This window comes from Salvelinus namaycush, unplaced genomic scaffold (genome assembly GCF_016432855.1).
Source record: "Salvelinus namaycush isolate Seneca unplaced genomic scaffold, SaNama_1.0 Scaffold117, whole genome shotgun sequence".
In the NCBI taxonomy this organism is placed as follows: Eukaryota; Metazoa; Chordata; class Actinopteri; order Salmoniformes; family Salmonidae; genus Salvelinus; species Salvelinus namaycush.
The window spans coordinates 130,560-202,648 of record NW_024057864.1 but is presented as its reverse complement, the minus strand read 5'-3'; the positions used below and the strand labels follow the sequence as shown (position 1 = coordinate 202,648).

General features: G+C 42.5%; 2 protein-coding genes across 2 annotated transcripts; both read right to left on the bottom strand.

The window, feature by feature from the left end:
• Positions 1–25,902: 25,902 nt before the first annotated feature.
• Positions 25,903–33,903, bottom strand: LOC120035963 (zinc finger protein 501-like). The gene is made up of 2 exons (XM_038982450.1): positions 33,419–33,903; positions 25,903–26,980 (listed from the first exon to the last, which is right to left on the bottom strand). Exons 1-2 carry the CDS (start codon positions 33,645–33,647, stop codon positions 26,106–26,108), a joined length of 1,104 nt encoding a protein of 367 aa, XP_038838378.1. The 5' UTR covers positions 33,648–33,903; the 3' UTR covers positions 25,903–26,105.
• Positions 33,904–44,844: 10,941 nt separating this feature from the next.
• LOC120035970 (oocyte zinc finger protein XlCOF6-like) lies at positions 44,845–58,243 on the bottom strand. Its single transcript, XM_038982458.1, has 2 exons — positions 58,204–58,243; positions 44,845–47,512 (listed from the first exon to the last, which is right to left on the bottom strand). The coding sequence occupies exons 1-2, from the start codon at positions 58,241–58,243 to the stop codon at positions 45,336–45,338; spliced, it is 2,217 nt and encodes a 738-aa protein (XP_038838386.1). The 3' UTR covers positions 44,845–45,335.
• Between the last annotated feature and the right edge of the window lie 13,846 nt (positions 58,244–72,089).

Genomic DNA, 72,089 nt, shown 5'->3' with positions numbered 1-72,089 from the left:
AAGGACCTAATAAAGGACTACGTGTCTCCCTATACCTTATAGCTGAAATATTAAGGACCTAATAAAGGGCTACGTGTCTCCCTTATAGCTGCAATATTAAGGACCTAATAAAGGACCACTTGTCTCCCTATACCTTATAGCTGAAATATTAAGGACCTAATAAAGGACCACGTGTCTCCCTATACCTTATAGCTGAAATATTAAGGACCTAATAAAGGACTACGTGTCTCCCTTATAGCTGAAATATTAAGGACCTAATAAAGGACTACGTGTCTCCCTATACCTTATAGCTGAAATATTAAGGACCTAATAAAGGACTACGTGTCTCCCTTATAGCTGAAATATTAAGGACCTAATAAAGGACTACGTGTCTCCCTATACCTTATAGCTGAAATATTAAGGACCTAATAAAGGACTACATGTCTCCCTTATAGCTGAAATATTAAGGACCTAATAAAGGACTACGTGTCTCCCTTATAGCTGAAATATTAAGGACCTAATAAAGGACTATGTGTCTCCCTTATAGCTGAAATATTAAGGACCTAATAAAGGACTACGTCTCCCTTATAGCTGAAATATTAAGGACCTAATAAAGGACTACATGTCTCCCTTATAGCTGAAATATTAAGGACCTAATAAAGGACTACGTGTCTCCCTTATAGCTGAAATATTAAGGACCTAATAAAGGACTACGTGTCTCCCTATACCTTATAGCTGAAATATTAAGGACCTAATAAAGGACTACGTGTCTCCCTATACCTTATAGCTGAAATATTAAGGACCTAATAAAGGACCACATGTCTCCCTTATAGCTGAAATATTAAGGACCTAATAAAGGACTACGTGTCTCCCTATACCTTATAGCTGAAATATTAAGGACCTAATAAAGGACTACGTGTCTCCCTTATAGCTGAAATATTAAGGACCTAATAAAGGACCACGTGTCTCCCTTATAGCTGAAATATTAAGGACCTAATAAAGGACCACGTGTCTCCCTATACCTTATAGCTGAAATATTAAGAACCTAATAAAGGACTATGTGTCTCCCTTATAGCTGAAATATTAAGGACCTAATAAAGGACTACGTGTCTCCCTATACCTTATAGCTGAAATATTAAGGACCTAATAAAGGACTACGTGTCTCCCTTATAGCTGAAATATTAAGGACCTAATAAAGGACTACGTGTCTCCCTTACAGCTGAAATATTAAGGACCTAATAAAGGACTACATGTCTCCCTATACCTTATAGCTGAAATATTAAGGACCTAATAAAGGACTACGTGTCTCCCTATACCTTATAGCTGAAATATTAAGGACCTAATAAAGGGCTACGTGTCTCCCTTATAGCTGAAATATTAAGGACCTAATAAAGGACTACGTGTCTCCCTATACCTTATAGCTGAAATATTAAGGACCTAATAAAGGGCTACGTGTCTCCCTTATAGCTGAAATATTAAGGACCTAATAAAGGACTACGTGTCTCCCTTATAGCTGAAATATTAAGGACCTAATAAAGGACTACGTGTCTCCCTTATAGCTGAAATATTAAGGACCTAATAAAGGACCACGTGTCTCCCTTATAGCTGAAATATTAAGGACCTAATAAAGGACTACGTGTCTCCCTATACCTTATAGCAGAAATATTAAGGACCTAATAAAGGACCACGTGTCTCCCTTATAGCTGAAATATTAAGGACCTAATAAAGGACTACGTGTCTCCCTTATAGCTGAAATATTAAGGACCTAATAAAGGACTACGTGTCTCCCTTATAGCTGAAATATTAAGGACCTAATAAAGGACTACGTGTCTCCCTATACCTTATAGCTGAAATATTAAGGACCTAATAAAGGACTACGTGTCTCCCTATACCTTATAGCTGAAATATTAAGGACCTAATAAAGGACTATGTGTCTCCCTTATAGCTGAAATATTAAGGACCTAATAAAGGACCACGTGTCTCCCTTATAGCTGAAATATTAAGGACCTAATAAAGGACTATGTGTCTCCCTTATAGCTGAAATATTAATGACCTAATAAAGGACTACGTGTCTCCCTTATAGCTGAAATATTAAGGACCTAATAAAGGACTACGTGTCTCCCTATACCTTATAGCTGAAATATTAATGACCTAATAAAGGGCTACGTGTCTCCCTATACCTTATAGCTGAAATATTAAGGACCTAATAAAGGACCACGTGTCTCCCTTATAGCTGAAATATTAAGGACCTAATAAAGGGCTACGTGTCTCCCTTATAGCTGAAATATTAAGGACCTAATAAAGGACTACATGTCTCCCTCATAGCTGAAATATTAAGGACCTAATAAAGGACTACGTGTCTCCCTATACCTTATAGCTGAAATATTAAGGACCTAATAAAGGACTACATGTCTCCCTTATAGCTGAAATATTAAGGACCTAATAAAGGACTACGTGTCTCCCTTATAGCTGAAATATTAAGGACCTAATAAAGGACTATGTGTCTCCCTTATAGCTGAAATATTAAGGACCTAATAAAGGACTACGTGTCTCCCTATACCTTATAGCTGAAATATTAAGGACCTAATAAAGGACTATGTGTCTCCCTTATAGCTGAAATATTAAGGACCTAATAAAGGACCACGTGTCTCCCTTATAGCTGAAATATTAAGGACCTAATAAAGGACTATGTGTCTCCCTTATAGCTGAAATATTAAGGACCTAATAAAGGACTATGTGTCTCCCTTATAGCTGAAATATTAAGGACCTAATAAAGGACCACGTGTCTCCCTTATAACTGAAATATTAAGGACCTAATAAAGGACTACGTGTCTCCCTTATAGCTGAAATATTAAGGACCTAATAAAGGACTATGTGTCTCCCTTATAGCTGAAATATTAAGGACCTAATAAAGGACTACGTGTCTCCCTTATAGCTGAAATATTAAGGACCTAATAAAGGACTACGTGTCTCCCTTATAGCTGAAATATTAAGGACCTAATAAAGGACTACGTGTCTCCCTTATAGCTGAAATATTAAGGACCTAATAAAGGACTACGTGTCTCCCTATACCTTATAGCAGAAATATTAAGGACCTAATAAAGGACTACGTGTCTCCCTATACCTTATAGCTGAAATATTAAGGACCTAATAAAGGACTACGTGTCTCCCTATACCTTATAGCTGAAATATTAAGGACCTAATAAAGGGCTACGTGTCTCCCTTATAGCTGAAATATTAAGGACCTAATAAAGGACTACGTGTCTCCCTATACCTTATAGCTGAAATATTAAGGACCTAATAAAGGGCTACGTGTCTCCCTTATAGCTGAAATATTAAGGACCTAATAAAGGACTACGTGTCTCCCTATACCTTATAGCAGAAATATTAAGGACCTAATAAAGGACCACGTGTCTCCCTTATAGCTGAAATATTAAGGACCTAATAAAGGAACACGTGTCTCCCTATACCTTATTGCTGAAATATTAAGGACCTAATAAAGGACTACGTGTCTCCCTTATAGCTGAAATATTAAGGACCTAATAAAGGGCTACGTGTCTCCCTTATAGCTGAAATATTAAGGACCTAATAAAGGGCTACATGTCTCCCTTATAGCTGAAATATTAAGGACCTAATAAAGGACTACGTGTCTCCCTATACCTTATAGCTGAAATATTAAGGACCTAATAAAGGACTACGTGTCTCCCTTATAGCTGAAATATTAAGGACCTAATAAAGGACTACGTGTCTCCCTATACCTTATAGTATAACTAATGGGGATCCATAATAAACCCCAGGAAGAGTAGCCGCTGCCTTGGCAAGAACTAATGGGGATCCCTAATAAACCCCAGGAAGAGTAGCCGCTGCCTTGGCAGGAACTAATGGGGATCCATAATAAACCCCAGGAAGAGTAGCCGCTGTCTTGGCAGGAACTAATGGGGATCCCTAATAAACCCCAGGAAGAGTAGCTGCTGCCTTGGCAGGAACTAATGGGGATCCATAATAAACCCCAGGAAGAGTAGCCGCTGCCTTGGCAGGAACTAATGGGGATCCCTAATAAACCCCAGGAAGAGTAGCCGCTGCCTTGGCAGGAACTAATGGGTATCCATAATAAACCCCAGGAAGAGTAGCTTCTGCCTGGGCAGTAGCTAATGGGGATCCCCAATTAAATACAAATACATAACAGCCCTTACAGTAGACCGGGGCAGCTCTAGCAGGGCAGAAATTTGACGAACTGACTTGTTGTAAAGGTGCCATCCTATGACGGTGCCATGTTGAAAGTCACTGAGCTCTTCAATAAGGCCATTCTACTCCCAATGTTTGTCAAAGGAGATTGCATGGCTGTGTGCTCGATTTTATACACCTGTCAGCAACAGGTGTGGCTGAAATAGCCGAATCCACTAATTTGAAGGGGTGTCCACATACTTTTGTATACATAGTATATTATTAAACATACTTTACAAACATGGGTATTTTGTAGACACACTTCCTCTCTGCTTACCTCATGTCAAAATACAAGTCCCCCACCAGTTATTCCTTTTTTGTGCACACCTGCAGGACAAAAGAAGCTATACTTACTGGTGTTAATCAGATCTTTTTCAGTCTCCTCCTCCTCTCCTTCCTCCTCCTCTTTCACTCCCAAAACGTCTTCCGCCTCCTCTTTTATTGAGATAGCCTCCTCTTCCTCTTTCACGCTAGAAGGTTCTTCCTCTTCTTTCACTATAACATCCTCCTCCTCTTCCTTTTTTATTCTGAAATCTTCTACCCACTCCTCTTCCACTGTGACAGCCTCTATCCCATCTTCCACTCCAAATGTAACATGATCTTCCTCCTTTATCGTTCTGGAAACTTCTTCCTCTCCTTTTACTGTAATATCCTCCTCTTCCTCTTTCACGACAATGTTCAGCCCCAGAGTTTCTTTCTCCGTCCAGCAGACATTCTCTTCTTTAGCAGGGGAGGAGTAGTTTAGTGAGCTCATGGTTGGGGTTGTTAACTAGTTAGCTAGTTTGCATTAGCGACTAGCTTAGTGCTAGGCTGAGTAACAATTTCAACAAATTGAACAAGCAAATTACTTTTAAAGTTAACTGGTATATACGTTAACAGGATTGTGTTTAAAAAGAACTTCAATATTTCGGTTTTATGTTGGCTAGCAAGCTGCCGAAGGGGTTGAATCGGTAGCTTTGTTGTTGTTGTTGTTGAAGACGTGTCCCGTCCACTAGATTATACGTCACCCAAGAAGCGCCACCTGAAAGACTCACATCGCCTGCTGCTGACTTGTGGGTAACGGAGTTTAGAAACAAACGCAAACAATATTTTCCTATACACAGACTTAGACCTGAATATGAATATGTACATTATGAACTAGAATAGTAATTGTTTAAAAAAAAGCTAGCTAAGCCAAATATTGACAATATAATGTAAATTGGCTTCCATGAGTGTGCAGCACTAATTACATAGGTCCATTATCTTCAACACTTACTGTTGACATGACTCTAATTGCCTCCAATTACCAAAGGCCCCACCCCTTCCCTCCACACCTGTTCCCACTCCCTTAATCACCTCTCATCTACCCTTTTCAATCCTGTTCCCCATATAAGCATTATGATTCTTCCTGAGCACTAGTAATCTGTCATGCTTGGTGTTGCCATAGTAATCTGTCACGCTTGGTGTTGCCATAGTAATCCGTCATGCTTGGTGATGCCATAGTAATGGTTAATGCTTGGTGTTGCCATAGTATTGGGTCATGCTTCATTATGCCATAGTAATGTGTCATACCCCATAATGATGACTCAAAAACAGGTTTTTAGACATACACTGCTCAAAAAAATAAAGGGAACACTTAAACAACACAATGTAACTCCAAGTCAATCACACTTCTGTGAAATCAAACTGTCCACTTAGGAAGCAACACTGATTGACAATAAATTTCACATGCTGTTGTGCAAATGGAATAGACAACAGGTGGAAATTATAGGCAATTAGCAAGACACCCCCAATAAAGGAGTGGTTCTGCAGGTGGTAACCACAGACCACTTCTCAGTTCCTATGCTTCCTGGCTGATGTTTTGGTCACTTTTGAATGCTGGCGGTGCTTTCACTCTAGTGGTAGCATGAGACGGAGTCTACAACCCACACAAGTGGCTCAGGTAGTGCAGCTCATTCAGGATGGCACATCAATGCGAGCTGTGGCAAGAAGGTTTGCTGTGTCTGTCAGCGTAGTGTCCAGAGCATGGAGGCGCTACCAGGAGACAGGCCAGTACATCAGGAGACGTGGAGGAGGCCGTAGGAGGGCAACAACCCAGCAGCAGGACCGCTACCTCCGCCTTTGTGCAAGGAGGAGCACTGCCAGAGCCCTGCAAAATGACCTCCAGCAGGCCACAAATGTGCATGTGTCTGCTCAAATGGTCAGAAACAGACTCCATGAGGGTGGTATGAGGGCCCGACGTCCACAGGTGGGGGTTGTGCTTACAGCCCAACACCGTGCAGGACGTTTGGCATTTGCCAGAGAACACCAAGAGTGGCAAATTCGCCATTGGCGCCCTGTGCTCTTCACAGATGAAAGCAGGTTCACACTGAGCACATGAGCACATGTGACAGACGTGACAGAGTCTGGAGACGCCGTGGAGAACGTTCTGCTGCCTGCAACATCCTCCAGCATGACCGGTTTGGCGGTGGGTCAGTCATGGTGTGGGGTGGCATTTCTTTGTGGGGCCACACAGCCCTCCATGTGCTCGCCAGAGGTAGCCTGACTGCCATTAGGTACCGAGATGAGCTCCTCAGACCCCTTGTGAGACCATATGCTGACACATGCACATTTGTGGCCTGCTGGAGGTCATTTTGCAGGGCTCTGGCAGTGCTCCTCCTTGCACAAAGGCGGAGGTAGCGGTCCTGCTGCTGGGTTGTTTCCCTCCTACGGCCTCCTCCACGTCTCCTGATGTACTGGCCTGTCTCCTGGTAGCGCCTCCATGCTCTGGACACTACGCTGACAGACACAGCAAACCTTCTTGCCACAGCTCGCATTGATGTGCCATCCTGGATGAGCTGCACTACCTGAGCCACTTGTGTGGGTTGTAGACTCCGTCTCATGCTACTAGAGTGAAAGCACCGCCAGCATTCAAAAGTGACCAAAACATCAGCCAGGAAGCATAGGAACTGAGAAGTGGTCTGTGGTCACCACCTGCAGAACCACTCCTTTATTGGGGGTGTCTTGCTAATTGCCTATAATTTCCACCTTTTGTCTATTCCATTTGCACAACAGCATGTGAAATTTATTGTCAATCAGTGTTGCTTCCTAGGTGGACAGTTTGATTTCACAGAAGTGTGATTGACTTGGAGTTACATTGTGTTGTTTAAGTGTTCCCTTTATTTTTTTGAGCAGTGTATTTTAAAACAACATAAATACCTTATTAACATAAGTATTCAGACCCTTTGCTATGAGACTCACAATTGAGCTCATGTGCATCCTGTTTCCATTGATCATCCTTGAGATGTTTCTACAACTTGATTGGATTCCACCTGTGGTAAATTGAATTGATTGGACATGATTTGGAAAGACACACCCCTGTCTATATAAGGTCCCACAGTTGACAGTTCAGCAAAAACCAAGCCATGAGGTCGAGGGGATTGTGGCGTAGCACAGATGTGGGGAAGGGTAACAAAAAAAATTCTGCAGCATTGAAGGTCCTTAAGAACACAGTGGCCTACATCATTCTTAAATGAAAGAAGTTTGGAACCACCAAGACTCTGCCTAGAGCTGGCCGCTGGGAGGTGACCAAGAACCCCATGGTCACTCTGACAGAGCTCTATAGTTCCTCTGTGGAGATGGGAGAAACTTCCAGAAGGAAACCATCTCTGCAGCACTCCACCAATCAGGCCTTTATGGCAGAGTGGCCAGACGGAAGCCACTCCTCAGTAAAAGGCACATGGCAACCCGCTTGGAGTTTTCTAAAAGGCACCTAAAGGACTTTCAGACCATGAGAAACAAGATTCTCTGGTTTAATGAAACCAAGATTGAACTCTTTGGCATGAATACCAAGTGTCACGTCTGGAGGAAACCTGGCACCATCCCTACAGTGAAACATGGTGGTGGCAGCATCATGCTGTGGGGATGTTTTTCAACGGCAGGTACTGGGAGACTAGTCAGGATCGAGGGAAAGATGAACGGAGCAAAGTACAGAGAGATCCTTGATGAAAACCTGCTCCAGAGTGCTCAGGACCTCAGACTGGGGCGAAGGTTCACCTTCCAACAGGACAACAACCCTAAGCACACAGCCAAGACAACGCAGGAGTGGGTTCAGGACAAGTCAGAGCCCAGAATTCAACCCGATCTAACATCTCTGGAGAGACCTGAAAATAGCTGGAAAGCGACGCTCCCCATCCAACCTGACAGAGCTTGAGAGGATCTGCAAATAATAATGGGAGGAACTCCCTAAATACAGGTGTGCCAAGATTGTAGCGTCATACCCAAGAAGACTCAAGACTGTAATCGATGCCAAAGGTGCTTCAACCAAGTACTGAGTAAAGGGTCTGAATACTTATGTAAATGTAATATTTCAGTTTTTTTATTTAAAAAAACTGTTTTTGCTTTGTCGTTATGGGGTATTGTGTGTAGAAACAAGACGTTTGTCCTCTACAAATAGAAGACAAATTGTGCAAGCTACTTTTAAGTCTGTTATAGATTATGGGGATATTCTCCACATGCATGCTATTGCATCCACACGTAAACCGCTGGATGCTACTTATTATTGCGCACTTATGTTTATTACGGGAGCTAGCTACAGAACTCACCTCTGTGTTTTATATCATAATGTGGGTTGGACTTCGCTGTCCATGAGACGAGAACAACATGGATTCAGTCAAACAAAGCTGCTTACCTATTGCAGATTCAGTCTTCCCAGCCTGGTGCAGGTCTACAATTTTGTTTCTGGTGTCCTTTGACAGCTCTTTTGTCTTGGCCATAGTGGAGTTTGGAGTGTGACTGTTTGAGGTTGTGGACAGGTGTCTTTTATACTGATAACAAGTTCAAACAGGTGCCATTAATACAGCCTCTTAAAGAAGAAGTTACAGGTCTGTGAGAGCCAGAAATCTTGCTTGTTTGTAGGTGACCAAATACTTATTTTCCACCATAATTTGCAAATAAATTCATTAAAAATCCTACAATGTGATTTTCTGGATTTTTTTTCTTCTCATTTTGTCTTTCATAGTTGAGAGAATGCAAAGATTGTGCAAAGCTGTCAAGGCAAAGGGTGGCTACTTTGAAGAATCTCAAAAATAAAATATATTAGGATTTGTTTAAAACTTTTTTGGTTACTACATGATTCCATATGTGTTATTTCATAGTTTTGCCCTGAAGCAAGGATATGCATATTCTTGGTACCATTTGAAAGGAAAGACTTTGAAGTTTGGAAATCTGAATAGAATGTAGGAGAATATAACACAATAGATCTGGTAGAAGAAAATACAAAGAAAAAAAACCCAGTTTTTTTCTACCACCATCTTTGAAATGCAACAGAAAGGTCCCAGTTCTAGCCATCACTCTGGATGTAATTCCGATGGTGTCCACAAGATGGCATCAGTGTATGTGCAAAGTTTGAGACTCATAACTTAAAGTATGAGCGAACTACATGACATTTAGTGTGAAATAGCCCAGGTACATTTGGGCAAATCGTGACGGAGACATTTGCATTCATATTACATTTTTTCTGCAAGAACATCGTCAAATCTGTATACTTGGACTTTAATTTAGCTTTTCTAGTATTAGTAGCCATTTTATAAGTTCAACATTTGCAAAACAACCAGTTTTCATAACTTCATAACTTCATAATATTCTTATAATTTTTGTCCAAAAGGAAAAGACATGCTGTCGCACAAGGTTAATCATTGGCTATCTAGCTAGCTTTGTTTGACCCCGATTGGTGCTTATTTGACAAAGATACAGTCAATCAAAACAGAGATGCTTGTTCTAGGTCCCAAGAAACAAAGAGATCTTATGTTGAATCTGACAATTAATCTTGATGGTTGTAAAGTCGTCTCAAATACAACTGAAGGACCTCGGCGTTTATCTGGACCCTGATCTCTCTTTTGACGAACATATCAAGACTGTTTCAAGGACAGCTTTTTTCCATCTACGTAACATTGCAAAAATCTGAAACTTTCTGTCCAAAAATGATGCAGAAAAATGTATCCATGTTTTTGTTATATCTAGGTTAGACTACTGCAATGCTCTACTTTCCGGCTACCCGGATAAAGCACTAAATAAACTTCAGTTAGTGCTAAACACGGCTGCTAGAATCCTGACTAGAACCAAAATAATTGATCATATTACTCCAGTACTAGCCTCCCTACACTGGCTTCCTGTTAAGGCAAGGGCTAATTTCAAGGTTTTACTGCTTACCTACAAAGCATTACATGGGCTTGCTCCTACCTATCTTTCCGATTTGGTCCTGCCGTACATACCTACACGAACGCTACGGTCACAAGACGCAGGCCTCCTAATTGTCCCTAGAATTTCAAAACAAACAGCTGGAGGCAGGGCTTTCTCCTATAGAGCTCCATTTTTATGGAATGGTCTGCCTACCCAAGTGAGAGACGCAGACTCGGTCTCAACCTTTAAGTCTTTACTGAAGACTCATCTCTTCAGTAGCTCCTATGATTGAGTGTAGTCTGGCCCAGGAGGGTGAAGGTGAATGGTTCAAAAGGTCTGGGATTAGAAATAAATAAAAATATAGGACAAAACACATCACGACAAGAGAGACGCCACAAAACGACATAAAGAGAGACCTAAGAACAACATAGCAAGGCAGAAGCACATGACAACAGCATGGTAGCAACACCACATGGTACAAACATTATTGTGCACAGACAACAGCACATAGGCAAGAAGGTAGAGACAACAATACATCAAGCGAAGCAGCCACAACTGTCAGTAAGAGTGTCCATGATTGAGTCTTTGAATGAAGAGATGGAGATAAAACTGTCCAGTTTGAGTGTTTGTTGCAGCTCGTTCCCGTCGCTAGCTGCAGCGAACTGAAAAGACGAGCGACCCAGGGATGTGTGTGCTTTGGGAACCTTTAACAGAATGTGACTGGCAGAACGGGTGTTGTATGTGGAGGATGAGGGCTGCAGTAGGTATGTCAGATAGTGGGGAGTGAGACCTAATAGGATTTTTATAAATAAGCATCAACCAGTGGGTCTTGCGCCAGGTATACAGAGATGACCAGTTTACAGAGGAGTATAGAGTGGAGTGTGGCCTAAGAGGGTTTTTATAAATAAGCATCAACCAGTGGGTCTTGCGCCAGGTATACAGAGATGACCCGTTTACAGAGGAGTATAGAGTGCAGTGACGTGTCCTATAAGGAGCATTGGTGGAACATCTGATGGCCGAATGGTAAAAAACATCTAGCCGCTTGAGAGTGCCCTTACCTGTCTATCTATAAGTGATGTCTCTGTAATCTAGCAGGGTAGGATGGTCATCTGAATCAGGGCTAGTTTGGCAGCTGGGGTGAAAGAGGAGCGATTACAATAGAGGAAACCAAGTCTAGATTTCACCTTAGCCTGCAGCTTTGATATGCGCTGAGAGGAGGACAGTGTACCGTCTAGTCATACTCCCAAGTACTTGTATGAGGTGACTACCTCAAGCTCTAAACCCTCAGAGGTAGTAATCACACCGGTGGGGAGGGGCAGTATTCCTACCAAACCATATGACCTTTGTTTTGGAGGTGTTCAGAACAAGGTTAAGGGTAGAGAAAGCTTATTGGACACTAAGAAAGCTTTGTTGTAGAGTGTTTAACACTAAATCTGGGGAGGGGCCAGCTGAGTATAAGACTATCATCTGCATATAAATGGATGAGAGAGCTTCCTACTGCCTGAGCTATGTTGTTGATGTAAATTGAGAAGAGCTTGGGGCCTAGGATTGAGCATTGGGGTACTCCCTTGGTGACAGGCAGTGGCTGAGACAGCAGATGTTCTGACTTTATACACTGCACTCTTTGAGGTAGTTAGCAAACCAGGCCAAAGAGCCCTCAGAGACACCAATACTCCTTAGCCGGCCCACAAGAATGGAATGGTCTACCATATCAAAAGCTTTGGCCAAGTCAATAGAAATAGCAGCACAACATTGCTTAGAATCAAGGGCAATGGTGACATCATTTAGAACCTTTAAAGTTGCAGTAACACATCCATAACCTGAGCGGAAAACAGATTGCATGTAGATGTATATAATGAACAGACTAGGTCTATACTGCTCCTACATGGTATAACAATACATCATGTAGATCTATATAATGAACAGACTAGGTCTATACTGCTCCTACATGGTATAACAATACATCATGTAGATGTATATAATGAACAGACTAGGTCTATACTGCTCCTACATGGTGTAACAATACATCATGTAGATGTATATAATGAACAGACTAGGTCTATACTGCTCCTACATGGTGTAAAAACACATCATGTAGATGTAAAGAATGAACAGACTAGGTCTATACTGCTACTACATGGTGTAACAATACATCATGTAGATGTATATAATGAACAGCCTAGGTCTATACTGCTCCTACATGGTGTAACAATACATCATGTAGATGTATATAATGAACAGACTAGGTCTATACTGCTCCTACATGGTGTAACAATACATAATGTAGATGTATATAATGAACAGACTAGGTCTATAGTGCTCCTACATGGTATAACAATACAGCTGCATTGATCCTCTGGGAAGAATACACTTGGTTTCATAGTCTCCTTTGAGTTTTAACTCTGAAAATTAGAAACTAACAAAGGTATCTTTACTTTTACCCAAGTATGACAATTGGGTACTTTATCCACCACTGGCAATAGACTACATGACTGCTACACTATTTAATAAATCCATATGGCTCTTTGTTTTTTAACGATGATAAACTTTTTTGTAAGGACCTGATTTATATTTTTCCCATAAAAACACATGGCCAGGGTTGACCTATTTTAAGAAATACCATTGGTTGGTGTATAGAATATCTAAGATATTTGATAGGCTGAGGCAGAAGTTGTGCCAGGATGTATTCACTGCCAACTGGGGAGGTTAGCATAGGGTTAATGTTATCTGATGGGAGCAGCTACAAATTAGCGGTCAGTCACATGTAAGTAAATCAACACTTTTCATTGGCTGATATGCATTTTGTGTGTGAAAACTATTTAACTTTAAATGCTTGCTTATGTTCGCAAATATGGCCCCAGCCTCTATATTCGATCATGTGATTTCATGTCCTCTTTCCACAATGAGAGCAGTGGTATGGCTTTTATCATGTGTCCTCTGGTGTGACTTCAGGCTCCCTAACAAGGTAAAAGTAATTCCACATTGAGAGCAGTTGAAAGGTTTCTCTCCTGTGTGTATTCTTTCATGTGTTTTAAGGCTCACTAACCACCTAAAACTCTGTTCACAATGAGAACAGTGGTAAGGCTTTGCTCCCGTGTGTATTCCTTTATGCTTATTCAGGTACCTTAACCGGGTAAAACTCTTTCCACACTGGAAGCATTGGAAAGGCTTCTCCCCTGTGTGTATCCTCTCATGCTCTTTGAGATGCCATGACTGGATAAATCTCTTTTCACACTGCAAGCATTGGAAGGGCTTTTCTCCCGTGTGAATTCTCTTATGTTCTTTCAGCTTCTCTAACCGTGTAAAAGCATTCCCACACTGGGAGCATTGGAAAGGCTTCTCTCCTGTATGTGTCCTCTCATGTGTTTTCAGGGTCACTAACCACCTAAAGCTCTGTCCACAATGACAACAGTGGTAAGGCTTCTCTCCTGTGTGTATTCCTTTATGCCTATTCAGGTCCCTTAACCGGGTAAAACTATTGCCACACTGGGAGCATTGGAAAGGCTTCTCTCCTGTGTGTATTATCTTATGCTCTTTCAAATGTGATGACTGGATAAATCTCTTTCCACACTGAGAGCATTGGAAAGGCCTCTCTACAGAGTGTGTTCTCTTATGCTTTTTCAGGTCACCTGATGAGAAAAATCTATTTCCACATTGGGAGCAGTGGTGTGGTTTCACTGGTTTGGGCATCTCTGGGTCTGGTTCCCCTGAAGTACTCCCGCTGTCAGAGTAAGAGGCTGGTCTCTCTCCTGCCAAAGACAGAGCATTTGGTTAAACAGAGAGACCAAAATGAAACCTCCATATGATTCAACTATCTTCTTATGAGGTTTAATCCAGACTAGATACCTCATTATTTACATTTGACTAATTTAGCACAACGCTCTTATCCAGAGAGAATTACAGAAGCAATTAGGGTTAAGTGCCTTGCAAATGGACATATTTTTCCCCTAGTTGGCTCTGGGATTCGAACCAGGGACTTATCATAAGCTCCTAGTTCCGAGTGGGAAAATTTCACTTGATTGACCCTCTAAATCGGAATTACAAGTGGGAAAATGTTACTCGAGTTGTGACGTTTTACCACTGACCTTTGACCTTTTCAACCAAAATCCATTTTTGACAATGACAACCTTCTCAATATTTATAATGTGGCCAACGTCAATGCTAAGCAAGCTAGCTAACTTTATTATTAGCTAAATGTTAAATCTTATTGGGTTGAAGAATTGTTTTGACATTAAAAGCACTTGAAAACGTCGGACTTCCCACTTCCCAGTTTCCCAGGAGGACATGAATGCACAATAGTTCCACCATGTCAGAGAAAATTAAGGTGCTGATTGTAAAAAGGATTTAATAAATTTTGTACGAATATAAATCAAATGTGGAATGCCACGAGTGGACGTTCATTATATTTGGTATTTTATTAGGAAAAAAAGCCGATACCGATTAATTGGCCGATTTTTATATATGTATATTTGTAATATTGACAATTACAACAATACTGAATAAACACTTTTATTTTAACTTAATATAATGCATATAAAATCTATTTAGTCTAAAATAAATAATGAAACATGTTCAATTTGGTTTAAATAATGCAAAAACACAGTGTTGGAGAAGAAAGTAAAAGTGCGATATGTGCCATGTAAAAAAGCTAACGTTTAAGTTCCTTGTTCAGAACATGAGAACATATGAAAGCTGGTGGTTCCTTTTAACATGAGTCTTCAATATTCCCAGGTAAGAAGTTTTAGGTTGTAGTTATTATAGGAATTATAGGACTCCCTCTCTCATTTGTATTTGTATTCATTTGTATTTCATATAGCTTTGACTATTGGATGTTCTTATAGGCACTATAGTATTGCCAGCCTAATCTCGGGAGTTGATAGGCTTGAAGTCATAAACAGCACAATGCTTGAAGCACAGCGAAGAGCTGCTGGCAAAACGCAGGAAATTGCTGTTTGAATGAACGCTTACGAGCCTGCTGCTGCCTACCACCGCTCAGTCAGACTCCTCTATCAAATATCAAATCATAGACTTTACTATAATATAATAAACACACAGAAATAAAGCCTTAGGTCATTAATATGGTCAAATCCGGAAACTATCACCTCGAAAACAAAACTTTTATTCTGTCAGTGAAATACGGAACCGTTCCGTATTTTATCTAACGGGTGTTATCCCTAAGTCTAAATATTGCTGTTACATTGCACAACCTTCAATGTAATGTCATAATTATGTTAGGAAGAAATGGTCTTCACACAGTTCGCAACGAGCCAGGCGGCCCAAACTGCTACATATACCCTGACTCTGCTTGCACAGAACGCAAGAGAAGTGACAATTTCCCTAGTTAAAATAAATTCATGTAAGCAGGCAATATTAACTAAATATTAATATGAACTAAATATGCAGGTTTAAAAAAGATATACTTGTGTATTGCTTTTAAGAAAGGCATTGATGTTTATGGTTAGGTACACATTGGTGCAACGACAGTGCTTTTTTCGCGAATGTGCTTTTGTTAAATCATCACCCGTTTGGCGAAGTAGGCTGTGATTCGATGATAAATTAACAGGCACCACATTGATTATATGCAGCGCAGGACAAGCTAGTTAAACTAGTAATATCATCAACCATGTGTAGTTAACTAGTGATTATGTTAAGATTGATTGTTTTTTATAAGATAAGTTTATTGCTAGCTAGCAACTTGCCATGGCTCCTTGCTGCTCCTTGCTGCACAGGTGGTCAGCCTGCCACGCAGTCTCCTCATGGAGTGCAATGTAATCGGCATCCAAAAATTACGATTACCAATTATGAAAATTTGAAATCGGCCCTAATTAATCGGCCATTCCGATGAATCGGTCGACCTCTAGTTTGGTCACATAATTTCTCAATTTGCAGTAAGTAAACCAGTCAGATGTACAGCCAGACTTATTAGCCACTCCTTTTGCCCCATCTCTTTCAACCATACAGTTTTTCAATTCCTCATCAATCCATATACATCTACATGACGTATTGTTACACCATGTAGGAGCAGTATAGACCTAGTCTGTTCATTATATACATCGACATAATGTATTGTTGCACCATGTAGGAGCCGTATAAACCTAGTCTGTTCATTATGGCCAAAAGTTTGGAGAATGAAACAAATATTAATTTTCACAAAGTCTGCTGCCTCAGTTTGTATGATGGCAATTTGCATACACTCCAGAATGATATTAAGAGTGATCAGATGAATTGCAATGAATTGCAAAGTCCCTCTTTGCCATGTAAATGAACTGAATCCCCAAAAAACATTTCCACTGAATTTCAGCCCTGCCACAAAAGGACCAGCTGACATCATGTCAGTGATTCTCTCATTAACACAGGTGTGAGTGTTCAAAAGGAGGGTGGTGCTTGGAATCATTGTTCTTCCTCTGTCAATCATTGTTACCTGCAAGGAAACACGTGCCGTCATCATTGCTTTGCACAAAAAGGGCTTCACAGGCAAGGATATTGCTGCCAGTAAGATTGTACCTAAATCAACCATTTATCGGATCATCAAGAACTTCAAGGAGAGCGGTTCAATTGTTGTGAAGAAGGCTTCAGGGAGCCCAAGAAAATCCAGCAAGCGCCAGGACCGTCTCCTAAAGTTGATTCAGCTGCGGGATCGGGGCACCACCAGTACAGAGCTTGCTCAGGAATGGCAGCAGGCAGGTGTGAGTGCATCTGCACGCACAGTGAGGCAAAGACTTTTGGAGGATGGCCTGGTGTCAAGAAGGGCAGCAAAGAAGCCACTTCTCTCCATGAAAAACATCAAGGACAGACTGATATTCTGCAAAAGGTACAGGGATTGGACTGCTGAGGACTGGGGTAAAGTCATTTTCTCTGATGAATCCCCTTTCCGATTGTTTGGGGCATCCGGAAAAAAGCTTGTCTGTGCCACAGCCCAGGCAGGCAAATCATAAACTAATCTCCACTGGAAAAAAGTATCTAGACATTTTTACCCAATGCTTTTAGTCTAACATTTGGTTTGCAACATTTGTACAAACTATATGCCTCTCCAACAATGTTGCAATTCAGAAATGCGATCTACAGCCTGCCTTGGAGAATAAACATCACCGGATGAGAGCAACCTTTTCTGAGCCACTCGAAATCAAGCATCATCATCACTATTACGTATATATTTAAAGAAATTTCAATAGAAAAAAAGGAAATTGCATCTGGTTTGCTGTCATTCCAGCTTCAGAGTTTGATGTGATTGTGTTAACTAGCTAGCAAGGGAGAAGCACGTTAGCCAGCCTGCATAGCAACCATTTCTGTTTAGAACAAACAACCAGTGTGCTTGGCTAGAAACTATGCCAACAGAAGGGCCAACCAGTGTGCTTGGCTAGAAACTATGCCAACAGAAGGGCCAACCAGTGTGCTTGGCTAGAAACTATGCCAACAGAAGGGACAACCAGTGTGCCTGGCTAGAAACTATGCCAACAGAAGGGACAACCAGTGTGCTTGGCTAGAAACTATGCCAACAGAAGGGACAACCAGTGTGCTTGGCTAGAAACTATGCCAACAGAAGGGACAACCAGTGTGCTTGGCTAGAAACTATGCCAACAGAAGGGACAACCAGTGTGCTTGGCTAGAAACTATGCCAACAGAAGGGCCAACCAGTGTGCTTGGCTAGAAACTATGCCAACAGAAGGGCCAACCAGTGTGCTTGGCTAGAAACTATGCCAACAGAAGGGACAACCAGTGTGCTTGGCGAGAAACTATGCCAACAGAAGGGCCAACCAGTGTGCTTGGCTAGAAACTATGCCAACAGAAGGGCCAACCAGTGTGCTTGGCTAGAAACTATGCCAACAGAAGGACCAACCAGTGTGCCTGGCTAGAAACTATGCCAACAGAAGGGACAACCAGTGTGCTTGGCTAGAAACTATGCCAACAGAAGGGACAACCAGTGTGCTTGGCTAGAAACTATGCCAACAGAAGGGACAACCAGTGTGCTTGGCTAGAAACTATGCCAACAGAAGGGCCAACCAGTGTGCTTGGCTAGAAACTATGCCAACAGAAGGGCCAACCAGTGTGCTTGGCTAGAAACTATGCCAACAGAAGGGACAACCAGTGTGCTTGGCTAGAAACTATGCCAACAGAAGGGCCAACCAGTGTGCTTGGCTAGAAACTATGCCAACAGAAGGGCCAACCAGTGTGCTTGGCTAGAAACTATGCCAACAGAAGGGACAACCAGTGTGCTTGGCGAGAAACTATGCCAACAGAAGGGCCAACCAGTGTGCTTGGCTAGAAACTATGCCAACAGAAGGGCCAACCAGTGTGCTTGGCTAGAAACTATGCCAACAGAAGGACCAACCAGTGTGCCTGGCTAGAAACTATGCCAACAGAAGGGACAACCAGTGTGCTTGGCTAGAAACTATGCCAACAGAAGGGCCAACCAGTGTGCTTGGCTAGAAACTATGCCAACAGAAGGGACAACCAGTGTGCTTGGCTAGAAACTATGCCAACAGAAGGGCCAACCAGTGTGCTTGGCTAGAAACTATGCCAACAGAAGGGCCAACCAGTGTGCTTGGCTAGAAACTATGCCAACAGAAGGGACAACCAGTGTGCCTGGCTAGAAACTATGCCAACAGAAGGGCCAACCAGTGTGCTTGGCTAGAAACTATGCCAACAGAAGGGCCAACCAGTGTGCTTGGCTAGAAACTATGCCAACAGAAGGGACAACCAGTGTGCCTGGCTAGAAACTATGCCAACAGAAGGGCCAACCAGTGTGCTTGGCTAGAAACTATGCCAACAGAAGGGCCAACCAGTGTGCTTGGCTAGAAACTATGCCAACAGAAGGGCCAACCAGTGTGCTTGGCTAGAAACTATGCCAACAGAAGGGACAACCAGTGTGCTTGGCTAGAAACTATGCCAACAGAAGGGCCAACCAGTGCTTTTGTCTCTAAACCTCAGAAAATATAACTAAATACTGTCTTATTTCCGGACTACAGTGCATTCGGAAAGTATTCAGACCCCTTCCCTTTTACCACATTTTGTTACGTTACAGCCTTATTCTAAAATGGATTAAATTATTTATTTTCCTCATCAATCTACACACAATACCCCATAGACACTAACAATCAAAGGGCAAAACAATTCAATGAGTTAAATTCAGAATTGACCAAAGTTAGCTCGCTAACTCTATCTCGCTACGTAATATACCCCTCAGACGGGATACAACAGTTGAACTAAATGTATTGGGCATTTATAAATTATAGTCTCCAAGAATCAATGGATATGCCTTTATTAGGCCAAACGTAGACCCCTTTAATTAATTATTAGCCCAAACGTATACCACGGGAGGTGGTAGCATCTAACGATTGGATTTAAGCATTTCCTGGGCACCGCTCGGTGGTGTAAGGGACGACCTTTTAAAGAAACACTGCATACTGACTATGGATATTCATTCTGACATGGAATACGTGCTGCTACAGTGATACAGATTTGGTCATAAATAATCCAACGTATTCGCTATGGAACGCAGTAATCCAACGCATTCGCTATGGAATGCCAGAGACCCAATCTTATTAATAAATTAAATAATGAATAAAGGGGTCTAAGTTCGAGCAAGGCATATATATCATTACTTTAAAAATCCCCAAATGTATGGAACAATCACAGATTAGCTCCTTCAACAATTCCTACAGTACTGAACAACATATTCACGTGTAGAACTTCAGTAGAATGCCCCTTTAAAAACCCCACATTAGGTCAAGAACTGTATAGCTTGTGCCCCTATTTTAAGACGGTACTCACTGGTGTTATTCGGATCTTCAGGCTCGTCCTCCTCCTCATCCCCGTCTTCTTTTACTCCCAAAACGTCTTCCTCTTTTGAGATAGCCTCCTCTTCCACTCCAACAGGTTCTTCCTCTTCTTCCATTATAACAGCCTCCTTTTCATTTAATGTGATAGCCTCCTCTTCCTCTTTTACTCCAAAAGGTTCTTCCTCTTCTTTCACTGTAACATCCTCTTCTTCTTTCAATGTGATAGCCTCCTCTTCCTCTTTTTTAATTCTGAAAGCGTCTACCACCTCCTCTTCCATTGTGTCAGCCTCTACCCCCTCTTCCTCTTTCACTGTGACAGCCTCTATCCCCTCTTCCTTTTTCACCCCAAAAGGCTTGTTCACTTCTTGGACTGTAACATCCTCTTCCTCCTTTTTTATTCTGAAAGCGTCTACCAACTCCTCTTTTACTGTGACAGCCTCTATCCCCTCTTCCTCTGTGACAGCCTCCATCCCCTCTTCCTCTTCCTCTGTGACAGCCTCTATCCCCTCTTCCTCTTTCACTGTGACAGCCTCTGTCCCCTCTTCCTCTTTCACTGTGACAGCCTCTATCCCCTCTTCCTCTGTGACAGCCTCTATCCCCTCTTCCTCTTCCTCTGTGACAGCCTCTATCCCCTCTTCCTCTTTCACTGTGACAGTCTCTGTCCCCTCTTCCTCTTTCACTGTGACAGCCTCTATCCCCTCTTCCTCTGTGACAGCCTCTATCCCCTCTTCCTCTGTGACAGCCTCTATCCCCTCTTCCTCCTTCACTGTGACAGCCTCTGTCCCCTCTTCCTCTTTCACTGTGACAGCCTCTATCCCCTCTTCCTCTTTCACTGTGACAGCCTCTGTCCCCTCTTCCTCTTTCACTGTGTCAGCCTCTATCCCCTCTTCCTCTTTCACTCCAAAAGGTTCTTTCTCGTCTTTCACTGTAACATAATTTTCTTCTTTCAATGTGATAGCCTCTTCTTCTTCCCTTTTCACTCTGAAAGCTTCTTCCTCTACTTTCACTGTAATATCCTCCTCTTCTTTTATGACAATGTTCAGACCCAGAGCTTCTTTCTCCATCCAGCAGACCTGTTCTTTAGCAGGGGGGGAGTAACTTAGTGAACTCATGGTCGGGGATTTTAGCTAGCTAGCTAGTTAGCATTTGCGACTAGCCTGGTGCTGGTATACCTTTTTTGACAAATTGGTCAATTTTACAAGCAAATTACTTTCACGTTAATACGTACACATAATTGTCTTTAAAACACGGATTAATATACACAAGAATGGTCTAAAGAGCTTCAATGTTTCGCGTTTATGTTGACTAGCAAGCTACCAAAATGGTTGAATAAGTAGCCTTGTTGGTCTTTGAAGAAGCGTCCAGTCCCGTCCACTAGATTATACGTCACGCAAGAAGCACCACATGAAATACTCACATCGCCGTCTGTTGACTGGATTTTCTGATTTTCTGTGCTAAACTGACCAAGACACTCCACCAACAAATTAAATCAAATTTTATTGGTCAAATGCACACTTTTTTTTCTGGTGTAGCAAAATGCTTATGTTCCTAGCGCAACAGTGCAGTAATATCGAACAATATATAACAATACATGCAAATCTTAAAAGTAAAATAATGGAATTAAGAAATATAGAAATATTAGGATGAGCAATGTCAGAGCCCGGAATATAAATATATATGTATATGATGGTGTGTATAGACATTATGTAGAGGTTCCTGATGTTAGCATTGCCAAAGCAAGTGGAATAAACAATTACGAATTAACAGTTAACTCTCCCATCTCGATAGTCTTCACAGTTCCACTCACAGATTGTACGTGTGCTCCTGCAGGCCTGTTTGAGGGACAACTGGACAGAAACACATAAAGTATTCTTGGACTTCAGCTGAGACCATCCTCTCTACAAGTACATAGGAGGGGCCATTTTAAAAAGGGTCTTGACAAAAATAAAAACAGTTTGGGTAGAGGGGGGGGGGGGGGGGGGTCATCTTAAAAGTAGAGAGCCTGTACCAATCCCAAAATCATCCCCTAAAACCTATGCCCTTGTGGACGTCTGAGGGGGATTTGATTCGGATAAGCAATATGGTGTAACTGTAACCTGGGGGGGGGGGGTCAAAGTGGATCATCTCAGATCCCCATAAGTGTTTAGGGCTTAGGTTTTAGGGGGGTGATCTGGGATTGGCCCTTGGCCAATCTCATTAAAATGCAAATCAATTTATAACATTTTTGACATGCGTTTTTCTGGATTTTTTTGTTGTTATTCTGTCTCTCACTGTTCAAATAAACCTACCATTAAAATTATAGACTGATCATTTCTTTGTCAGTGGGCTAACGTACAAAATCAGCAGGGGATCAAATAGTTTTTTCCCTCACTGTACACTAAGGACCCAGGGAAGAGTTGCAGGGTAGAGGATAACAGAATAATGTGCCTATTTGAAAGATAGATTAAATTTAAAAAAATCTAACTCATGACGTAATACTAGAAAAGTCTGCTCTAGGGCAGAAAGGTTGGAGACCCCTGCTCTAGGGCAGAAAGGTTGGAGACTCCTGCTCTAGGGCAATACGGTGGGATACCCCTGCTCTAGGGCAGAAAGGTGGGAGATCCCTCCTCTAGGGCAGAAAGGTTGGAGACCCCTGCTCTAGGGCAGAAAGGTGGGAGACCCCTGCTCTAGGGCAGAAAGGTAGGAGACCCCTGCTCTAGGGCAGAAAGGTTGGAGACCCCTGCTCTAGGGCAGAAAGGTGGGAGACCCCTGCTCTAGGGCAGAAAGGTTGGAAACCCCTGAAGAATGGGTCTGTGTTCTATGATTGGACAGTTCAGATGGCTGATCCTTTTTACTGGAGAATGGGTCTGTGTTCTATGATTGGGTGTTTGGGGTCTCTGGTTGGCTTTTAGTGTATTGATGTGTATAGATAGTTGTTGTAACCACAGGGCTGATCTATAAAAAGAGACCTTGGTCTGTAAATGTTAAATAAATAAAAACGTGTATTGATGTGTATAGTTGTTGTAACCACAGGGCTGATCTATAAAAAGAGATCAGCCCTGTGGTCTGTAAATGCTAAAGAAATTAAAAAGCATTGATGTGTATAGTTTTTGTAACTACAGGGGCATCTATAAAATATACCTTGGTCTTAGCATGACTAAAGGTTAAATAAAAAATAAAAAATACAACAACAAATCAGTGTCCTCAGTCCTGGTACCTTCAGTCTGGCGTCAGACCCTATCAACAGATATAAGAACATTCCAGAACATTCAGTATCAAGTCAAGTGACCATCGACCCATACACAAATAAAGTGTCACAATTAAGATCAGTGGAAATCATGTCTATTACAGACAGGGAACACATAGAAATAAGCTAAGCATTGTGTTAATTACTCTTAACTGAATATAAACTGCATTCATCTTAAATGTCCCCAATACAGCTTGTTTTTGTTTTCTGTTGCAAAACCTTCCACTATGGTGTGCACTAATGAATATGACCCTGAATTAAATCTCCACATGATAAAATTGTCTTCCTGTGAGGTTGAATCCAAATCAGATCCCTCGACCTGAGGTCAAGTTTATTACTATGACAAAGACAAACTGTGTGACTGTCACCTGTCTTTGTGATTGTCTCCACTCCCCTCCAGGTGTCGCCCTTTGTCTGTTACCAGTTATCCCGTGTATTTATACCGGTGTTCTGTTTGTCTGTTACCAGTTCTTTTTGTTTCTCCAAGCCTACCAGTGGTTTTCTCTCTGCCACTATTGTTCCTGTTTTCACCTTTCTGCCCGCCCTGACTGCACCTTTGCCCCACTACTCTGGATTATCGACCCCTGCCTGCCTTGACCTGTCGTTTGCCTGCCCTTGTTGCTGAAATAAACATTGTTACTTCGACAGTCTGCATTTGGGTCTTACCTGAAACGTGATAGCGACAGCTAAAAGGGGTAGCTTAGTGAGCTCATGGTCGAATGTGAGCTAGCTAGCTAGCATTTGCGTCTGCTCATTTATACAGCTAGCTAACAAACAACGTAAATGTGAAATTAAATGGGGTAACTAGTATATACGATGGAAGTGTGTTAAACACAGCGGATAATATATACGGAAAGCGTTCTAAAGAGGTACAATGTTTTGGTCATGTTGACTAGCTGTTCTTGTTGAAGTATTGAAATTCTCACAAAATAATGTTAACGTTCTCGGAACTATTTGAGAACAATCCCAATGGCAAACCATTCAGAGAACGTTCCTAGAACGTGAACAAACATTTAATTAAATATAATCATGTTTTAACTTTTAGGAAACGTTCTGTTACAGTAATGAAATACCAAGAAAACTGTTATTTTGTCAAGTTCCTTAAATACGCGGAGAATGTTCCAAAGCCAATCAACTATACTGCACCATTCCCAGAACGTTGTTGAAAGTTTGAATGCAAAATAACCATAAAACGACCACGCTCTTAGAAACATATGGTTCTCAGAACATTGTTTTACCTTGGAAATGTCCATTGTTATCCACACGGATTCCAGGATGGTAAGAGGTAACAGAAAGGATGGTAAGAGGTAACAGAAAGCGTTGTAATCCAGGTGAGGTGTAACAGGTTCCAATAGATCAAATGTATTTATAAAGCCCTTTTTACATCAGCCGATGTTAAAGTGCTGTACAGACACCAAGCCTAAAACCCCAAACAGCAAGCAATGCAGATAGATGTAGAAGCACGGTATCCAAGTGATATAGATGGCAAAAAGGGCAAATCCCAAAGTGAAAAAAAATAGCATAAAATAGCAGTTTGTCAAAGTAAAAGTTGTCTGACTCTAGCTAATGTTACCTGACCATCAATCCAGCTAGCTAGCCTTCACCAGGCTAGTTAAGGGCCATGGGCCACCAACAAGTAACTTTAGTTAGACAGGGATCTTATATTAAAAGCCACCAAGCTTTGAGCTAAAGCTAGCAAGAAGAAGAAAAAACAAGAAACACAACTTTTGTCAGTTGAAAGATAATGCTGGGCTTACCTGTGATGTTGTACAAAACCATTTAAGTCAATCATTAATTTTGTGGAAATCCGTGTCAATGGTCTTTCATAGATAAACTGACTTGCTAAGTCATTTGACTAAGTTTCTGATAAAGGCTGTGTTTAGTTCATTTGTAACCATCTACAAACATACTCCACGTGTGAGCTTATTACTTCCTGTTTATGACCTGTTGCTACAGTGGTTTACTTCTGTCTGCAATGCTGGATGGGCTGATGGTGAAACGGGGAGTAAGAAACTATATATATATATTTGATCCGAGTTCCGTAGCGATTAGCAAAGGTACTCTGACTGTCACCAAAGTGCTGCGAACTTGCTTTCATGTCGGGGGTTGTTGTTGGACGGCCCACGTGTCCCAGAGCCTGTGGGCTGTGCCAGAGACCGGGGGGAACGTGAGGTGTGCTCACTCAATTCATTTATTTTTATTTTTAAAGGAGCTAAACATCTCAATTCATATAAAAGGAGACACACGTTGCTGTTCAGAAGTTGGAACTAGAGGTACATTTCCACTGTTGAACCGCAATGACAAACATTTTGTGACAATTGCCTTCGTTTATGGCACTAATTGTTTTCTTGGTCTGTTATCTTTACAGGACCACACTATTCCCTTAAAGCCTGTAAGATACATATCGAATGTAAACAATAGAGCAACCGCATCACTGGTAAATGGCACTTGAGAGTGCTCGAGTAACAACACACAGATGAACACACAACACACAGAGCCCGAGTTCGAAAATTTCCATGTAAATCGCAGAGAACATACACATTCAAACTGACATAATGGTAGTCTACAATCAAACCAATTTATTCCAAATTCAAATGTCTTGAGATTGTAGTTTGTTCTTTTTCACTTTCATCAAATGGGATAAACAGTTTATAAACGGTTCATTCTGATCATCACTGAACTACATCACTAGACACAGGTTTCTTCATTAAAAGCAAAAAAAATTACCAGGCAAGTTAATTAAGAAAAAAAAATCTTATTTACAATGATGACTTCTCTCCTGTGTGTAAAGGCTTCTCTCCTGTGTGTAAAGGCTTCTCTACCGTGTGTAAAGGCTTCTCTACCGTGTGTAAAGGCTTCTCTACCGTGTGTAAAGGCTTCTCTACCGTGTGTAAAGGCTTCTCTACTGTGTGTGTTCTGTTATGTGATTTCAGGTAATCTAACCTGTTAAAACTCTTTCCGCACAGGGAGCAGTGGTAAGGCTTCTCTCCAGTGTGTATTCTCTTATGCTTTTTCAGACAACTTGATTGAGAAAAACTCTTTCCACAAACGGAGCAATGATAAGGCTTCTCCCCAGTGTGCGTTCTTGTGTGGGATTTCAGGTGGGATGACTGGGTAAAACTCTTTCCGCACAGGGAGCAGAGGAAAAGCTTCTCTCCAGGTTTTTCTCCTGTATGTATTTTTTCATGCTCTTTCAGGTACTTTGCTAAGGAAAATCTCTTTCCACACTGGGAGCAATGGTAAGGCTTTTCTTCTGTGTGCGTCCTTTCATGCTGTTTTAGGATCCCTACCTTGGTAAACCGCTTTTCACACTGAGAGCAGTGGAAAGGTTTTTCTCCTGTGTGTACTATTTTATGTTCTTTCAGGTGTGCTAACCGGGTGAAAGCCTTTTCACACTGAGAGCATTGGTAAGGCTTCTCGCCTGTGTGTATTATTTGATGTTGTTTTAGATTCTGTAACCAGGTAAAACACTGTCCACACTGGGAGCATTTGTGAGGCTTCTCTCCTGTATGTATCCTCTCATGTTTCTTTAGGTCCCCTAACTGGTTAAAGCGCTTTCCACAGTAGGAACAGTGGTGTCGTCTTGCTGGTTCGGACGTCTCTGGCTCTGGTTCCTCTGAGTCTGGTCTCTCTCCTGCCAAAGACAGAGTGTTTATTTAAAGTAGAACTGACAGCATTTCAACTCATTTGCAGATATGAAACAAACAGACAATCATAATCAGTCAAAATTATAAAATTCCCAGCTTATGCTACAAAACCAACTTTATGAGAGGTTTTTAAAAATAGGTTATTTTGACTCAACATTCCATGACGTACACTAAGGCATTGTCGGCAGAATAGATGGATACAGTTCAATGCATGAATAATATAATTCACCAATACATTTCTTAGTAGTCAAAAAAATATTGCTCTCAGGTTGTAAATCCCAGCTGGCCTGATACACTGTTTGCTGCCTCCATTCAGGATGCACTGTTTCAGCTTCAATGACTCAGTATTTTGGACAAAAACCAGACGAATGTAACTAAGTCTGGGAATGTCAATACAATCAGACGAGCAAAAGGGCAATGATCACAAGTCAGTCATAATGTGGCTAATAGGCTAGCGTATCTATTTATGTAGCTAAAAACACGGAGCGTAACGCTAGCTAGCTAACAGGAGCTAAAAACACGGAGCTTAACGCTAGCTAGCTAACAGGAGGATGTCATGTGATGTCATTGGAGGACTTGGGTGAGTGACTGACTTTCCCCCCCCCTCGTATAGTTTTTGGGTGGCTACAGAGCTAGAGATGCAGGTGTCATTTGGTTAGCTAGCAAGAACGACTGTTATCCAGTTAGCATATATCTCTTGGGTTCGCAAATTCACTCTGGCTATTTACTCCAATTTCAGAGCACTCTCGTCTGAGTGTACCAGAGCGCTGAATAACTGATGAATTTACGAACGTGAAACACCCGTTGAATGAATATATATATATATATATATTTTGTGTAATTTATTTATTTATTTAACCTTTATTTAACTAGGCAAGTCAGGTAAGAACAAATTCTTATTTACAATGACGGCCTACACCGGCCAAACCGAGGACGAGGACGACGCTGGGCCGACGCTGGGCGCCGCCCTATTGGACTCCCAATCTCGCCGGTGTCAGTAAATGTTGTTAAAAGTTACACTGGGGTTGATATCCTTGACCAGTTTTTTTACTGCAGTTCTTCACCCCCTTGATTGCTGAATCATTAACCCATATTTTTAACCTGACGATGATTTCTGGTACTATCCCAAGATTTGGGAGGTGGCCCATGTATCAATTATTATCTGGAATAGCCTGCCATAGAACCTGAGGGGGGCTGAAACTTCAGACATTTAAAAGAGATCTTAAAAACATATTTTTAGCTTTGCTTTTCCTCAGGGTGCTTTTCAGTTTGTGTCATTCTTCTTTTTTTTTTTTTTTTACTTCTGTAGTAAATGTTTCAGCTTTTATCATTCATTTGTTTTTTTCCCCTGTAAAGCACATTGCGTTGCATTCCATGTCTGAAATGTTCTGTATAAATAAAGCTTGATTTGATCAAAACCCTTTCCATGTTTGACCCATAGAAATAGAACGAATAGAACAGACATTCCTATTCAAGTCAATGATGTCATAATGGGTAAACTGGCAGCCATTGCAAGTGTACCAATTGAAGGTAGTAAAAGCAGGAAGTTTCCCTACAATCTGTGCTGTGATTTGTTGAGTTAAATTGCATGATTTGTTGAGCCTTCCACTCTCCGCACGTAAAGCCAGGGCACGCCTGCTCCCCTCCCCCGGCTAAAGCGTCACAATACCAGGCAGCTGCTGTTAGTGTACCCATGAGTTGACCAGTGAAATTGCCATGTTTGGAGGTTCCGAGTCCCTTCTATTCATTCTATTTTGATGTTTTGACCGGTCTGTCTCTGACTCCCTGGCTGTGACTGAGATGCTCCATCAAGAATGTTCCTCGGCTGACCATCCAAAATGCAAACTGTTCAACAACCCTGATCCATGATGTCATTCATGAATTCTACATTTTCTGTAATTGTATTTATTGATATATTTTGTCTTCTGGAATTTCCTGATGTATACGCAATTCAACCTTTGAGGATCAAACAGCCCCCCCTCTCTCTCTCTCCCACCAGAGAGGAAGAGGGGGGAAGTTGGCCCGGTTTTATGACTTAACGACGGGTCGTAAACTTTCTGTCTCTTGCTCTGCAGTATGGAGAAGTTGAAAAAATCCTTTGTTACAATTGAGAGAGATTTTGCCAAAACTTCAACATCAAAACACTAAACATTGGAACGTCAGTTTCGGAATCCAAACAATTGGAATGGTAGGCGAGGATCTAAACAATAAATCCTGTCAAACGTGTATTTTGTGATATCATTAAGGATGGTATTACTAAATGACTATCTCTGAAAATGTACGCATTCGAGGTGTCAGGTTTGCATCTAAATGTTGTAAAACTTTTTATAAATATGAAACTATTTGTGAAAAGATAGAAATGTGATTTTAGCCTTCTAAAATGAGAACTGTTTTTTTTTTTTGCTAAACTTGTGGCAGTCAGTGGCCACGCCCCAAATGAGGTCAGAATTCGTGTCATCATGATGGAACGCCCCTTTTTACAGAGTGCTTAAAAGGACTCCCTGAAGAATTAACATATCAGACCAGAGAACATGACGACCACGTTGAAATGGTTGGAATTTAAATGAGAGCAGACAGCATGGAGAAGTGGCTACACGGCTGACAAATGGTTCTAAAACTACAAGACCAGATTTTTTTTTAAACTTCTTTAAATTTATTTTTTACTTTATTTAACTAGGCAAGTTAGTTCACTTCTTTGGGGTAGGGGGCAGTATTTTCACGTCCGGATGAAAAGCGTGCCCAGAGTAAACTGCCTGCTACTCATGCCCAGATCCTAGGATATGCATAGTATTAGTAGATTTAGATAGAAAACAGTCTGAAGTTTCTAAAACTGTTTGAATGATGTCTGTGAGCATAACAGAACTCATATGGCAGGCAAAAACCTGAGAAAAAATCCAACCAGGAAGTGGGAAATCTGAGGTTTGTAGGTTTTCAACTCTTTGCTTATCCAAGATACAGTGGAAATTGGGTCATGTTGCACTTCCTAAGGCTTCCACTAGATGTCAACAGTCTATAGAACCTTGTTTGATGCTTCTACTGTGAAGTGGGGGCAAATGAGAGGCGATTGAATAAGGTCTCTCCCAGAGTGCCACGAGCTGACCATGCGCTGACCATGCGCGTTCATGTGAGAGTTAGCTGCGTTCCATCACATTTCTGAAGACAAAGGAATTCTCTGGTTGGAACATTATTGAAGATTTATGTTAAAAACATCCTAAAAATTGATTATATACATCGTTTGACATGTTTCTACAGACTAACGGAACTTTTTGGACTTTTCGTCTGTATTTTCCGCTGGACTTGCACGCGCGTCGTGAGTTTAGATTGTGTACTGAACGCGCGAACAACAAGGAGGAATTTGGACATAAATGATGGACATTATCGAACAAAACAAACATTTATTGTCGAACTGGGATTCCTGGGAGTGCATTCTGATGAAGATCATCAAAGGTAAGTGAATATTTATAATGCTATTTCTGACTTATGTTGACTCCAACATGGCGCATATCTCTTTGGGTTGATTTGGGTTTGATTTTCATCAACATTTATGATGACAATTTCTGTAAATTGATGTGGCTCTGCAAAAACACCGGATGTTTTGGAACTACTGAACATAACGCGCCAATGTAAACGGAGATTTTTGGATATAAATATGAACTTTACCGAACAAAACATACATGTATTGTGTAACATGAAGTCCTATGAGTGTCATCTGATGAAAATCATCAAAGGTTAGTGATTAATTTTATCTATATTTCTGCTTTTTGTGACTCCTCTCTTTGGCTGGAAAAATGGCTGTGTTTTTCTGTGAAAAGGCACTCACCTAACATAATCGTTTGGTTTGCTCGTCGTAAAGCCTATTTGAAATCGAACACTGTGGCTGGATTTACAACAAGTGTATCTTTAAAATGGTGTAAAATAGATGTATGTTTGAGGAATTTTAATTATGGGATTTCTGTTGTTTTGAATTTGGCGCCCTGCAGTTTCACTGGCTGTTGACGAGGTGAGACGCTACCGTCCCACATACCCTAGAGAGGTTTAGAACAAATTCTTATTTACAATGACAGCTTAACCCGGACAAACCCGGACGACGCTGGGCCAATTGCACGCCGCCCTATGGGACTCCCAATCACGGCCGGATTAAGCACATTAATCCGCTTTACAAGGGGTGTAGAGCCTAACTGGCATATATAAGCAGCGCGTGATTTTCATGTTTGGGGACTATAGCTACTGAAACAGATGTCGTTTTGCTATGTTTTTGGGGAAGAACATTGTTTGCATCCATGAGCTAGCTAGCTTTTTTTAATGACCAGCACTGTAGGTGCGCGAGACAACTTTACCAGCATCATAACATACGTATCGATGAAACGTTGTGACACATGAAATTCGAGTGATAGTGTAATAAATGTGTAATAACTACGTAAAAAAATGCTGGACGCGTTAAATTATTATGTGACGTGCAGTCATATTCAGGTCCTGATTGGCCAACAAGCTTATTTGACACGTCAAATTGTGTAATTTGATGACAAATAGAGTTAAATAGTATCTTTTTTGACATGCAAGGACCCAAACGGCGTTCCATTGAAATCCTGGTTGAGAATTAAACGACTGAACAAATGAACAACGAAACAGCACATCTAGTAAGTGAAAAAAAAAGGTTTTTACTATGTTTTACTGGTAACGGGGACATACGTAAATGGCAACAAAATAACTTTTTGGTCAGTGTGGTGTGTGTGTGTAACCTTTATTTAACTAGGCAAGTCAGTTAAGAACAAATTCTTATTTAAAATGACGGCCTACCCCGGCCAAACCCGGACGATGTGGGCCAATTGTGCACCGCCCTATGGGACTCTCAATCAAGGCCGGATGTGATACAGCCTGGATTCGAACCAGGGACTGTAGTGACTCCTCTTGCACTGAGAAGCAGTGCCTTAGACTGCTGAGTCCATGTGTGTGTGTTAACTATTTAACAGTACTAGAATGATAAAAAGGCCGCTAAAATTTTCAATATAGGTTATCGTATCGTTTTTTGGGGCAAGGAAAATATCGGATATCGGCCAAAAATGTCATATCGGTGCATCACTACTACACGCTGGCAAATCAAGGCAAAAGTAAAAATCTCTGGATTAACTAGCTAATTTTAGCTAGATTTAGCAATGAATAAACTGCCTAAATGTCTTTAAATTGACAATTCTGTGACACAATAGATGTTTGCAAAGGTGTCAGCTAGAGACGACCCTTACAAAAAAATATTGCAGTTTTGAAACTGTAGTAAAAGTGCAGTTATACTGCACTGTAACTGCTGTTACACTGCAAAATTACTGCAGTATAAAAACATGTTTTCGATGCAGTATTTGCAGCATACTACCTGCCCTCCAGAACACCTACAGCACCCGATGTCACAGGAAGGCAAAAAAGATCATCAAGGACAACAACCACCCGAGCCACTGCCTGTTCTCCCCACTACCATCCAGAAGGCGAAGTCAGTACAGGTGCATCAAAGCTGGGACCGAGAGACTGAAAAACCGCCTCTATCTCAAGGCCATCAGAATATTAAACAGCCATCACTAACACAGAGAGGCTGGTGCCTGCATACAGACTTGAAATCATTGGCCACTGTTATAAATGTCACACTAGTCACTTTAATAATTCCACTTTCAATGTTTACATATCTTGCATTACTCATCTCATATGTATATACTGTATTCTATACTGTCTATTGCATCTTAGCCTATGCGCTCTGACATCGATGTGCAGGATCTTGCAGGGATTTCTAGTCTTGCATAATGTCGATTAGCATTTTCGAATGAGAGTAAATAAAGCTGAATATATTGATAAAAGTCACCTTGTCCGAGATAACGTTAAACTGTCATCAAAACGTCACGCCTGGGTAAGTCTACACAACACACAGCCCTTATTTTAAGCATTTCTAAAATTCCATATGGGAAAAATGTATGGCGGATCACTGTTTGATCGCTAGGTTTTATGGGTAACATGACACCTCCACTGTGGGGCCCTATACTTATCGTGGACATCGCCATTGTATGCACTGAGTCTCGTTAGTAGAAATGCCACGCAGCCATGTTAGAAGTTTGAAAACGGAAATGTGTGTTGTAATTTACACGTCAGTTAGGCCGATAGCTCGTTTAAAAAAAGTTGTCAGCAAACACTCTATAGTTTTAGAACCTGCTTAAACTATTATTCTTATCATTTGGATGGTCAGTCCTTGTATTCATAGCTATTTTATGGAATTTGAGTTGTTACATATCGGTGTCTCCAGCACCCAACCTTTAACTGTTCACCAAAACGAGTGTCATGGCGGCCATTTTGTTATTGTTTGAATCACGGATTGCCACTTCGAAAATCCACTTCAGTTCAACAACTGGCTGAGTTCGTGCTCCTGTTTTTAAGATAGTAACGTTACTCACTGGTGTCAATCAGATCTCCAGTCTCATACTCTTCTTCCTCGTCCTCCTCTTTCATTGTGACAGTAACCTCTTCCTCATCTTTCACTCTGGAAGCTTCTTCATCGCCTTTCACTGTGACATCCTTCTCTTCCTCCTCTTCTTTCACGACAACATTAAGCCACATACCCTGTTTCTCAGTCCAGCAGACATCCTCTTCTTTTGAATGGGGAGAGTATTTTAGTGAGCTCATGGTCCGGAATGTTATTATAAGATAGCCAACTTAGATAGTTAGCATAAGCGACTAGCCTAATGCTAATTTAACCAGTTACGTACAATATGAAGCGGGGGATGGGTAACTAGTAGACACGACAGACGTCTGTTAAAACACAGTGATTAATATACACCGAAAACGTCTAAATAGCTCCAATGTTTAAGCTTTGTTGGTTAGCAAGCTATCTAGGTGACTGATTAGTTGTCGTTGTAGAAGAGGTGTCCCGTCCACTAGATTATACGTCACACTTTGGCAGCTTCGCCTGTAAAACTCATATCGCCATCTGCTGACTGGAGTAGATAATGCAGTTTACGGCTTTTTTTTTTCTTTCAGGAAATACGTTTATTTTAATTTATTTAATTTGCGTTTACACAGGCAGCCCAATTCTGCATTTTTACCCCCACTAATTGGTATTTTGATCTTTTCAAATCAGATAATTTTCAGATCAAAATTCCAATGAGTGAAAAAAAGTCTGAACGCAGCCAACTTCTTCTACATGGTGTAACAATACATTATGTAGATGTATAGTTCAGGTCAAAAGTTTGGACACACCTACTCATTCAAGGGTTTTTCTTTATTTTTACTGTTTTCTACATTTTAGAGTAATAGTGAAGACATCAAAACTATGAAATAACACATGGAATCATGTAGTAACCAAAAAAGTGTATATCAAAATATATTTTAGATTCTTCAAAGTAGCCACCCTTTGCCTTAATGACAGTTTTGCACACTCTTGGCATTCTCTCAACCAGCTTCATGGGGAATTATTTTTCCAAGAGTCTTGCAGGAGTTCCCACATATGCTGAGCACTTGTTGGCTGCTTGTCCTATACTCTGCGGTCCAACTTATCCCAAACTATCTCATTTGGGTTGAAGTCGGGTGATTGTGGAGGCCAGGTCATCTGATGCAGCATTCCAACACTCTCCTTCTTGGTCAAATAGCCCTTACACAGCATGGAGGTGTGTTATTGGTCATTGTCCTGTTGAAAAACAAATGATAGTCCCACTAGGCTCAAACCAGATGGGATGGCGTATCACTGCAGAATGCTGAGGTAGCAATGCTGGTTAAGTGTGCCTTGAATTCTAAATAAATCACTGACAGTGTCACCTGCAAAGCACGCCCACACCATCACACCTCCTCCATGCTTCACAGTGGGAACCACACATGCGGAGATCATCCGTTTACCTACTATAAGTCTCACAAAGACACGACTGTTGGAACCAAAAATCTCAAATTTGGACTCATCAGACCAAAGGACAGATTTCCACTGGTCTAATGTCAAGTACTCATGTTTCTTCGCCCAAGCAAGTCTCTTCATCTTATTGGTATCCTTTAGTCGTGTTTTTTTTGCAGCAATTCGACCATGAAGGACTGATTCACGCAGTCTCCTCTGAACAGTTGATGTTAAGATGTGTCTGTATCTTGAACTCTGTGAAGCATTTATTTGGGCTGCAAATGCTGAGGCTGGTAACTCTTATGAACTTATACTCTGCAACAGAGGTAACTCTGGGTCCTTTCCTGTGGCAGTCCTCATGAGAGCCAGTTTCATCATAGAGCTTGATGGTTTTTGCGACTCCACTTGAAAAAACGTTCAAAGTTCTTGACATTTTCCGGATTGCCTTACCTTCATGTCTTAAAGTAAGGCTGGACTGTCGTTTCTCTTGCTAATTTGAGTTGTTCTTGCCATTATATGGACTTGGTCTTTTACCAAATAGGGCTATCTTCTGTATTTTTTTTTTTTTAAATGTTCACCTTTATTTAACCAGGTAGGCAAGTTGAGAACAAGTTCTCATTTACAATTGCGACCTGGCCAAGATAAAGCAAAGCAGTTCGACAAATACAACAACACAGAGTTACACATGGAATAAACAAACATAAAGTCAATAATACAGTAGAAAAATAAGTCTATATACAATGTGAGCAAGTGAGGTGAGATAAGGGAGGTGAAGGCAAAAAAAAGGCCATGGTGGCGAAGTAAATACAATATAGCAAGTAAAACACTGGAATGGTAGATTTGCAGTGGAAGAATGTAGAGATAGAAATAATGGGGTGCAAAGGAGCAAAATAAATAAATAAATACAGTAGGGAAAGAGGTAGTTGTTTGGGCTAAATTATAGATGGGCTATGTACAGGTGCAGTAATCTGTGAGCTGCTCTGACAGCTGGTGCTTAAAGCTAGTGAGGGAGATAAGTGTTTCCAGTTTCAGAGATTTTTGTAGTTCGTTCCAATCATTGGCAGCAGAGAACTGGAAGGAGAGACGGCCAAAGGAAGAATTGGTTTTGGGGGTGACCAGAGAGATATACCTGCTGGAGCGTGTGCTACAGGTGGGTGATGCTATGGTCACCAGCGAGCTGAGATAAGGGGGGACTTTACCTAGCAGGGTCTTGTAGATGACCTGGAGCCAGTGGGTTTGGCGACGAGTATGAAGCGAGGGCCAGCCAACGAGAGCGTACAGGTCGCAGTGGTGGGTAGTATATGGGGCTTTGGTGACAAAACGGATGGCACTGTGATAGACTGCATCCAATTTATTGAATAGGGTATTGGAGGCTATTTTGTAAATGACATCACCGAAGTCGAGGGTTGGTAGGATGGTCAGTTTTACAAGGGTATGTTTGGCAGCACGAGTGAAGGATGCTTTGTTGCGGAATAGGAAGCCAATTCTAGATTTAACTTTGGATTGGAGATGTTTGGTGTGATTCTAGAAGAAGAGTTTACAGTCTAACCAGACAGCTAGGTATTTGTAGTTGTCCACATATTCTAAGTCAGAGCCCACCCCTACCTAGAGCCCACCCCTACCTTGTCACAACACAACTGATTGTCTCAAATGCATTAAGAAGGAAAGAAATTCCACAAATTAACTTTTAACAAGGCACACCTTTTAATTGAAATGCATTCCAGGTGACTACGTCATGAAGCTTGTTGAGAGAATGCCAAGAGTGTGCAGGGCTGTAATCAAGGCAAAGGGTGGCTATTAAGAATCTCAAATCTAAAATATATTTTGATATGTTTAACACTTTTTTGGTTACTATGTGTTATTTCATAGTTTTGATATCTTCACTATTATTCTACAATGTAGAAAATAGTACAAATAAAGAAAAACCCTTGAATGAGTAGATGGGTCCAATTTTTTGACTGGTACTGTATATAATGAACAGACTAGGTCTATACTGCTCCTACATGGTGTAACAATACATCATGTAGATGTATATAATGAACAGACTAGGTCTATACTGCTCCTGCATGGTGTAACAATACATCATGTAGATGTATATAATGAACAGACTAGGTCTATACTGCTCCTACATGGTGTAACAATACATCATGTAGATGTATATAATGAACAGACTAGGTCTATACTGCTCCTACATGGTGTAACAATACATCATGTAGATGTATATAATGAACAGACTAGGTCTATGCTGCTCCTACATGGTGTAACAATACATCATGTATATATATATATATATATATATATATATATATATATATATATATATATATAAAGAACGTCCACTAGTGGCATTCCACATACTATTCAGACAAAAATGTACTGGATTAATCCAATCTTTTTTACAAATCCGCACAGGTTCTCTCTGACATGGTAGAATGATACTGATGGAAACATTCATGAGGTAGTAAATGTTTTTAATAATACTGATAGAAATATTCATGAGGTAGTAAATGTTTTTAATAATACTGATAGAAATATTCATGAGGTAGTAAATGTTTTTAATAATACTGATAGAAATATTCATGAGGTAGTAAATGTTTTTAATAATACTGATAGAAATATTCATGAGGTAGTAAATGTTTTTAATAATACTGATAGAAATATTCATGAGGTAGTAAATGTTTTTAATAATACTGATAGAAATATTCATGAGGTAGTAAATGTTTTTAATAATACTGATAGAAATATTCATGAGGTAGTAAATGTTTTTAATAATACTGATAGAAATATTCACGAGGTAGTAAATGTTTTTAATAATACTGATGGAAATATTCCCGAGGTAGTAAATGTTTTTAATGTGAACAACGTATCAATGTTATCCTCAGAACAACGCCATCACATTTTCATACACTTCTAGATTGATGACTAGTACACACATTAACTCAATTAAACAACTACATTCAAGAGGTTTTCAAGGTTAAAATTAACATTTTTAAATATCTTGTATTCAATCAAATCAATTATCAAAATAAATTACACAATTTAAAAGAGGGCTGAACATACTGATTTTGAGACTAACCTGGATAAATAAAGACCACATCGACACTAGAAGAGGTTTATCATTGAGACTAACCTGGATAAATAAAGACATCAACACTATAAGAGGTTTATCATTGAGACTAACCTGGATAAATAAAGACCACATCAACACTAGAAGAGGTTTATCATTGAGACTAACCTGGATAAATAAAGACCACATCAACACTAGAAGAGGTTTATCATTGAGACTAACCTGGATAAATAAAGACCACATCAACACTAGAAGTGGTTTATCATTGAGACTAACCTGGATAAATAAAGACCACATCAACACTAGAAGAGGTTTATCATTGAGACTAACCTGGATAAATAAAGACAACAGCAACACTAGAAGAGGTTTATCATTGAGACTAACAAGGATAAATAAAGACAACAGCAACACTAGAAGAGGTTTATCATTGAGACTAACCTGGATAAATAAAGACAACAGCAACACTAGAAGAGGTTTATCATTGAGACTAACTAGGGTATTAGAAATTCATCAAAACACAATCATGTTGAAGTAAAGATCCAACAGGGCCTAAAATGTACTTCTTTGGGTCCACCAGCGACTGTGGCAGGTAGATAAAAAAATAAAAAATACAAACCACTCAGATTTTTTACCAGGCCAAAATGGGCTAAAACTACACCAACAAAACACACAAAGACGGATGAACATGCTTTGTAATGTTTCTAAAAGAATACATGTATTATTAGTAAGAAGTAATGTGGTATATTGTTTAATTTAAAAAAATGTGACCTGAGTCCAATTAGTCATAGTTGTCACGGCCGTTGAAAGAAGAGGACCAAAGTGCAGCGTGGTGAGCGTACATTTCCTTTTATTATCGAATGTCGCCAATAAAACAAGAAACAAAATAAACGACCGTGAAGCTTACGAATCAGAGACAACGATAGACAGCTGTCCCTGATTGAGAACCATACCAGGCCAAAACATAGAAACACAAAATCATAGAAGTAAAGAACATAGAATGCCCACCCAAATCACACCCTGACCAAACCAAATAGAGACATAAAAAGCCTCTCTACGGTCAGGGCGTGACAATAGTGTTATTACTGATATACAGTGCATTCAGAATGTATTCAGACCCTTTCACTTTTCCCACATTTTGTTATGTTACAGCCTTGTTCTAAATTCAATAAAATGATCTGTTTAATAAAATTAGAAAACAGATATCACATGCAGCTAGGTCTGTAACAATGCTCCCTAAAAACACGACTTCCATGCGGAAGTGACTTTTCCGTAAGAGAGCATTTTCGCTATCCCTAACCCTTTTCCTAACCTTAACCTAATTATCGTAACCGGCAACATTAATTATCCCAACCTTCTGCATAAGTTCTCCAATCCTGGGGCCTCATTTCTAAAACGGACTTACGATACATGCTGATCTTAAGTACGACTTACGCAGAAAACCACGTATAAGTAGTTATTTATAAAACTTTACTTTGACGTGGAAATGATCTTATCTCTGCGCAAAGTCTAGACTTGACGTAAATTATTTTCCTGCTGGTTATGTAGGGGTATTGCAGTTTGGGACGCATATGCATCCAAGCCTGTGGTGAACTTTTCCTGTAGTGAGCATTAGCTTTATGAACAATTTGTGAGGAATTATAAATTAAAGGTGTGAAGAATTAATTGCCAGACGCAAGGTGTTTTGAATTAAAAACAGGATGCGATGTTCTATAAATAGTGTGTTAAATTAGACAAAAGTAACCATGGCTGTTCTTGCGTTATTGGAAGACATCGAAAACCGTGCTTTTAGAAGGGAGAGAGACCGGAATGACTTTTTTTGCGCATGATGATCCATGGCTTATCGCTATCGTCTTCCAAGAAATGTTCTAGATTCGTGCGCGAATTTAGCACTTACTCTGGAAAGGAAGACACGCTGTAATCATGCCATACCCTTATCTGTCCAAGTACTGTCCACTCTGGGATTCGTCGCTACTGGGACATTCTAGAGCGAAATGAGTGACAGGTCGGGGTATATCACAGCCATCATTCAGCCGCATTCTGCCACAAGTGATCGAGGCGGTTCTACACGTATTGTCCACGAGATATATTCGTTTCCCATACAGCCGACGAACAGGCAAAGCCGAGTTTGTCCGCTCATTTAATTTCCCAGGGGTCATAGGTGCAGTTGACTGCAAGCATATTGCCTTACGCGCACCGTCTGTAGATGAATATGTATATGTTAACAGGAAGAATTTCCATTAATTGAATGTTAAGATCTGCGATGCCCGTATGCAACTACTCAATGTATACTCCAAGTGGCCAGGGTTAACGCACGACTCATTCATTATGCGCCACAGCAGAGTAGGCCTGCGTCTAGAAGCTGGTGAGAGTGGAGTCGGTTGGCTTCTCGTGAGTTATTTTTTTCCCCCCCAGTGTATAATAGCCTATTAACCGTGCAAAAATAATGTAACACAACGGTTTTACCCTATTAGGTGACCGGGGCTATCCACTGAAAAGGTGGCTTCTCACTCCATTTGCCGATCCCCGAACAGCAGAGGAAATACACTTCAATTTGGCGCACGGCAGAACAAGGTCGGTTGTGGAGCACGTGGCCCTGCTGAAGAGCAGGTGACGTTGCCTTGGTGCATCAGGTGGAAAACTCCTCCATAAGCCAGAGAAGCTAACTTCATTTAATAAAAATACAAAACTTAAATGTAGTTTTAAAATGGGTCAACTTAAAGCAACATATACCAACATTTTATTGAAATTGCACACACAAAAGGTTCTGGCCAAATAGCTGAAAACAGTTTTTAATTTGGCCCTACGGTTACTGATATGTCCCCTTGAAGCTTGTTCGTTTTGGCATTGCAACAAAATGTGAACAGATTTCAAGGGTACATCTCAGTAACTGTAGTGCCCATTAGTAGTGCAAGTTTGTTTGACAAGAACATTGGGGTGCAATTTCAAACCTAAATATAAAATGTTGGCATGATGCAGTGAGGAGGCGGCAGCTCATACAGAGATTGGTGGTAAGAAACAGATTAACAGATAATATACAAAGCATAGGTTTTTTATTCATGTTGTGGAAAACGTTCAACAATTGCATTATTTAAATGAATCAAAATCCCTACGTATTCTTCCGAGTTCAGTCCACAATCTGCCCACCCATTGTGTTCAACTCGTTCTGGGTTTGCAGGACTGACGTGGAGGCAGACGTGGATTTCATTTGACCTTTATTTAACTAGGCAACTCGTTCTGGGTTTGCAGGACTGACGTGGAGGCAGGCAGGCGTGGATTTAATTTGACCTTTATTTAACTAGGCAAGTCATTTAAGAACAAATTCTTATTTTCAATGACGGCCTAGGAACTAACTGCCTTGTTCAGGGGCAGAAAGGGCAGACCTTTTTTCTTGCAACCTTCCGGTTACTGGTCCAACGCTCTAACCACTAGGCTACCTGCCACCCTTATGGACCGTCTACACTTGTGGCCAAACATTCCCCCTCACTCCTTGCACCTGCAACGCTTTGGAACCGGGGCCTCATGGACTTGGACGGACCCTCGACACCTGTGGCCTAACCTCCCCCCTCACTCCTGGCATCTGCTGATTTGGGAGCCTCACGCACTTTATCCCTAGGTGGAGGGCGCACGGGCTGCAACGCAGCTTCCCCCGTTTCTATGTAAATAAAATAATGAAATAAATCAGTGCATGTCTTGTATATTAAGTTACAGACAACCAAGTTTCACATTCTCTTCATTACTTACTGTGATCCAGTGATGCAGCCGTGAGGGTTTCGTGCGCCGACTTCACCGTTTCCGTGCACAATCAAGTCCCCAAGTGGAAGAAACCTATTGATTTGGTGACCACCTGACCTTTCCTCTAGCGGCACCATCAGGTAGAGTTATTTAAAGCTTTGAATGGGTCGATTGGGTTCTGGAGGTGTGGTTACAGCTATTGCGCAGGGTTGGTGTGGCCTGTGGTTGGTGCGGCCTGTGGTGGTGGGGACCAATGTGATATATTTCCATGGGGCCTAAAATCCCTGGCGGCGCCCCTGAGTCCACCTAATAATACGTGTTGCCTGTCTTTGATCTCTTCTACCATCGCCGTGATCTCGTCTTCCAAAAAGTTAGCTTTTTCTCTTTTGGTCCTTTTTGGACTATTCCTGACTAAACCGTCATTTGTACTAGCATTCTATACAGGGACATCGCTGATTGTAAGGCACGTTCTGGTGCCATCATTTTTTAAAGTTAATTTGAGATTTATAGATCACAAGGTGCTTAAATTACAAAATTGCCTTCTTAGAACCTGGGTAAGCAATATGTAACAGTATAACTTTAGTATGTCCCCTCGCCCCGACCTCGGGCGCGAACCAGGGACCCTCTGCACACATCAACAACAGTCACCCACGAAGCGTCGTTACCCATCGCTCCACAAAAGCCGCGGCCCTTGCAGAGCAAGGGGAAACCCTACTTCAGGTCTCAGAGCAAGTGACGTAACCGATTGAAATGCTATTAGCGCGCACCACCGCTAACTAGCTAGCCATTTCACATCCGTTACACTCACCCCCCTTTCAACCTCCTCCTTTTCCGCAGCAACCAGTGATCCGGGTCAACAGAATCAATGTAACAGTATAACTTTAGTACGTCCCCTCGCCCCGACCTCGGGTGTGAACCAGGGACCCTCTGCACACATCAACAACAGTCACCCACGAAGCGTCGTTACCCATCGCTCCACAAAAGCCGCGGCCCTTGCAGAGCAAGGTGCAACACTACTTCAGGTCTCAGAGCAAGTGACGTAACCGATTGAAATGCTATTAGCGCGCACCACCGCTAACTAGCTAGCCATTTCACATCCGTTACATGTTTTTTTATGAATCGATTGTAAGCACACCGTCAGAAAATTATCTTACGAATAAGTTCAAGTATAAATCTAAGATTCTTTATATAAATGAGGCCCCTGCTACGAAAAAGTGACTTCCAGTCGTAGCTCTATGGTGTTTTTATGGAGTCCAGTAACAGTACATAGATGTAGATGTATATATATAATGAACATCCACTAACACAGTTAAAAATAATGGCTAACACTGTCACAAAAATTCATTTTATTTTTCAGATAATATGTTGCATTAATCAAATCCTTTTAATTCTCTGACATGGTGGAATAATGCTAATGTGAACATTCATGTGGTGGTGAATGTTTTTCATGTCAACATCGTATCAATGTTATCAGAACAACGTCATCACATTTGTATACTCCGTTAACTTGATGACTAGTACACAAATGAACTTAATGACAAAATTCAACAGGTTTCAAGGTTAGAATCAAGAAATGCACATTCTACAAATCTACAGTGCCTTCGGAGAGTATTCAGACTCCTTGACCTTTTCCATGTTTTGTTACATTACAGCCTTATTCTAAAATTGATTTAAATAGTTTTTTCCCCTCATCAATCTACACACAATATCCCATAATGACAAAGCAAAAATGTTTTTAGATTATTTTTTGCTTATTCATAAAATAAAATAAACTGAAATATTACATTTACATAAGTATTCAGACCCTTTACTCAGTACTTTGTTGAAGCACCTTTGGCAGCAATTACAACCACAAGTCTTCTTGGGTATAATACTACAAGCTTGTCACACCTGTATTTAGGGAGTTTCTCCCATTCTTCTCTGCAGATCTTCTTAATCTTAAACTATGCCAGGTTGGATGGGGAGTGTCACTGCACAGCTATATTCAGGTCTCTTCTGAGATGTTCAATCGGGTTTAAGTCCGGCCTCTGGCTGGACCACTCAAGGACATTCAGAGACTTGTTCCGAAGCCACTCCTGCGTTGTCTTTGCTGTGTGCTTAGGGTCGTTGTCCTGTTGGAAGGTGAATCTTCACCCCAGTCTGAGGTCCTGAGCACTCTGGAGCAGGTTTTCATCAAGGATCTTTCTGTACTTTGCTCTGTTCATCTTTACCTCAATCCTGACTAGTCTCCCACTCCCTGCTGCTGAAAAACATCCCCACAGCATGATACTGCCACCACCATGCTTCACCATAAGGATGGTGCCAGGTTTCCTCCAAATGTGATGCTTGGCATTCAGGCCAAAGAGTTCAATCTTGGTTTCATCAGACCAGAGAATCTTGTTTCTCGTGGTCTGAGTCTTTAGGTGCAGTTTGGCAAACTCCATGCAGGATTTAATGTGCCTTTTACTGAGGAGTGGCTTCCGTCTGGCCACTCTACCATAAAGGTCTGATTGGTGGAGTGTTGTAGAGATGGTTGTCCTTCTAGAAGTTTCTCCCATCTCCACAGAGGAACTATAGAGCTCTGTCAGAGTGACCATCAGGTTCTTGGTCACCTCCCTGACCAAGGCCCTTCTCCCCCGATTGCCGAATTTGGCCGGGCGGCCAGCTCTAGAAAGAGTCTTGGTGGTTCCATACTTCTTCCATTGAAGAATGATGGACACTGTGTTCTTGGGGACCTTCAATGATGCAGACATGTTTTGGTACCCTTCCCCAGATCTGTGCCTCAACACAATCCTGTGTCGGCGCTCTACGCACCATTCCTTCGACCTCGTGGCTTGGTTTTTGCTCTGACATGCATTGTCAACTGTGGGACCTTATATAGACAGGTGTGTGCCTTTCCAAATCATGTCCAATCAATTGAATTTACCACAGGTGGACTCCAATCTAGTTCTAGAAACATCTCAAGGATGATCAATGGAAACAGGATGCACCTGAGCTCCATTTCGAGTCTCATAGCAAAGGGTCTGAATACTTATGTAAAAAAAGTAGTTGTTTTTTATTTTTAATAAAATTACTACAAATTCCAAAAACCTGTTTTTGCTTTGTCATTATGGGGTATTGTGTGTAGATTTCTGAAGAATGTGTTATATTTAATCAATTTTAGAATAAGGCTGTAACATAACAAAATGTCAAATGGTCTGAATACTTTCGAAGGTACTGTATTTTAATCATTTACATTTTGCAATATCCAAATCATGTATTCAATCAAATTCAATTTGCAACATCCCCAAAAATATATCCAATCAAATTTCTTTAGTAATATCCAAATCATATCAAATTCAAGAGGTTTCAAGGTTAGAATCAAGAAATGCACAATCTATCATTCTATTAATCTATTAATCTATTTAATCATTTACATTTTGAAATACCAATATCTAACTCTAGACTTGTATTTAATTAATCAATCAAAATACATAATCAAAAAACACATACAAAAATATATATTCTGATTTTAGATGTGATCATGTCTTGAGAAGAATAAACAAAATACAAAAGGTAGGCCTATTTTAGAGGAAGCTTTCATACATACAATATGATTTGATGTTGCATAAACCAAAACACAAATTATTAGTCAAAAAAATAAGTCAGAACCCACAGCTATTCTCTCATGTGATTTCAGGTCCTCTGACCGGGAAAATGTCTTTCCACAATGACATTATTGGAAAAGCTTCTCTCCAGTGTGTGTTCCTTCATGCCTTTTCATGTTTGCTAACTGGGTAAAACTCTTTCCACATTGGGAGCATTGGAAAGGCTTATCTCCTGTGTGTGTCCTCTCATGCTTTTTCAGTGTCCCTAACTCTGTAAAACTCTTTCCACACTGGGAGCATTGGAAAGGCTTCTCTCCTGTGTGTAATCTCTCATGCATTTTCAATGTCCCTGACCGGGCAAAAAAAATTCCACAGTGGGAGCATTGGAAAGGCTTCTCTCCTGTGTGCATTCTCTCATGCATTTTCAAGTTCCCTAACCGGGGAAAACTTTTTCCACACTGAGAGCATTGGGAAGGCCTTTCTACTAAGTGTGTTCTCTCATGTGCTTTCAGGTCCCCTAATGAGGAAAATGTATTTTCACACTGGGGGCATCGATATGGCTTCTCTCCAGTGTGTGTTCCTTCATGCCTTTTCATGTTCGCTAACTGGGTAAAACTCTTTTCACATTGGGAACATTGGAAAGGCTTCTCTCCTGTGTGCGTCCTCTCATGCTTTTTCAGTGTTCCTAACTCGGTAAAACTCTTTCCGCACAGGAAGCAGTGGAAAGGCTTCTCTCCTGTGTGTATTCTCTCATGCATTTTCAAGTTCCCTAACCGGGGAAAACTTTTTCCACACAGGGAGCATTGGAAAGGCTTATCTCCTGTGTGTGTCAGCTCATGTGATTTCAGGTCCCCTATCTGGGTAAATCTTTTTCCACAGTCTGAGCAGTGGTGGGGCTTCTCCCCTGTGTGCATTCTCTCGTGTGTTTGTAGATTCCTTAACTGGGTAAAACTCTTTCCACAATGGGAGCATTGAAAAGGCCTATCTACAGAGTGTGTTCTCTCATGTTTTTTCAGGTCCCCTGATGAGAAAAATCTCATTTCACACTGGGAGCATTGATATGGCTTCTCTCCAGTGTGTATTCTTTCATGCACTTTCAGGTTCCCTGCGTGTCTAAACCCTTTTCCACACTGGGAGCAGTGGAAAGGCTTCTCTCCTGTGTGTGTCATTTCATGTGTCTTCAAGTTCCCTAACTGAGTAAAACCTTTTCCACACTGGGAGCAGTGGAAAGGTTTATCTCCTGTGTGTGTGCGCTCATGTGATTTCAGATTCCCTAACCAGGTAAAACTCTTTCCACACTGAGAACATTGGAAAGTCTTCTCTCCTGTGTGTGTCAGTTCATGTGATTTCAGGTCCCCTATCTGGGTAAATCTCTTTCCACAGTCTGAGCAATGGTAGGGCTTCTCCCCTGTGTGCGTTCTCTCATGCTTTTGTAGATTCCCTAACTGGGTAAAACTCTTTCCACACTGAGAGCATTGGAAAGGCCTCTTTATAGAGTGTGTTCTCTCATGTTTTTTCAGGTCCCCTGACGAGGAAAATGTTATTTCACACTGTGAGCATTTATATGGCTTCTCTCCAGTGTGTCGTCTTTCATGCACTTTCAGGTTCCCTGCATGTCTAAACCCCTTTCCACACTGGGAGCAGTGGAAAGGTTTCTCTCCTGTGTGTGTCATCTCATGTGTTTTCAAGTTCCCTAACTGAGTAAAACTTTTTCCACACTGGGAGCAGTTGAAAGGCTTATCTCCTGTGTGTGTCCGCTCATGTGATTTCAGATTCCCTAACCAGGTAAAACACTTTCCACAGTCTGAGCAGCAGAAGGGCTTCTCCCCTGTGTGTGTTCTCTCATGCGTGTGTAGACTCCCTAACAGGGTAAAACTCTTTCCACACTGAGAACATTGGAAAGGCCTCTCTACTAAGTGTGTTCTCTCATGTTTTTTCAATTCCCCTGATGAGGAAAATGTATTTTCACACTGGGAGCATTGATATGGCTTCTCTCCCGTGTGTGTTCCTTCATGCCTTTTCATGTTCGCTAACTGGGTAAATCTCTTTCCACATTGGGAACACTGGAAAGGCTTCTCTCCTGTGTGTGTCCTCTCATGCTTTTTCAGTGTCCCTAACTCAGTAAAACTCTTTCCACACTGGGAGCAATTGAAAGGCTTATCTCCTGTGTGTGTGCGCTTATGTGATTTCAGACTCCCTAACCAGGTAAAACTCTTTCCACACTGGGAGCAGTGGTGTGGTTTTGCTGGTTTGGTCTTCTCTGGGTCTGAAGGACTCTTCCTGCTGTGAGAGTCTGGTCTTTTACCTGCTGAAGACAAACATAGTATTTGTTTAAACAGAGAGATCTAAATGAAACCTCTACATGATACAACTGTCTTTCTACAAGGTTTAATCTAGACTAGATCCCTCAATAAAATGCATAATCTTCAAGACCCTGGTGCTTGGTTACGGAGCAGCAGGGGGAACTGCCCCTCCCTTCCTTCAGGCTATGATGGATGGAAGAGATTAGCTGAACAACTTCTGTATCGTTTTTATTAAACAAAGATGTGCACAGGAAGACTGCAGAGAGACTGAAATGCCTCTTCTACAAGGCTGTAACACTGTGCCACCCTCCTGAGGGGAGGGCAGACCTAAACAGGAAGACTGCAGAGAGACTGAAATGCCTCTTCTACAAGGTTGTAACACTGTGGCACCCTCCTGAGGGGAGGGCAGACCTAAACAGGAAGACTGCAGAGAGACTGAAATGACTATTCTACAAGGTTGTAACACTGTGCCACCCTCCTGAGGGGAGGGCAGACCTAAACAGGAAGACTGCAGAGAGACTGAAATGACTCTTCTACAAGGTTGTAACACTGTGCCACCCTCCTGAGGGGAGGGCAGACCCAAACAGGAAGACTGCAGAGAGACTGAAATGCCTCTTCTACAAGGTGGTAACACTGTGCCACCCTCCTGAGGGCAGACCTAAAGACTCTGGCCTTAACACTTCCTTGTTTCATCCTTCCCTGGGTTAAAACATTAAATAAAGGCTGACTTGGGGGGGTTGAATAGACTTTATATTTGAATCACTTCAGGACACCCATGGGTTGATGTACCAATCACTAAGACCTGCTTTATGGTGACCTCCGACCTTATAGAGGGTACCTAGAGGTCAAAATCCAATAGGAAATTATCATCAGAATAGTGTTCTTTCAGAGGAGCTCCAAATGGAACCTATTGGTTGTGTGGAAAAAATGGCTTACTATAGCATTCCATCGAACTGGGGAGGGACGTGTACTGTAGGGTTTGTGGTGACAGCTATGACAACCGTTCTGAATAATGAGAGGGATCTGAAGGCTTTGTTTAAAGACTACAGACCTGGTGGAATGAGGAGAGATAAGAGATCTCTGGCCGGCATCACTCACACACCGGCCTCCAGGTTCTTTGGGGGTGTTTTGTTTCCTGGGTATGGAGTTGCATGCGTGCGTTAAATCAAATTTGAGACATCTCTAGACACAGAGAAAACTGGCAATGCTACTCGAAATGCCCTGGAAGAATTAAATGGGGGAAATGAAAGAATTGTGTAAGTCAGCGCTTCAAAACAGAGAGGTCCTTGACTATATTTTGGCAGGTCAAGGGGGCACATATGCAATCATTGGTGATGAATGTTGTACTTTTGTCCCAGATCACTCTTCTAATGTGACTGATCTTGCAGAATTCATTGCCACTGTTGCTAAAAATAATTCTCCAAAACAAGATTGAACGCTTGCAACTTGGTTTGAATCCCTGCTTGGAAATTAGGGATCCCAGATTGCCCAGTGGGCTGCAGTGTGTTTTTTGTTTCGTTTGTTTAATTGTGTTATTAACATGCTTTAAGGTGATTTGTGCCTCTCTGGCTGGTACGATTTCAGCAGCTGTCATGTTTTCTGCTCCTACAGAGAACAGTGAAACTATTGAGCTGCCAACTCTGGATTAGAGCCCCATTTCCCCCTGTAGATGCAGACGATGATTAATGGTTGAAGGTTGTTTTCTGTGGTTTTCTTTTGAGTTGAGGGTCAGGTCATCTAAACCCTTAAATCCATTTTACATTATGTTGGACACTGAGCTGATGAGCACCAACCTTGTGTAGAATTGTTAAACAACAGGGTTTTAGGTTGACGTCCCAGGGACAGTTAAGTGAAAAACACAGGTCAATCCAACCCGACTGTGGAAAGAGGAAACAATGGATAACATTGAGAAAGTTATTCACCTCTGAATCTACAGATCCCTTGTGTATGTATGTGTGTATTCTTTTTCATATACTCACTCACATTGGTTTTAACTTTCTGATTGTAGGTTTTTAGCTTTATTTAACTTGCCTAGTTAAAGAAATGTTAAATAAAAAATACAAAAAATTATTTATTATAATAACATTATAGAAACTCCTTTTGATAGAAGCTAAAATCTAAATGCTTACTTTAACATGTAATTATTGTTATCACACAAGTGATAAAAGGATGGAATGTAAACAGATGAAATTTACTTTGTGCATCTTATCTTTGGTGTCATAAACAATCCTTGGCTCCTGTCTGGGTCTGGTCAAGAGACGAGGGGGAGGGGCCCCTCCGGAGGAACATCCGTCAGAACGCCCAGAATATGTTCTTTAAGTTAAGATAGACGGAGCCAGTCACACGTGTGAACCGATCCAATGAATCATGTTTATGTAGGTTCAGATATCAGTATATAAGGCTCTACCCTCGACAACTACTGTGATTATTATTATTTGACCATGCTGGTCATTTATGAACATTTTGAACATCTTGGCCATGTTCTGTTATAATCTCCACCCGGCACAGCCAGAAGAGGACCCCTCATAGCCTGGTTCCTCTCTAGGTTTCTTCCTAGGTTTTGGCCTTTCTAGGGAGTTTTTCCTAGCCACCGTGCTTCTACACCTGCATTGCTTGCTGTTTGGGGTTTTAGGCTGGGTTTCTGTACAGCACTTTGAGATATCAGCTGATGTAAGAAGGGCTATATAAATAAATTTGATATCATTTGATATGTAAGGAAGGCCCTTTCACAGCTCACTTCAGACTGGTACTTACGCAGCAGGGACTGGGAAACTAGTCAGGATCGAGGGAAAGATAAACGGAGCAAAGTACAGAGAGATCCTTGATAAGGACCTCAGACTGTTCACCTTCCAACAGGACAACGACCCTAAGCACACAGCCAAGACAACGCAGGAGTGGCTTCGAGACAAGTCTCTGGATGTCCTTGAGTGGCCCAGCCAGAGGCCAGACTTGAAACCGATTGAACATCTCTGGAGAGACCTGAAAATAGCTGTGCAGCGATGCTCCTCATCTAACCTGACAGAGCTTAAGAGGATCTGCAGAGGTTGCGCAGACCGCTATAATCTGGCTCTCATGGAATGTCATGTTTACAGGCTGAACAGAGCTCTATAATAATAGATAATGTCATGTTTACAGGCTGTCCAGAGCTCTATAATAATAGATAATGTCATGTTTACAGGCTGACCAGAGCTCTATGTTTACAGGGTGTCCAGAGCTCTATAATAATAGATAATGTCATGTCTTTAGGCTGAGCAGAGCTCTATAATAATAGATAATGAGGACTACAGTATTTCAGTTAGGGCTGACCCCTATTAGTTGACTGGTCAATTGTTTGGTCATTAGGCTGTTGGTTGACCGAGATGGTTTTAGTCAAGCAGTAACACACATGTATATTTGCGTCCATCTCAATAAACTAATCCATTGCGAAGGCCTAGACTAAAAGCAAATGTATGCTTGATCCGAAAATGTGGTTGGTGGCTCCATATGGAGGGTGTGACGCAATTATGGAGCCTCCGGAGGCACGCAGAGGCCAAATCGAGCTCTGTACCGCATCGCCATGGCTCTGTATAGCTCTGCATTGACATGATTGGTTGACGGTAGGTGGGGGCGGTACCTCCTGTATAAACACAAACTCACTTCCTTCACAACAGCTCAGCACTGCGCCGCGAAGCAAGAAGTATGAATTCCCTGAGTTCCGCTGAGGCCGTATCACTGTAAATGCTGCACGGCCAATACAGACGTCGGATTGACCAAGCAGCCCAGATGCACAATGCACTTCTCTCTCCAGAACGCACTCTCTCCTGCCAATTTGTGCACATTGTTTCATAACTTCATTCTGTGAGTAGTTTGAGTTTTAGTGTCTATCATTTCCCCATTACAAGTACCACCAGTAGAAAATGTACTGTTAATTCCTATCATTTCTAATCTACAAAATGTGTTACTTTGGTTACGGTAATTTTTGAGAATGCATTCAATATTATTATTCCAGTCTTCCCGTTATCGTTGTCAGAGTGAATACATTGTTTGCAGAGTGCACAGCCTATGAAACACTTGTGAGAAACAAGTTTTGGTTTATTTAATTTAATTTATAAAGTTATGGCAATTTAGTCGTTGACTTTTGTTTGGAGCGTTCCTGTCAGTGTTGAGTAAGGACGCGCATGCATAAAAGTAGGCCTATAGGCTACCTGGTAGAGGTCGACTGATTATGATTTTTCAACGCCAATACCAATTATTTGAGGACCAAAAAAAGCCGATGACGATTATTTGTAGGCCCAAAAAAAGCCGATACCGATGAATCGGACGATTTATATACACTGCTCAAAAAAATAAAGGGAACACTTAAACAACACAATGTAACTCCAAGTCAATCACACTTCTGTGAAATCAAACTGTCCACTTAGGAAGCAACACTGATTGACAATAAATTTCACATGCTGTTGTGCAAATGGAATAGACAAAAGGTGGAAATTATAGGCAATTAGCAAGACACCCCCAAAAAAGGAGTGATTCTGCAGGTGGTGACCACAGACAACTTCTCAGTTCCTATGCTTCCTGGCTGATGTTTTGGTCACTTTTGAATGCTGGCGGTGCTCTCACTCTAGTGGTAGCATGAGACGGAGTCTACAACCCACACAAGTGGCTCAGGTAGTGCAGTTCATCCAGGATGGCACATCAATGCGAGCTGTGGCAAAAAGGTTTGCTGTGTCTGTCAGCGTAGTGTCCAGAGCATGGAAGCGCTACCAGGAGACAGGCCAGTACATCAGGAGACGTGGAGGAGGCCGTAGGAGGGCAACAACCCAGCAGCAGGACCGCTACCTCCGCCTTTGTGCAAGGAGGTGCACTGCCAGAGCCCTGCAAAATGACCTCCAGCAGGCCACAAATGTGCATGTGTCTGCTCAAACGGTCAGAAACAGACTCCATGAGGGTGGTATGAGGGCCCGACGTCCACAGGTGGGGGTTGTGCGTACAGCCCAGCACCGTGCAGGACGTTTGGCATTTGCCAGAGAACACCAAGATTGGCAAATTCGCCACTGGCGCCCTGTGCTCTTCACAGATGAAAGCAGGTTCACACTGAGCACATGTGACAGAGTTTGGAGATGCCGTGGAGAACGTTCTGCTGCCTGCAACATCCTCCAGCATGACCGGTTTGGCGGTGGGTCAGTCATGGTGTGGGGTGGCATTTCTTTGTGGGGCCGCACAGCCCTCCATGTGCTCGCCAGAGGTAGCCTGACTGCCATTAGGTACCGAGATGAGATCCTCAGACCCCTTGTGAGACCATATGCTGAAACATGCACATTTGTGGCCTGCTGGAGGTCATTTTGCAGGGCTCTGGCAGTGCACCTCCTTGCACAAAGGCGGAGGTAGCGGTCCTGCTGCTGGGTTGTTGCCCTCCTACGGCCTCCTCCACGTCTCCTGATGTACTGGCCTGTCTCCTGGTAGCGCCTCCATGCTCTGGACACTACGCTGACAGACACAGCAAACCTTTTTGCCACAGCTCGCATTGATGTGGCATCCTGGATGAACTGCACTACCTGAGCCACTTGTGTGGGTTGTAGACTCCGTCTCATGCTACCACTAGAGTGAGAGCACCGCCAGCATTCAAAAGTGACCAAAACATCAGCCAGGAAGCATAGGAACTGAGAAGTGGTCTGTGGTCACCACCTGCAGAATCACTTCTTTTTTGGGGGTGTCTTGCTAATTGCCTATAATTTCCACCTTTTGTCTATTCCATTTGCACAACAGCATGTGAAATTTATTGTCAATCAGTGTTGCTTCCTAAGTGGACAGTTTGATTTCATAGAAGTGTGATTGACTTGGAGTTACATTGTGTTGTTTAAGTGTTCCCTTTATTTTTTTGAGCAGTGTATATATATATATATATATATATATATATATATATTTGTAATAATGACAATTACAACAATACTGAGTGAAAACTTTTATTTTAACTTAATATAATACATAAATAAAATCTATTTAGTCTCAAATAAATAATGAAACATTTTCAATTTGGTTTAAATAATGCAAAAACTGTGTTGGAGAAGAAAGTAAAAGTGCAATATGTGCCATGTAAAAAAGCTAACGTTTAAGTTCCTTGCTCAGAACATATGAAAGCTGGTGGTTCAGTATTCCCAGTTCTTCAATATTCCCAGTTAAGAAGTTTGAGGTTGTAGTTATTATAGGAATTATGACGCGTCGACTATTTCTCTCTATACCATTTGTATTTCATATACCTTTGACTATTGGATGTTCTTATAGGCACTTTAGTATTGCCAGCCTAATCTCGAGAGTCGATAGGCTCGAAGTCATAAACAGCGCTGTGCATACCAGCATTGCTAAGAGCTGCTGGCAAAACGCAGTAATGTGCTGTTTGAATGAATGCTTACGAGCGTGCTGCTGCCAACCACCACTCAGTTAGACTGCTGTATCACATATCAAATCATAGACTTAATTATAATAAACACAGAAATACGAGCCTTTGGTCATTAATATGGTCAAATCAGGAAACTATCATTTCGAAAACTAAATGTTTATTATTTCAGTGAAATACGGAACCGTTCCGTATTTTATCGCACGTGTGGCAACCCTACGTCTAAATATTGCTGTCACATTGCACAACCTTCAATATTATGTCATAATTATATAAAATTCTGGCAAATTAATTACGGTCTTCACACAGTTCGCAACGAGCCAAACTGTTGCATATACCCTGACTCTGCATTGAACGCAAGAGAAGTGACACAATTTCCCTGGTTTATATTGCCTGCTAACATGAATTTATTTTAACTAACTATGCAGGTTTTTAAAAAATATATACTTCTGTGTATACATTTTAAGAAAGGCATTGATGTTTATGGTTAGGTACATTTGTGAAACGATTGTGCTTTTTTTCGCGAATGCGCTTTTGTGAACTCAACACCCGTTTGGCGTTGAAGTAGGCTGTGATTCGATGATAAATTAACAGGCACCGCATTGATTATATGCAACGCAGGACAAGCTAGTTAACCTAGTAATATCATCAACCATGTGTAGTTAACTAGTGATTATGTGAAGATTGATTGTTATTTATAAGTTTAATGCTAGCTAGCAACTTACCTTGGCTCCTTGCAGCCATAAGGTCCTTTTGACGCTGCACTCGCGTAACAGGTGTTCGGCCTGCCACGCAGTTTCCTCGTGGATTGCAATGTAAACGGCCATAATCGGCATCCAAAAAGTCTGATTACCGATTGTTATGAAAACTTGAAAATCGGCCATGCCGATTAATCAGTCGACCTCTAATACCTGGCGATTAATCAGTCGACCTCTAATACCTGGCTTGCGCGAAAATGTAGGCATATAAATGTGCCCATTTGGGGATGTGATAATATTTGTGATTGTCTTAACTCACTACCACTAATAACCTGTGGAGCTTCTCAAAGTAATGTTTTCTTCACCTCAAAAACAAGCAAACAAAGTCTGTTTTTACATCCATTGAGAATTACAATAGTTCCTCACTGTATTTGAAAAATCTTTCCAGCTCTTTCTCTTTCGATAACCACATAGAGTGAAAGGGAAAAATGTCATGCTCTGATCCAGCGGAAACGTCATAAAATAGACCTACCTGATTACTTCGTATCAGTTGTTTGACTTGGACTGAAATAGGTTCCTGGTACTCATTTTGGGTGCTGGTACTGTTTATATTTAGGTGCAGGAGCTCCACAATACTTTAGAGCTAATATTCTATGAGAGGAACAGGAGATCAAGCAGTAGAACATTTGAGGTGCCGGTACTCAGCTCCGATGAGCTCCTGCCCAAGTCAAGCACTGCTTCTTATCCCTTATGCAAATAGGTTACAGTTTACAGACATAGCTTACAGCTGTGTCTGTCCTGAGCTCACTGGCACTGAAAACTCTGAGGGGCTCAGAATCAGAATCTCAGAATATTTTATACAATGTTGCAAGCTTCCAGACAGACCCAAGTGAATAGCTTAAACAATGTTTCAAGTTCATTGCAGACAGGCCATGTGTAGCCAACGTGATTTATAGGATATATATATTTTTTTTTAATCAGGATTTGTTCTACCTGCAGGCTGCAATGTTTCTATTTGTTGGCTATTTTAGTTACTTTTAGGTTGATTATTTTCATTTATATTTAGATAGGATTTTGATTAACCACATAACAATGATTTAGAGACATGAACACGTTATTATAAATTAAATGAAACTGTTCCACGAAACTGTGCATATGAAAAACCATAATTGGCACGCAGATCGGTAGAAATGGTAAGATAAATTGGCATTTCTCATTCCATGAGAAAGTTTGCCAACTCCTCGTGTATTACCGGCAACTTTAGGAGAGTAATGGGAGAATCTGTGAAAGCCAGCAGAAAGAGGGAGGAGAAAAGTTGGGTCAGGTTATCTAGATCTCAGGCGGCTTCTTGAGGCATTTGTCTTAAAGCATCAGACCGTAAGTTTAAAGCATCAGACCGTAAGCTTAAAGCATCAGACAAGCTCACATACATAGGGTGTGTCTATATATGGGTAAAAAACACATTTACAAATTTCGACCAATCAATTGGACTTTCAGGCGACCAAGATTTTTTTTTTGTTGGTCGGAGACGGTCCTAATTCCAGTCAATGTCATTGGATGCATTTGATCCATTGTTAATGAACGTTTTGGTGGTGGCCCTACTCTGGACGTTACACACATCTTACAGTGTAGTTTAACAATTCCTACAGTACTGAACAACATATTTAAGTGTAGAACTTCAGTAGAATGCCCCATTTAAAACCACACATTAGTTCAACAACTGCAGAGTTTGTGTCACTGATAGATAGTACTCACGGGTGTTAATCAGATCTCCAACCTCCTCCTCTTCCTCCTCCAATGTGACAGTAATCTCCCCCTCCTTCACCTCAAAAACGTCTTCCTCTTCTTTCACTGTGATAGTCATCTCCCCCTCTTTCACCTCAAAAACGTCTTCCTCTTCTTTCACTGTGATAGTCATCTCCCCCTCCTTCACCTCAAAAACGTCTTCCTCTTCTTTCACCGCGATAGTCATCTCCTCCTCTTCCTCTTTCACGCCCAACACAGCATCGTCATTTTTATCTTCCTCCTCTTCTTTCACAGTAACATCCTCCTCCTCTTTCACTGTAACAGCCTCAACCTCTACAGCCTCATCTTCCTCCTCTTTCTCTGTCCAGCAGACCTCTTCTTCTTCAAAAGGGGGGGAGTAGCTTAGTGAGCTCATGGTCAGGTTTGTTAGCGAGGTAACGTTAGCTAAATATCATTAGCGACTAGGCTACTGCTAACTTAACCAGACAGCTAGTTGACTAACAAAAATGTAAATATGAAAATTAAGGGGTAACTAGTGGATACGACATACATGTATTTTTAACTCCCCGAAACGGTCTAAAAAAACGTCAATGTTACGGTTGTATGTTGGCTAGCACGCTACCTAACAGTTAGCTGGTTGAATCAGTAACCGTGTTGTTCTCGTTGAAGAAGCGTCCCGTCCTCTAGAATATACGTCACACTAGCAACGGCGCATGAAATACGCATATCGCTATCTGTTGATTGGAGTTGGTAAAGCAGTAGCGGAAAATGTTTATTTTTCATTTAATTCATTAAATAATAATATTACGTAAAGAAGTACAAAGGAAACCACGTGTTGATTGATTAGTTCCACTTTTTTTTTTATGAGTGAGAAGTTAGAACATCTACTACACAATGTATTATTCATTTTTACTCAGATAAACATATGTTACATGATCCTTTTTACAATCTGACATGGTGGAATAATACTGATGGAACATTCATGAGGTAGTGACTGTTTTTAATGTCAACCGTTTTGATGACTAGTACTGTAGTGGCTAAAGGTTCCTAGATAAAAAATAAAATAAATAAAAGCCAAAGAAATTCGAATCTAATTTTATTGGTCACATACACATGTTTAGCAGATGTTATTGCGAGTGTAGCGAAAATGCTTGTGCTTCTAGTTCCGACAGTGCAACAAGTAATATTCCACAACAACTACCCAATACACCCAAATCTAAGTAAAGGAATGGAATAAGAATATATAAACTTATTTTACCTTTATTTAACTAGGCAAGTCAGTTAAGAACAAATTCTTATTTTCAATGACGGCCAAGGAACAGTGGGTTAACTGCCTTGTGCAGAGGCAGAATGACAAATGTTTACCTTGTCAGCTCGGGGATTCGATCTTGCAACCTTTCGGTTACTAGTCCAACGCTCTAACCACTAGGCTACCTGCAAATAAATATATTGATGAGCAATGACAGAGCGGCATAGGCAAGATGCAATAGATGGTATAAAATACAGTATATACTGTGTTGATATGTGTTAATAAAATTTAGACTACGTTACCCAGCAGGCTACGCGTGCGGGGGAATGGTTAAAGAATGCCTTGCATGGCTAAACATGGAGTTTTCTAGCTGAAGTATATGTTCATTAAAAGTAGTTAAACCTACGCCCCGGTTTGTCATTATATAAGGAACAAGCATAACATGGTGTCAGAAGTGGGAGTCGCTATGACGAGACAGAGAAAATAAAGAAATATCCGCGACGAAAATTGAACATTCTACCACAAGTCAAGTGACGTGAGTAGTTGAAGACGCTAGCTTGCAAGAGCCAGGACAACGAGCCGCAGCAGCGAGAGCGAGGCTGCATTATAATCTGTTGACGAGCAACATACTGAAGTAAGAGAAATTGACACTGTTCCTGTTCTCCGTCATGGATAGGCTTAGTCCTCCTACTCCTATGCAGTTAACAGCCAATCTAGCTGACACTTGGAAACGTTTCAAGCAGAGATTCAATATCTACCTAGCAGCCAGTGGTGCAGGGGGAGATGATGACAAATTGAAAGCTTCCATTTTTCTGCATGTTATTGGAGAGGATGCATTAGGCATTTACAATAGCTTTCAGCAAGACGAGGCAAACTTGACATTGACTGTGCTAATGGCTAAATTTGAGGAGTACCTTGTACCAAGCCAGAACGTCACGTTTGAGAGATACACGTTTTTCTTTCATGATCAGAAACAGGGAGTCAGTTTTGACCAGTATTTGGCTGAGCTGATCACACTGAGCAAAACGTGTGAATTTGAAAATCTGAAAAAATCACTAGTGAAAGACAGGATAGTCTGTGGCATACTTGATAATGGACTCAAGGAGAGATTGCTGCGTGAGCAAGATTTAACTTTGGATAAAGCAGTGAATATGTGTGAAGCAGCTGAAACCACCAGAGCACAAGCTAAAGAGCTGTGCAGGGATGAGACGTCAGTGTATGCAATAAAAAGAGAGGAGCAATACACACAACGCCTTACAAAACAAAAACAAGCAAAAGAGAAAAATCAAAACACTACATGTGGAAAATGTGGATTTATCCACAAGCCAAAAAAATGCCCTGCATATGGCAATTCATGTAACAACTGTGGGAAAAATAATAATTTCTCAAAATGCTGCAAAGCTGAGGCTACAAAGAAAAAGGTTCACACAGTCGAGGAGATGGAAGAATTCTTTGTTGATTCTGTGAAAATATGCAATGCAGTAAATGCTGAATGGATTGTGCCATTGACTGTGAAACTATAATACCATTCAAGCTTGATTCTGGAGCACAGGTAAACCTGTTATCGCTGGATGACTACAAAACACTGAAGGGGAAGAGCAAAATACACCCGGTGAAAATAAAGGTTACTGGTTATACTGGGGAGAACGTACCAATCAAAGGTAGCTGCATAGTAACTTTACAGCATAAAGGAAAACAGTTCAGAGCACAGCTGCTGATTGTGGAAAAGAGTGTACAGCCTATTCTATGAATCAATGTATGTGAAAAGCTCAATTTGTTGAAAAGAGTGTATGTAGTGACATCACAGACTGAAAATGAACACGAATCAATACTGGCTGAGTATGAGGACGATTTTGAGGGTCTTAGATGTTTACCAGGAGAACACAATATATGTACTGATGACAAAATTACTCCAGTTGTGCATGCATGCAGAAAAGTTCCATTTGCACTGAGGAAAAAGCTCAAAGAGGAACTCGGACGCATGGAAAAGATGGACGTCATCACAAAAATGGATGAACCTACAGACTGGGTAAGCTCACTGGTTATTTTGGTGAAAAAGAACGGCGATCTCAACAAAGCAATCAAGAGAGAGCATTTCAAGTTGCCAACCAGAGAAGAGATAATGTCTCAGTTTGCTGGAGCAAAGTGGTTCAGGAAGCTTGATGCCTCATCAGGATTCTGGTAAATTATGCTAGATGATGCAAGCTCAAGGCTATGCACATTCAACACACCTGAGGGCAGGTACAGATTTCTTCGTCTACCATATGGGATTCTCTCAGCGCCAGAGGTCTACCACAAGACAATCCACATGATCTTCGAGCACATTCCAGGAGTGGAGACTATGATGGATGACATCATCGTCTGGGGGTCCACAAAAGAAGAACACGATGCGAGAGTGAGACAAGTGCTGGACCTAACACGGAAAGTCAACCTAAAACTAAACAAGGACAAACACAAGTTTGGTGTGAAAACACTTACCTTCGTGGGAGATGTACGTTCAGAGAACGGAGTCAAACCAGACCAGATGAAAACATCAGCCATCAACAACATGGAGCGCCCGAGGAACAAGGACGACGTGAGACGCTTCATGGGCATGATCACCTACTTTGCAAAGTTCATACCTCAACTGTCATCACAGTCCGCTCCACTCAGATGTCTTCTGGAACAGAAAAACGAATGGGAATGGTCCCATGAACAGGAAAACTGCTCTAAAAACCTAAAGACAATCACAGAAGAGCCAGTGCTCAGGTTCTGTGATCCAGAGAAAAGCACAAGGATTTCTGCAGACGCGTCAGTTTGGCCTGGGAGCAGTTCTTCTGCAACAGCATGACGACACATGGCAACCAGTCGCTTATGCGTCCAGAGCCTTGACAGGCGCAGAGACAAGGTATGCACAAATAGAGAAAGAACTACTGGCAAGCACATACGCTTGCGAAAGGTTTCACCAATACGTCTACGGACGAGACTTCGAAGTAGAAACCGACCACAAACCATTGGTGTCAATCATGTCTAAGCCACTGAATGATTGTCCAATGAGAATCCAGAGAATGTTGATCAGACTGCAAAAGTATGACGTGAAGATGATCTATACCCCGGGAAAGTTCATGTTCGCCGCCGACACTCTTTCTCGAGCAGTCGACAAGAAGGAGAGCTTCGACACACAGAAAAACACTGAGATTCAGGCCTACGTCAACATGATCGTAGCATCACTTCCTGTGTCTTCTGAGAGAATGGAGCAGATCAAAAGAGAGACCGCAGCTGACCAAACAATGACAGAGTTGAGAGAAACAACACTGATAGGATGGCCTGCACAGAAAAACAACTGTCCAAGGAGAATACAGGAATTACTGGATGGGCAGAGCAGAGCTCACCGTTGTGGATGACATCGTGTTCAAAGGCAACAAGATTGTCATTCCCATGACACTCCAAAAACACACAAGGGCCACTTTGGTGAGGAAAAATGCAAATGACGAGCACGAGAAGTAATGTACTGGCCAAGAATGAACCAGGAATTCAGCCAGACCACTGCTTCATGTGAACTGTGTTTGACCTACAGGCCAAAGCAGCAAGCAGAGCCGCTAATGCCTCATCCAGTACCCAACAGACCCTACTATAAAATTGTCAAAGGTCTGATGAAAAAGGCACACGATGGAAAGGAGGATTTCCTAAAAAATCTGATGATCTACCGCAGCACACCGCTGAAGAACGGACTTTCACCTGCACAAATGTTGATGGGACGTCGCATCAGAACCAACCTACCCATCCATGAGGACTTGCTAACACCCAGAGGTGCTCACAAAGTCATAACTCGCGAAGGAAAAACAGAAAGGCAAACAAAAACAGCAACATGACAAAAGTGCAAGACACTTACCTGAACTGAAACCTGGAGAGCATGTACGACTCCGAGACGACAGGAACCTGGATGCAGCAAGGACGCGTGCAGAGAGAAGTTGCACCGCGATCTTATAAGATCCAAATGGAGCATGGATCACAACCGAGACGAAACAGAGTGGATCTAAGGCTTCAGCCATTCACTCAAGGGACTGAGGATCATCAGGAGGATACTGCTGAAGCGTCAAATGCCTTTAGAAATGGACAATTCAGTCAGAACACCCTGACTGACAATACATGCTGTCCAACTGTTTCAGGAAGCACTTCAGCAGAACGACCAAAAAGCACTGTCAGAGCCCCTGAAAGGCTTATTGAGAACTGCTAAAAAATCATTTAAAAAAGGACTGAATGTTTTGTTTATGTGAAAAGAAATAGAGCCACAATAGAGTATTGTTGGACAGACTATATTTAGTTGAAAAAATATATTATTTTTAAGGAAAAAACATTTTGGGAAAGAAATGTGTGTTATTGAAAATTGCATGTTATGCAGGTTGAGTAAACACATGTGATGTGACATGTGTAGTTACATAGAAAAGTAGTTTTCTTTTAAAGGAAAGAAGATGTTGTTATGTGTTAATAACATGTAGACTACGTTACCCAGCAGGCTATGCGGGCAGGGAGATGGTTAAAGAATGCCTAGCATGGCTAAACATGGAGTTTTCTAGCTGAAGCATATGTTAATTAAAAGTAGTTGTCATTATATAAGGAACAAACATAACATATACATATGAGGTGAGTAATGCAAGATATATGTCAACATTATTAAAGTGGCAATATTTAAGGTGACATTTACAAATAAAGGTGCCAAATACAGGTTTAGTTCCAATGCTTTTCCATTGATGAAATAAGAGGTTACTGTTGCTGTCATGTTTTGTCTTTGATCATCATGTCTTGTCCCTGTGCTTCCCTCTGCTGGTCTTATTAGGTTCTTTCCCTCTTTCTATCCCTCTCTCTCCCCCTCCCTCTCTCCCTCTCTCGCTCTCTCTCTCTGTCGTTCCGTTCCTGCTCCCAGCTGTTTCTCATTCTCCTAACGACCTCATTTACTCTTTCACACCTGTCCCCTATTTTGCCCTCTGATTAGAGTCCCTATTTCTTCCTCTGTTTTCCGCTTCTGTCCTTGTCGGATTCTTGTTTGATGTTTGCTGTTCTGTGTCCTTGTTCCGCCCTGTCGTGTTTTTGCCTTCTTCAGATGCTGCGTGTGAGCAGGTGTCTATGTCAGCTACGGCCTGTGCCTTCCTGAAGCGACCTGCAGTCTGTGGTCGCGTCTCCAGTCGTTCCTCTCTACTGACGAGAGGATTTCAGTTTCCTGTTTTGGATTTACCTTTGATAATATCCAGGAGAATCATTGTTTGTTTAATACTGGAATAAAGACTCTGTTTCTATTACGTCGCTTTTGGGTCCTCATTCATCAGCATAACAGAAGAATCCGACCAAGATGGACCCAGCGACTATGGATTCTCTCAACACTGCCGTCGAGTTCCAGGGAGCAATGCTCGGCAGACACGAGCAGGAATTGTTTGCTGCTCGTCATGCCGTTGAGACCCTGGCCGCTCAGGTCTCCGATCTCTCTGGACAGTTTCAGAGTCTTCGTCTCGTGCCACCAGCTACTTCCTGGTCTTCCGAGTCTCCGGAACCTAGGGTTAATAACCCACCATGTTACTCTGGGCAGCCCACTGAGTGTCGCTCCTTTCTCACCCAGTGTGATATTGTGTTCTCTCTCCAGCCCAACACGTACTCAAGAGAGAGAGCTCGGATCGCTTACGTCATATCACTCCTTACTGGTCGGGCTCGGGAGTGGGGCACAGCTATCTGGGAGGCAAGGGCTGAGTGTTCTAACGATTATCAGAACTTTAAAGAGGAGATGATACGGGTTTTTGATCGTTCAGTTTTTGGGAAGGAGGCTTCCAGGGCCCTGGCTTCCCTATGTCAAGGTGATCGATCCATAACGGATTACTCTATAGAGTTTCGCACTCTTGCTGCCTCCAGTGACTGGAACGAGCCGGCGTTGCTCGCTCGTTTTCTGGAGGGACTTCACGCTGAGGTTAAGGATGAGATTCTCTCCCGGGAGGTTCCTTCCAGCGTGGACTCTTTGATTGCACTCGCCATCCGCATAGAACGACGGATAGATCTTCGTCACCGAGCTCGTGGAAGAGAGCTCGCGTTAACGGTGCTTCCCCTCTCCGCATCTCAACCATCTCCTCCCACCGGCTCAGAGACTGAGCCCATGCAGCTGGGAGGTATTCGCATCTCGACTAAGGAGAGGGAACGGAGAATCACCAACCGCCTTTGCCTCTATTGCGGTTCTGCTGGACATTTTGTCATGTCATGTCCAGTAAAAGCCAGAGCTCATCAGTAAGCGGAGGGCTACTGGTGAGCGCTACTACTCAAGTCTCTCCATCAAGATCCTGTACTACCTTGTCGGTCCATCTACGCTGGACCGGTTCGGCTGCTTCCTGCAGTGCTTTGATAGACTCTGGGGCTGAGGGTTGTTTTATGGACGAAGCATGGGCTCGGAAACATGACATTCCTCTCAGACAGTTAGGGAAGCCCACGCCCATGTTCGCCTTAGATGGTAGTCTTCTCCCCAGTATCAGATGTGAGACACTACCTTTAACCCTCACAGTATCTGGTAACCACAGTGAGACCATTTCCTTTTTGATTTTTCGTTCACCTTTTACACCTGTTGTTTTGGGTCATCCCTGGCTAGTATGTCATAATCCTTCTATTAATTGGTCTAGTAATTCTATCCTATCCTGGAACGTTTCTTGTCATGTGAAGTGTTTAATGTCTGCTATCCCTCCTGTTTCTTCTGTCCCCTCTACTCAGGAGGAACCTGGTGATTTGACAGGAGTGCCGGAGGAATATCATGATCTACGCACGGTCTTCAGTCGGTCCAGAGCCAGCTCCCTTCCTCCTCACCGGTCGTATGATTGTTGTATTGATCTCCTTCCGGGGACCACTCCCCCTCGGGGTAGACTATACTCTCTGTCGGCTCCCGAACGTAAGGCTCTCGAGGATTATCTGTCTGTTTCTCTCGACGCCGGTACCGTGGTGCCTTCTTCCTCTCCCGCCGGAGCGGGGTTTTTCTTTGTTAAGAAGAAGGACGGTACTCTGCGCCCCTGCGTGGATTATCGAGGGCTGAATGACATAACGGTTAAGAATCGTTATCCGCTTCCCCTTATGTCGTCAGCCTTCGAGATTCTGCAGGGAGCCAGGTGCTTTACTAAGTTGGACCTTCGTAACGCTTACCATCTCGTACGCATCAGAGAGGGGGACGAGTGGAAAACGGCGTTTAACACTCCGTTAGGGCATTTTGAATACCGGGTTCTGCCGTTCGGTCTCGCTAATGCTCCAGCTGTCTTTCAGGCATTAGTTAATGATGTACTGAGAGACATGCTGAACATCTTTGTTTTCGTTTACCTTGACGATATCCTGATTTTTTCACCGTCACTCGAGATTCATGTTCAGCACGTTCGACGTGTACTCCAGCGCCTTTTAGAGAATTGTCTCTACGTGAAGGCTGAGAAGTGCGCCTTTCATGTCTCCTCTGTCACATTTCTCGGTTCTGTTATTTCCGCTGAAGGCATTCAGATGGATCCCGCTAAGGTCCAGGCTGTCAGCGATTGGCCCGTTCCTAAGTCACGTGTCGAGTTGCAGCGCTTTCTCGGTTTCGCTAATTTCTATCGGCGTTTCATTCGTAATTTCGGTCAAGTGGCTGCCCCTCTCACAGCTCTGACTTCTGTCAAGACTTGCTTTAAGTGGTCCGGTTCCGCCCAGGGAGCTTTTGATCTCCTCAAGAAGCGTTTTACATCCGCCCCTATCCTTGTTACTCCTGACGTCACTAAACAATTCATTGTAGAGGTTGACGCTTCAGAGGTGGGCGTGGGAGCCATTCTGTCCCAGCGCTTCCATTCTGACGATAAGGTCCATCCTTGCGCTTACTTTTCTCATCGCCTGTCGCCATCGGAACGCAACTATGATGTGGGTAACCGCGAACTGCTCGCCATCCGCTTAGCCATAGGCGAATGGCGACAGTGGTTGGAGGGGGCGACCGTCCCTTTTGTCGTTTGGACTGACCATAAGAACCTTGAGTACATCCGTTCTGCCAAACGACTTAATGCACGTCAAGCTCGTTGGGCGTTGTTTTTCGCTCGTTTCGAGTTCGTGATTTCCTATCGCCCGGGAAATAAGAACACCAAGCCTGATGCCTTATCTCGTCTCTTTAGTTCTTCTGTGGCTTCTACCGACCCCGAGGGGATTCTCCCTGAAGGGCGTGTTGTCGGGTTGACTGTCTGGGGAATTGAGAGACAGGTAAAGCAAGCACTCACTCACACTGCGTCGCCGCGCGCTTGTCCTAGTAACCTTCTGTTCGTTCCTGTCTCTACTCGTCTGGCTGTTCTTCAGTGGGCTCATTCTGCCAAGTTAGCTGGCCACCCCGGCGTTCGGGGTACGCTTGCTTCTATTCGCCAGCGGTTTTGGTGGCCTACTCAGGAGCGGGACACGCGCCGTTTCGTGGCTGCTTGTTCGGACTGCGCGCAGACTAAGTCAGGTAACTCTCCTCCTGCCGGTCGTCTCAGACCGCTTCCCATTCCTTCTCGACCATGGTCTCACATCGCCTTAGACTTTATTACCGGTCTGCCTTCGTCTGCGGGGAAGACAGTGATTCTTACGGTTATCGATAGGTTCTCTAAGGCGGCACATTTCATTCCCCTCGTTAAGCTTCCTTCCGCTAAGGAGACGGCACAAATCATCATTGAGAATGTGTTCAGAATTCATGGCCTCCCGTTAGACGCCGTTTCAGACAGAGGCCCGCAATTCACGTCACAGTTTTGGAGGGAGTTCTGTCGTTTGATTGGTGCTTCCGTCAGTCTCTCTTCCGGGTTTCATCCCCAGTCTAACGGTCAAGCAGAAAGGGCCAATCAGTCGATTGGTCGCATATTACGCAGCCTTTCGTTTCGAAACCCTGCGTCTTGGGCAGAACAGCTCCCCTGGGCTGAGTACGCTCACAACTCGCTTCCTTCGTCTGCTACCGGGCTATCTCCGTTTCAGAGTAGTCTTGGGTACCAGCCTCCTCTGTTCTCGTCCCAGCTCGCCGAGTCCAGCGTTCCCTCCGCTCAGGCTTTTGTCCAACGTTGTGAGCGCACCTGGAGGAGGGTCAGGTCTGCACTTTGCCGTTACAGGGCGCAGACTGTGAGAGCCGCCAATAAACGTAGGATTAAGAGTCCTAGGTATTGTCGCGGTCAGAGAGTGTGGCTTTCCACTCGTAACCTTCCCCTTACGACAGCTTCTCGCAAGTTGACTCCGCGGTTCATTGGTCCGTTCCGTGTCTCTCAGGTCGTCAATCCTGTCGCTGTGCGACTGCTTCTTCCGCGACATCTTCGTCGCGTCCACCCTGTCTTCCATGTCTCCTGTGTCAAGCCTTTTCTTCGCGCCCCCGTTCGTCTTCCCTCCCCCCCCCCCGTCCTTGTCGAGGGCGCACCTATTTACAAGGTACGGAGGATCATGGACATGCGTTCTCGGGGACGTGGTCACCAGTACTTAGTGGATTGGGAGGGTTACGGTCCTGAGGAGAGGAGTTGGGTTCCATCTCGGGACGTGCTGGACCGTTCGTTGATTGATGATTTCCTTCGTTGCCGCCAGGGTTCCTCCTCGAGTGCGCCAGGAGGCGCTCGGTGAGTGGGGGGGTACTGTCATGTTTTGTCTTTGATCATCATGTCTTGTCCCTGTGCTTCCCTCTGCTGGTCTTATTAGGTTCTTTCCCTCTTTCTATCCCTCTCTCTCCCCCTCCCTCTCTCCCTCTCTCGCTCTCTCTCTCTGTCGTTCCGTTCCTGCTCCCAGCTGTTTCTCATTCTCCTAACGACCTCATTTACTCTTTCACACCTGTCCCCTATTTTGCCCTCTGATTAGAGTCCCTATTTCTTCCTCTGTTTTCCGCTTCTGTCCTTGTCGGATTCTTGTTTGATGTTTGCTGTTCTGTGTCCTTGTTCCGCCCTGTCGTGTTTTTGCCTTCTTCAGATGCTGCGTGTGAGCAGGTGTCTATGTCAGCTACGGCCTGTGCCTTCCTGAAGCGACCTGCAGTCTGTGGTCGCGTCTCCAGTCGTTCCTCTCTACTGACGAGAGGATTTCAGTTTCCTGTTTTGGATTTACCTTTGATAATATCCAGGAGAATCATTGTTTGTTTAATACTGGAATAAAGACTCTGTTTCTATTACGTCGCTTTTGGGTCCTCATTCATCAGCATAACAGTTGCAGTCAAATTATATTTATTACTTACAGAATGAACCCAACAAGCACATTCGGTTCCTTGGAAGTTGTGGGACATGTGTTTTTGGTTTCCCATAGGGAACGAAGCAATACATTTCCTGACCGGTCAGACAGAGAGACGCTTACCTAGCTGGCTATCCAACACTGGAACTATTCCATGTCAAGGTAAGCTTTTGGTTTCCCATAGGGAACGAAGCAATACATTTCCTGACCGGCCAGACAGTGATGCTTACCTAGCTGGCTATCCAACACTGGAACTATTCCAAGTCAAGGTAAGCTTTTGGTTTTATACATTTATTGCAGCTGGTGTAACTGCTAAACTGCTTGCTAACTGTACTGCATGATTGTAGTGGATTTACTAACACGTTAGTTCTAATAGCTATGTTGACTTGACGTTAGCTGATATGGTGACAACGATGTAGACTGTGTGTAGCGGTTAGCTGCTATCCCAGCGGGCACACAAAGTCATTTTGACATATTATTCTGGGTATATTCTGGTCACGACATCATCTTGTTTTATAAGTCTTTATTTTGATCAAAAAAATGTGTATTTTGCTTAACATCTTCCAAAATGACTCAAACCAGATGTAAGCTCTCGTGGCATTCGTTATTTAAAACAAATCTTAAAATATATAATTTTCTTTGGCACATGCACAGATAGGACTCTACCTGTGTAGAGCACATGCCCCTTTACCCTTCCTGTCTCTAAAGTGCCCTTTTGGGTGGCGGCATAATTTCACCTACAAATTGTTTTCTGTATAATTTTTTTTTTGTCCTTGTTCTGAATCCATTGCTTGCAAGTCTTCATTAAATTCTCATCTATGCTTCAGAACCGAAAGGTTGCTCCACGCGTCTTGATTTATCAGTCAATATCCGAATCGTTAGCACTGGGACGCAAAGGCTAGCGCCATTATCCAGATTAGTGACCAGAAAGAACTTGTTTCATTTCTTTGAGCTTTTTTGTCTGACAAAAACAGAGTAGGCCTACGTTCATCATCCAATATAGCACAGAGTTCAGGACTAAATATAGTTTTTACTACTGACTCATGATTGCTAGGACAAGAGGCTACCTGAGAAGTGTATGGATCATTGTCATATTTCAGATAGCCAGTAGCCACCCGAACTAGGTCTATGTGTCTAAAGATAAACAGCTGTAACATCGCACTGACTTCAATAGTATGGGGATGAAGATGTAACATATGCTGGTGAATTTATTAAGACATTTGTGAGGAAGAAAAAGGGCTTCGCCGGCTGACAACGAGCGCTCTGCAGGCAGGCTGTCCTCCAACGTGATGGCGGCGGTGCAGACAGAATATCCTTCCAACTGATCCTGCAACCTCTGCTACAAGTAGGTCATTTGATTCTGCTCTGGACTCCAGAGATGTGACACGATATATACCTAGTTGATTCTGCTCTGGACTCCAGAGATGTGACATGATATATCCCTAGTTGATTCTGCTCTGGACTCCAGAGATGTGACATGATATATCCCTAGTTGATTCTGCTCTGGACTCCAGAGATGTGACATGATATATCCCTAGTTGATTCTGCTCTGGACTCCAGAGATGTGACATGATATATCCCTAGTTGATTCTGCTCTGGACTCCAGAGATGTGACATGATATTTCCCTAGTTGATTCTGCTCTGGACTCCAGAGATGTGACATGATATATCCCTAGTTGATTCTGCTCTGGACTCCAGAGATGTGACATGATATATCCCTAGTTGATTCTGCTCTGGACTCCAGAGATGTGATAAGATATATCCCTAGTTGATTCTGCTCTGGACTCCAGAGATGTGACATGATATATCCCTAGTTGATTCTGCTCTGGACTCCAGAGATGTGACATGATATATCCCTAGTTGATTCTGCTCTGGACTCCAGAGATGTGATAAGATATATCCCTAGTTGATTCTGCTCTGGACTCCAGAGATGTGACATGATATATCCCTAGTTGATTCTGCTCTAGACTCCAGAGGTGTCCCAACCTCCAGGCCTGTTCATATTAACTCCTACCCAACCTCCAGGCCTGTTCATATTAACTCCTCCTACCCAACCTCCAGGCCTGTTCATATCAACTCCTAACCAACCTCCAGGCCTGTTCATATCAACACCTCCTACCCAACCTCCAGGCCTGTTCATATCAACTCCTACCCAACCTCCAGGCCTGTTCATATCAACACCTACCCAACCTCCAGGCCTGTTCATATCAACACCTCCCCAACCTCCAGGCCTGTTCATATCAACTGCTACCCAACCTCCAGGCATGTTCATAGCAACTGCTACCCAACCTCCAGGCCTGTTCATAGCAACTGCTACCCAACCTCCAGGCATGTTCATAGCAACTGCTACCCAACCTCCAGGCCTGTTCATATCAACTGCTACCCAACCTCCAGGCATGTTCATAGCAACTGCTACCCAACCTCCAGGCCTGTTCATATCAACTCCTCCTACCCAACCTCCAGGCCTGTTCATATCAACTCCTCCTACCCAACCTCCAGGCCTGTTCATATCAACACCTCCTACCCAACCTCCAGGCCTGTTCATATCAACTCCTACCCAACCTCCAGACCTGTTCATATCAACACCTCCTACCCAACCTCCAGGCCTGTTCATATCAACTCCTCCTACCCAACCTCCAGGCCTGTTCATATCAACTCCTCCTACCCAACCTCCAGGCCTGTTTATATCAACACCTCCTACCCAACCTCCAGGCCTGTTCATATCAACACCTACCCAACCTCCAGGCCTGTTCATATCAACTCCTACCCAACCTCCAGACCTGTTCATATCAGCTCCTACCCAACCTCCAGGCTTGTTCATATCAACTCCTACCCAACCTCCAGACCTGTTCATATCAACACCTCCTACCCAACCTCCAGGCCTGTTCATATCAACTCCTCCTACCCAACCTCCAGGCCTGTTCATATCAACACCTCCTACCCAACCTCCAGGCCTGTTCATATCAACACCTACCCAACCTCCAGGCCTGTTCATATCAACTCCTACCCAACCTACAGGCCTGTTCATATTAACACCTCCTACCCAACCTCCAGGCCTGTTCATATCAACACCTCCTACCCAACCTCCAGGCCTGTTCCTATCAACTCCTACCCAACCTCCAGGCCTGTTCCTATCAACTCCTACCCAACCTCCAGGCCTGTTCATATCAACTCCTACCCAACCTCCAGGCCTGTTCATATCAACTCCTACCCAACCTCCAGGCCTGTTCATATCAACTCCTACCCAACCTCCAGGCCTGTTCATATCAACTCCTACCCAACCTCCAGGCCTGTTCATATCAACACCTCCTACCCAACCTCCAGGCCTGTTCCTATCAACTCCTACCCAACCTCCAGGCCTGTTCATATCACCACCTCCTACCCAACCTCCAGGCATGTTCCTATCAACACCTACCCAACCTCCAGGCCTGTTCATATTAACACCTCCTACCCAACCTCCAGGCCTGTTCCTATCAACACCTCCTACCCAACCTCCAGGCCTGTTCATATCAACACCTCCTACCCAACCTCCAGACCTGTTCATATCAACACCTACCCAACCTCCAGACCTGTTCATATCAACTCCTACCCAACCTCCAGGCATGTTCCTATCAACTCCTACCCAACCTCCAGGCCTGTTCCTATCAACACCTCCTACCCAACCTCCAGGCCTGTTCATATCAACACCTCCTACCCAACCTCCAGACCTGTTCATATCAACACCTACCCAACCTCCAGACCTGTTCATATCAACTCCTACCCAACCTCCAGGCATGTTCCTATCAACTCCTACCCAACCTCCAGGCCTGTTCATATCAACTCCTACCCAACCTCCAGGCCTGTTCATATCAACTCCTACCCAACCTCCAGGCCTGTTCCTATCAACACCTCCTACCCAACCTCCAGGCCTGTTCCTATCAACACCTCCTACCCAACCTCCAGGCCTGTTCATATCACCACCTCCTACCCAACCTCCAGGCATGTTCCTATCAACACCTACCCAACCTCCAGGCCTGTTCATATTAACACCTCCTACCCAACCTCCAGGCCTGTTCCTATCAACACCTCCTACCCAACCTCCAGGCCTGTTCATATCAACACCTACCCAACCTCCAGACCTGTTCATATCAACTCCTACCCAACCTCCAGGCCTGTTCATATCAACTCCTACCCAACCTCCAGGCCTGTTCATATCAACTCCTACCCAACCTCCAGACCTGTTCATATCAACACCTCCTACCCAACCTCCAGGCCTGTTCATATCAACTCCTCCTACCCAACCTCCAGGCCTGTTCATATCAACACCTCCTACCCAACCTCCAGGCCTGTTCATATCAACACCTACCCAACCTCCAGGC

Excerpts from the sequence above, each read along its gene's own strand:
- LOC120035963 (XM_038982450.1), bottom strand. The coding sequence starts at position 33,647 with ATGAGCTCACTAAAATACTCTCCCCATTCAAAAGAAGAGGATGTCTGC. Across the intron at positions 26,981-33,418 it reads TGGAGATCTGATTGACACCA|GAGAGAGACCAGACTCAGAG; the intron begins GTGAGTAACGTT and ends TGTCTTTGGCAG.
- LOC120035970 (XM_038982458.1), bottom strand. The coding sequence starts at position 58,243 with ATGACGGAGAACAGGAACAGTGTCAATTTCTCTTACTTCA. Across the intron at positions 47,513-58,203 it reads TGTCAATTTCTCTTACTTCA|GTAAAAGACCAGACTCTCAC; the intron begins GTATGTTGCTCG and ends TGTCTTCAGCAG.